Genomic DNA, 71,423 nt, shown 5'->3' with positions numbered 1-71,423 from the left:
ACACCAGAACCTCCAGCCACTGCAAACCAACTCCAGACGCATGCACCATCTTGTGCATCTATCTGGCTTATGTGGGTACTGGGAAATTGAACCTGGGTCCTAAGGCTTCACAGACAAGCATCTTAACTGGTAAGCCATCTCTCCATCCCTATTTTTATTTTTCTTTAACTTTTTTATTGACAACTTCCATAATTATAGACCATAAACCATAATTCCCTCCCCTACCCCACTTTCCCCTTCACAAATCCGCTCTTCATTATATCCCCTCCCCATCTCAATTAGTCTCTTAAAGATAACCTTTTGTTTGTTTGTTTTTTAGTTTTTTTGAGGTAGTGTCTCACTCTGGTCCAGGCTAACCTGGAATTCACTATGGAGTCTCAGGGTGGCCTCGAACTCACAGCAATCCTCCTACCTCTGCCTCCCGAGTGCTGGGATTAAAGGCATGCGCCACCACACCCAATTTAAGATAACTTTTTAAATTGGATCATTTTCCCTGGACGATGATAGAATCAACAGATCCCACCCAAGTAGGTGTACTTGGAAAAGCCCCTCTCAAAGGGGAGAGAGATGTTCTTTCCTACCCTTGTATTTTTCTCAGGAAAGAGCAGAGGAAAAAAATTTTTTTAATAATTTGTCACCCCCTTCAAGGGTACAGAGAGCTGTTCCGAGCTCCTAATGATTCTGACCAGACAGTTAAAGGTCTTTTCCCCGAAGGTTAGCACACCCATCCCTTCCCCGCACATTTCCTCAGCCTGTGGACCTTGTAGGTCCAGGGCTGGAAGTTCCCATTCATAGTCACTTTATTCAAGGCAAAGAATCTCTTAGCTGACCCCGTAATTCAGATTTATGGAATTAAACTTTAAGAGAAATTTGGCTTGGAACTATGTGGAGTTGGACGTAGATCTTGAACCAGTCCAGCTGACCAGCACTGCTGGGGGAGGGGGCATCCTCAGCTCTTTGTTCCCAAAGCCCCCAGTGTGCAAAGATTTCCCCAATCCAGGAGATTTTAGCTGAGGGTGATAGCACATCCTAGCATTTGAGAGGCTGAGGTAGGAGAATCCCGAGTTTGAGACCAGCCTGAGCGACGTGATAAGAGTCTATCTTGCCGGGTGTGATGGCGCATGCCTTTAATCCCAACACTCGGGAGGCAGAGGTAGGAGGATCACCGAGAGTTCGAGGCCACCCTGAGACTACAGAGTGAATTTCAGGTCAGCCTGAGCCAGAGTGAGACCCTACCTTGAAAAACCAAAAAAAAAAAAAAAAAAAAGAGTCTATCTCGAAAGGATGAGAAGGGAGGGGAAGCAGGAAGAAAGGAGACGTGGTGGTATGTGCTGAGGAACGTTGTACTTAAATGTGAGCATTTGAATTTCTGTCGGCCCCTTAGAGACGGACAATGGCCATTGCTCACAGTGAAGCAGGCTCTGCGTAGTTTGTACAAGATAGTCCCGGGAGATCAGGGCTCCTGCCTTCCACTGAGCTGTGGGGTGGCAGGGAAGGGTGAATGGATGGAGCAACGCAGAGCTGCTCCAAGTTGGGACCAGTGCTCCTGTGGCCTGACCTTTGACAGAGCAGTGCTGCCTTCCTACCCCAAGCTTCAGAAGACAGAGACAGCACCTGCCCCTTTTCTGAGTGCCTTTTGCATCCCCAGCCTTCCCCTGACCCCACCCATGGGTGCAGCTCTCTACCTACATGGTCGAGGGCAGTGCAGTGGGGGAGGGGGCAGAAGTTGCAATGTCACCTCACTTGCCCGCACCCCACAGGAGGAAGGACGCCCTGTCCTCAGGTATGTAGGATAGTGCCCTGTGTGGACACTTCCTCTTTCTCAATGTCTGTGTCACTCCATTCCTTCTACCTCCTACCACGACCCTCTCCTTCAAGTTCCTGAATGCCTCCCCCTCCTTGAAAAATGAAATCCTCCTTAACTCAGCCCCCAGAAAACACCCCTTCCTTGGGTCTTGGGAAATCCACCCTCTTAGGCTGTGTCCAAAGGTAGGTGGAGCCTTCTGGTACAGGGCTGGAGAAAACAGAGAGCGGAGAGGAAGCAAAGAAAACCTCAGGGCGGTCTAGAACTCACGGCAATCCTCCTACCTCTGCGTCCCACGTGCTGGGATTAAAGGTGTGGGCCACTACCCCTGGCAGCAGACTATTTTTTTAAATTCTTTTTGTTTGTTTATTTGAGAACAACAGACAGGCAGAAAGAGGCAGAAAGAGAGAGAGAGAAAAAAATGGGCACACCAGAACCTCTAGCCACTGCAAATGAACTCCAGATGCATGTGCTGCCTTGTGCATCTGGCTTATGTGGGTCCTGGGGAATGGAGCCTTGAACTGGGGTCCTTAGGCTTCACAGGCAAGCGTCTAACCACTAAGCTATCTCTCCAGCCCCAGACTATTTGTTAAAAGATGAAAAAGAAATCAAATTAAAAAACAAACAATATATCCTAGAGGCTACAATTCATTGTTGTGTCCTCAAAGAGATGTTTGAGTTCTAACCCTGGAGCGTCAGAAGGTGACATTATTTGCAAACAGTCATTGCAGATGTAATTACTTAAGATTAGGTCACACTGAAGAAGGGTGGCTTTGATCCAATATGAGTAATGTCCTCATAAGAAGAAATACAGAGGCCAATACCCTGGGAAAATGTCATAAGGAGTCAGAGACTGGAGCGGCTGATCTATGATTCATGGGATGGCCAGGCCTACTGGCAACACGGGAAGCTAAGAGAAAAGTGAAGTCACCCCCAGAGACGTCAGAGACAGTACGGTCCTGTCTACATGTTTGCATTGAACTTCCAGATTCCAGAACTGGGACATAACCTCCCCATTTGTGATATGTTGTTACTCTAAAAACTAAGATAATGAAGCCAGGTGTGGTGGCACACACTTTTAATCCCAGCACTCGGGAGGCAGAGGTAAGAGGATCACTGTGAGTTCGAGGCCACCCTGAGACTACAGAGTGAATTCCAGGTCAGCCTGAGCTAGAGTGAGACCCTAACCACCACCAACAACAAAAAAAACCTAAGATAAGGTGCCAGATACAGTGGCACACGTGTTTAATCCCAGCACTCTGGAGGCCAAGATAGGAGGATTGCTGTGAGTTCAAGGCCACCCTGAGACTCCAGATCAGCCTGGCTAGAATGAGACTCTATTTCAAAAAACACAAAAATCCTAAGACAACAACCCACCTGTGTGGCACCAGCTCAAACTTACCCCTTACGACCCCCAAACCTTCCCCTAATGGAAGATGCTTGTGCTGCGTCAATCCACTTCCCTGTAAGGGAAAATTGTTTTGTTTGAAGCTTGTCTAGTTTCTGTCACCCGCCAAAACATCTTCTAAGAATGAGGATGGGATATCATTCAAGAAATAAATGACTCAATAGCAAGCCATGAAAACGGATTGACAAAAATGCAAACAAGAAATGGCATAATATCCCTGCTGGAAACTTGAGTAAATGCTTGCTGGGAGGCATAGTAAGATTTTGACTTGCAGGAATCCTTTCCTCTGTCATGAAGCAATGCAAGGGCAGGCTCTGAACCATATGCTGATTGATTTAAGATATTAAAGAGGGCTGGAGGGATGGCTTAGTGGTTAAGCCATTTGCCTGCAAAGCCAAAGGACCCAGGTTCAATTCCCCAGGACCCACATTAGCCAGATGCACAAGGGGGCGCATGCATCTGGAGTTCGTTTACAGTGGCTGGAGATCCTGACATGCCCATTCTCTGTCTCTCTCTTCCTCTTTCTCTGTCAAATAGATAAATATTAACGAGATGGGTATGGTTCAGAGATTCAAATTCTTCAAATGTCATAATGTTCTGAATACAAGAACATTGCTTTGCAGTGGCTTAGAGGCGCTGGAGCTCTCTCATTCTCTCTCTCTCCTTCACTCTCTGTCTTCTTCTCCCTTCCCTTGAAAATAAGTAAATGAAAATATTTAAATAAGTTTAAAAAGAGCAGAGGGAGGCCAGACCTGCTGTCATGTGCAGCACCAGCCCTGGAGAGGCTAAAGCAGGAGAGCTGTGAAGTATGAGATTCTGCCTCAAAACCAAACAGAACGGAGTGGAGGGAGGAGGGACACTCTCCCGACCCCACATCCTCGCAACTGAATAACTGTCAGCGATGCCGGAGCAATAGGTCGGCTGTGAAGTCAGCCCCATCAACGCTGAAAGTCAAGTCACAGCTCTGTTCAACTTGACAGGATCTCATAAAACTCACACGTTTCAATGAATAGTCCTCTGGGGAAGATCTCAGATCCAAACTATAATACAGCTGAATCTCGTAGATATTATGTTGGGCAGAAAGAAGCCAGACCCAAAAAGATGATCATTGATATGATACTGCAGAAACAGACAAAACTAAACTATGGTTCGGGGAATCAGAACAGAGGCTTCCAGGGCAAAGAAGGGGCTGGGATTGACAGAAAAGAAGCTTAACATAATTTCTTTGGGTGCTAAAAATATTGTTGCGTGGAATGGTTTTCAATAGCTACATAACATTTGTTAAAAATTAGTGAACTAGGATGGAGAGATGGCTTAGCGGTTAAGTGCTTGCCTGTGAAGCCTAAGGACCCCGGTTCGAGGCTCGGTTCCCCAGGTCCCACGTTAGCCAGATGCACAAGGGGGCGCACGCGTCTGGAGTTCGTTTGCAGAGGCTGGAAGCCCTGGCGCGCCCATTCTCTCTCTCTTCCTCTATCTGTCTTTCTCTCTGTGTCTGTCGCTCTCAAATAAATAAATAAAAAAAAATTAAAAATAAAAAAAAAATTAGTGAATTGCCAGGCGTGGTGGCGCACGCCTTTAATCCCAGAACTCGGGAGGCAGAGGTAGGAGGATTGCCATGAGTTCAAGGCCACCCTGAGATGACAGAGTTAATTCCAGGTCAGCCTGGACTAGAGTGAGACCCTACCTCGAAAAAAAAAAAAAATTAGTGAACTGTGCATTTAACTTTTGCAAAATGTACATCATATAAACAACACTTACCAAAATATATACTAGATCTGGTTGATCCTAGGTGGTCAGGTTTCCGTGACAGTGGCCAAATATCACCCCTAACTAATTAAAAGATGCAGGTATGGGGGCTGGAGAGATAGCCTAGTGGTTAAGGTACTTGCCTATTAAGTCTAACAACAGGGGTTTGCTTCCCCAGTATCCATGTAAAGCCAGATGCACAAAGTGGTGCATGAATCTGGAGTTCATTTGTAGTGACAAGAGGCCCTGGCACGCCCATATTCTCTCTCTCTCTCTCTCTCTCTCTCTCTGTCTCTCTTTCTGTCTCCCTCTTTCTCTCTCTCTCTCTCTCTCTCTCTCTCTGTCTTCCCCCTTACAAATAAATAAAAATTTAAAAAATTGGGCTCAGAAGGGAATTCATGGAAAATTTACTGGAGTTTTAGAGAAAAGGAAAACAACAGAACAAACAATCTAGAAATTTAAGCAGCTGCCAGGAGAAGGGAGATGAGAAGAAAGAGAGACACCTTTAACGTAAAACGATATAACTTGGAAGGTAAGCATTCCAGGAAAGCAGGAGAATCAGACGCCAAGGGCCTTTATTCCTTGTAGTGGGTTTTTTTTTTTTAATTTTTGTTTATTTTTATTTGAGAGCAACAGACAGAGAGAGAGAGAATGGGCGCATCAGGGCCTCCAGCCACTGCAAATGAACTCCAGATGCATGTGCCACCTTGCGCATCTGGCTTACATGTGTACTGGGAAATTGAGCCTCGAACCGGGGTCCTTAGGCTTCACAGGCAAGCGCTGAACCACTAAGCCATCTCTCCAGCCCTTTATAGTATTATTAATGAGAGGGTGAGAGAGAGAGTTGGCATGCCAGGGCCTCTAGCCACTGCAATCAAACTCCAGACGCGTGCTCTACCTTGTGCACATGTGTCGCCTTGTGCATCTGACTTACGTGGGTTCTGGGGAGTCGAACTGGTTCCGTAGGCTTTGCAGACAAGCGCCTTAGCCACTAAGCCATCTATCCAACTTCCCTCATTGTTTTTATTAAACGGATACAAAATTACACTCCTCTCAGGTTGATATGGGCCTTTGGTACACAAACAATACTTTATTCTTTTTGGCCAACCAAGAGAGAAATATTTAAATCTTAATTTTTTTTTTCTTTCAAGGTAGGTTCTCACATTAGCCCTGTAGTCCCAGGCTGGGCTTGAATTCACGGCGCTCCTCCTACCTCTGCCTCCCAAGTGCTGGGATTAAAGGCGTGCCAGCACAGAGAGAAAGAGAACGGGCGTACCTGGGCCACCAGCCACAAATGAACTCCAGGCACATGGACCACTTTGTGCATCTGGCTTTAATGTGTGTACTGGGGACTCAAACTCTGGTGGTTAGGCTTTATGGGAAAATATCTTAACCACTGAGCCATCTCCACAGTCTATCTTTATATTGCTCACTTTACCTTTAAGTTGTGTTAGCCTTGAGGCAATTTACAGCCCATATCATTAGTTCACCTTTAACCTTGCAATCCATTACAAACCACATGTGGATCGTATTACTAAAAGGCCAGTACTGGCTTATTTTTAATCTAGCCATAAAACGCCACCACTGAAAATGACTTACATGAGATTTTCATTACTACATCATTTACTTTCTCATTGGACAAAACACCCAACCACCCAAGCAGCATCAACTTAAGGGAGGAAAGGGTTTGTTTACAGTTTTTCTTTTAATGTTTAATTTAATTTTATTTGAGAGAGAAATAGAAAGAGGTAGAGAGAGAGAGACAGAATGGGCGCACCAGGGCTTCCTCGTGGTCCCCAACGCAGGGACACGCAGCTAGTGTGCTCCCAGCATGGATTCCACACATTGAGCGGACAGGAAGTGCAACAGTAGTTTCTTTCTTGCTGCTGTGGCCAAGATTAGCACACACACACAAGCAGTTTATGAAACGAAAGAGTTTATTTTGGCTTAGCTCCGGAGGGAAAGCATGACAGCAGTCATTGGGAGCCCGCGTCACCTGTCACATCCTCAGGCAGGAAATAGAGAGGGAGAACAGGAAATAGGGCCAGGTAATAAAACCCCAAGGCCCTTCCCCACTGACACACTTCCTCCAGCAAAACTTCACGTCTGGGCTGGAGAGATGGCTTAGCGATTAAGCGCTTGCCTGTGAAGCCTAGGGACCCCGGTTGGAGGCTCGGTTCCCCAGGTCCCACGTTAGCCAGATGCACAAGGGGGCGCACGCGTCTGGAGTTCGTTTGCAGAGGCTGGAAGCCCTGGCGCGCCCATTCTCTCTCTCTCCCCCTCTTTCTCTGTCAAATGAATAAATAAAATATTAAAAAAAAAAAAAACTTCACGTCTGTCCGTTCCACAGCCTTCCCAACAGTACCACCAGCTGTGAATCAAGGATTCAAATACATGAGCCTCTGGGGGGCATTTTACGTGCAGACCACCACACCCAGTCATTGCTTTTGATAATGACAGTGACATACATTACTATCGCTGTTGCCACCAAGGACGACCATAGGCTCCAGTACAGTGCTGCGCTTTTGCCTTCCAATTTTTTCTTTTCTCCCTTACCACCCCCACCCCTTTTTTTGCGGGGAGAGGTAGGGTCTCGCTCTAGCCCAGGTTGGGCTGGAATTCACTATGTAGTCTCAGGCTGGCCTTGAACTCATAGAGGTTCTCCTATCTCTTGTCTCCCCAGGGCTGGAGTCAATGGCGTGCACTGCCTCGCCCAGCCCTCACCCCCCACCCCTTTCCTTTTCTTTTTCTTTTTCTTTCTTACTTTCTTTCCTTTTTTTTTTTTTTTTTTTAATGAGTTATAGGTCTCCTGAAAAGGGAGAATGGAGTTTCAAAGGGGAAAGTGCGAGGGGGGGAGGGCATTACCATGGGATTTTTTTTTTTTTCAAGGTAGGGTCTCACTCTGGTCCAGGCTGACCTGGAATTCACTATGGAGTCTCAGGGTGGCCTCGAACTCACGGCGATCCTCCTACCTCTGCCTCCCGAGTGCTGGGTTTAAAGGCGTGAGCCACCACAATTGGCGGGATTTTTTTTTTATGATCATGGAAGTTGTTAATTAAAAAAAAAAAAAAAGTTTTGAAAAGAAAAAAAAGATCTGCTAACAATTGAAAATAAACAAGAAATCTACATATAAAAAAAGAAAGAAAATAAAGGAAAGTGAGCTCACCCTGCAGCTCAGCAACAGCCGTGGTCATGCTATTTCAGGGACAGGGAGACATAGCTCTGGTCAGGGAGTGACTCTATCTTGGGCTTCTCTCCTAGAAGGGGAGAAACTTTGGCTCTTTTTTTTTTTTTTTAAGTGAAAGTACTTTATTTTCCTCTCGTATTTGCTTTATATCTTGCTTTACAAGTTATGAAGTTCACAGCTTTAAACCAAACTGTAAAAGACTAGGCTCTTTGTTTATAAACACTTTTCAGTCGAGTGTTGCCTGACTTTTTTTCTAACCCATATTCAATTATTTAGAAAAAGAAAAAAAAAATCAGAAACCAAGGGGGCTGGAGCAGCTCTAAAATCTTTGACTCTTCAATAGAAGTTTCCAGCGTCTCCCACGCTCTGTTCCCTCAGGAGAAGGCCGACCTACCCAGTTTGCAAGCATGGGAGAACTGTACCTCCGCTTCCTGAGTGCTGGGATTAAAAGGACAAAGAGGGAGAGAGAATGGGTGTGCCAGGGTCTCCAGCCGCTGCAAACTAACCGTGTGCATCTGCTTACGTGGGTATTGGGGAATCGAACCTGGGTCCTTAGGCTGAGTCATGTCTCCAGGTCCCACAGCAACTTAAAAAAAAGCACTATCTGGGGATTGGAGATATGGCTCCACCTCCTCCCGTATTGCCACAGGCTGGTGACCATACCTTGAACACATGAGATTCTGGGAGGCGTTGTAGTTTCAAACGGTAACAGTTAGTGACAAGGACATCCGGAGAGCAGAGAGCATGCTTCTTTCAATGTTTGATTGTCATAAGAATGAAAACGTGATTTAAAAATTCCCCCGGTGGCCCCTCAGGACCGCCACTGCAGTCACATGTGGTCTCCCAACACCAGCCTCTGCTGGGAACCTGCAGCCCCCCGGCTTGAGCTCTGCTCACCTTGTCTTGATTTTCCCTCGGTGCCTTCAAGGTGTGGGTGCAACAAGGCATGTGATGAATCCCAAAGGCTTTGGGCTCAGGCTTGTTCTGAGATCTAGAAAAGCCATGTTTACATCCTGGTGCCTTTTCTTTTCCAGCATTACCTGGACAGGTATTCCCTTCAGGCTGTATGAAACTGTCACGGCAGGTAATTGCGTGAGAGCTTTCCCTCCACTGGGGATCTACGAGCCCGGGGTTGCTGTTAGCATCTGATTTCCACCGAGTCGGGAGGCCTCTGAAGCCGGATGGAAAAGGGGGAGACAGGGGCGTTCTGGGAAACCGGGAGCCCGGCTTCACCGCCCCCAGCAGGTTGGCAGCGCCACGCGCTCACCTGCCACCCCTCTGCGTGCGGCACCAGCGCTCGGCTCGGACGTGGATGCTGGGGTGGGCATCGGGCTCCAAAAGGCCGTCGGCTGCAAGGATTGAAGGCAGACATCCGCCACCCAAAGAACACTTGGCTTGAGGAAGCTGTGCTGTGAAGTAGAGCGCCCTATCCCTCCGGGAATGATCTCCCAGACCCCCCAGTCTGAATGCACCCCCATGCCCTGCCCTCTTTGGCATGAGCGCCGAGAACCGGGGCTTCTCCGCACTGGGGAGACAGATGGCTACACTTCTTTTTCCGCCATCCACCCCTAGCCCAGACTGCTTATATCTAAGTTTCTTTTTGTTTTGTTTTGTTTTTTTTTCCTTTTAAATTAAATAAATTATTTATTTATTTGCAAGCAGATACTACATATACATGATTTTTTTTATTTTTTGGTTTTTTGAGGTACGGTCTCACTCTAGCTCAGGCTGATCTGGAATTCACTATGCAGTCTCAGGGTGGCCTCGAACTCACAGCAATCCTCCTTTTATTTTATTTATTTGAGAGAGAAAGAGACAGAGAGAATGGGCGCATCAGAGCCTCCCGCCACTGCAAACAAACTCCAGACACATCCGCTACCTTGTGCATCTGGCTTACGTGGGTACTGGGGAATTGAGCCTGGGTCCATAGGCTTTGCAGGCAAATGCCTTAGCCACTAAGCCCTTATCACTCCTCTTGCTAACCCATATGTGCACATCATTAATACTACCCTTGACTTTGTCTTTTATTTTTTTTTGTTTGTGTTTTTTTTTTTTTTTTGTTGTTGTTGTTGTTTGGTGGTAGGGTCTCACTCAGGTCCAGGCTGATTAGTTTACAGCAGTCCAGTAATAGCAGTCCAATAATAGCAGGTTGCAGGCCTGAGAGTCAAGGAACCCGGTAGCTGCTCAGTCCACGAGGCTGGATGCCTCAGCAGTCCACATCTGGCACTGAGGCCTGGAGGCTTCCCAGAGAGACGCTGCTCTTCAGTCCATGCTGGTCCTCAGTCCACACTGGAAAGCAGTGAGCAGCATCAGCAGCCAGGTGGAAGGAGGAGATTCTGTCCTTCCCAGAGCTTCTTTAGTAAAGCCTCCCCCGATCCACCTCCGAGAGGGGCCGCCCACCCTGAGGGAGGACTCACCCTGGAGGAAGGATTCCTCCTCTACTTAACCCTTCCTGGAAGCAACCTCAGAGACCCACTGATGAGGAATGTCTGTGGATTCCTAAACAGATCAAGTTGACACAAAACCAGCACAGAACCAGAGTCTTCTTTTATCAAATCTGAAACTTGTGCGTCTCCAAAGATTCTCTTCTCTGCAGAACTCGGGCTACGGGTGTGTGTGGCCATGATCAGCTGTTCTGCGTGGGGCCCCTAAGACCCTCATGTTCGAACAGGAAGGGCACTTAACCACTGAGCAATCTCTCCTGTCCACTCCAGCCAGGTTTTATAGTCCAATATTTTCACTTTCTTCTCAGCCTTCTTGTTTTTGTTTTTCAAGGTAGAGTCTCACTTTAGCCCAGGCTGATCTGGAATTCACTATGTAGTCTCAGGTTGGCTTTGAACTCACAGCCATCCTACCTTGGCCTCCTGAGAGCTAGGAGTAAACATGTGCACCACCACATCTGGATTCTTCTTCTTTTTTGGTTTTTCGAAGTAGGGTTTCAATCTAGCTCAGGCTGACCTGGAATTCACTATGTGGTCTCAGGGTGACCTTGAACTCACAGTGATCCTCCTACCTCTGCCTCCCAAATTCTGGGATTAAAAGTATGCGCCACCATGTCTGGCTCTTCTCAGCCTTTTAAAAAATTTTTTTTTATTTGTTCATTAGAGGGAGATAAAGAATGAATGAATGGGTGAGTCAGGGGCCTCTTGCTGCATCAGGCCTTACATTGGGTGCTGGGGAATTGGGCTGACAGGCTTTGAAAGCAAGTGCCTTTAACCACTGAGGCATCTTCCCAGCCTCTCTTCTTAACTTTTTGATTTGGTTGCTTTGTTTTTGAGGTAGGGTTTTGCTCTAGCCCTGGCTGACTTGGAATTCACTATGTAGTCTCAGGGTGGCCTCAAACTCAGGGCAATCCTCCTACCTCTGCCTCCCGAGTGCTGGGATTAAAGGCGTGTGCTTGACTTCATTCATTCATTCACTCTCTCATCCATTTGCACATTCAACAAACATCTACTGTGGAGACTCAAAGACTAGGAAGCTCTGTGGGTCAGGTGGGGGAGATGAACAAATCCACAATGACAGCCGTACCACAGCCTGCGTGTGGAGGGAGACGGAGGTAGCAGCAACAGATGCCAGCCATGGTGCAGAGGAGTCTCTTTTGGGTCAGGAGCTTCCTCCTGTTGTAGCAGCCCGTAGGAAATATGGTAACACTGCAAACTGCATCAGAGAGGGCGAGCAAAAAGATACGGCTCTTTGGCCCAGCAAGATGTGGGCACCAATCCTCCCCCACACCCCGAGCCTCAGAATTTACCAGCCCTGCCTACACATCCCTGCAGAGAACTAAAGGGAAAGAAAGAAAATAGAAATGGGGCTTGGGGAGATGACCCAGAGGGTAAGAGCTCTCCATCCATAATCCATGTGAAAAGCTAAGCATGGGGCTGGAGAGATAGCTTAGTGGTTAAGACATCTGTCTGTGAAGGCTAAGGAGCCAGGTTCAATTCCCCGGTACCCAGGTAAGGCAGATGCACATGGAGTGCACGCAGCTGGAGTTTGTTTGCAGTGGCTGAGGGCCCTGGTGTGCCCATTCTCACTCTGTCTCTAATAAATAATAAATATTTTTTTAAAAAAGTAATACAAGAGGACGTCCAGACTTCCATTTAAGATGGTGGCATAGTAGCCACCCCCAAAGCAGCCTGGGGGGCGAGGGGGAAGGCAGAAAAACAGGACCATACACTCTTCTACCAAAAAGCGATGGTGTGTAAGGAATAACTGCCATGGCTGTGCTCCAGCAGTCTGCTGGGAAGAGCTACGTGTGCCCAGCCCCCGCCTGAGCCATAGGAGCAGAGCCCAGGTGAAGGGACCCTCCACTCACACCAGACGCCTTGCAAAGTCAAGAAACCTGAAGGAGCAGACAGCAGAAACCACCTGAGCAGCTCCAGGACAACTTCAGGCACTGTCCACAGCCTCCCTTCCCCCAACCACCATGCCAGGAGCCACTGGAGACCTCAGCCACGCCCCCACCCCAGCCGCACAGGCGATCTGAAGAAGAAAGAAGGAACCAGGTGGGCGCTCAGCATAGGTGAGACCCGAAGCCATCCCGAAAGGTAACAGTAGGCTTTATCCCAGAGAAGTAGGGACAGTTCAACATACACAAACTGATGAAATGTAATACACTATATAAATGGACTGAAGGAGAAAAATCACGTGATCATCTCAGTAGATGCAGAGAAGGCATTTGACAAAATCCAACATCCGTTCACAGTAAAAGTCCTACAGAAATTGGGGCTAAAAAGAACATATCTCAACATAATTAGGGCTATTTATGACAAACCTATAGGCAGCATTATGCTAAATGGGGAAACTTGAAGCTTTTCCACTAAAATCAGGAACAAGACAAGCATGTCCACTGTCCCCACTTTTATTAAATATAGTACTGGAAGTCTTAGCTCTAGCAGTAAGGCAAGAGACACACACAAAAGGGATACAAATTAGAAAGAAAGAGATCAAACTATCATTGTTTGCAGATGATATAATCCTATACATAAAGGACCCTAGACTCAGCCAGCAAACTGTTAGAGCTGATAAACACTTTTAGCAACATAGCAGGATACACAATTAACACACAGAAATCAGTAGCCTCCTTATATACTAACAACAAACATGCTGAGGATGAAATCAGGGAAACACTACCATTCACAATTGCCTAACAAATAAATAAATAAATTTAGATAGATAAAGTGTGGTATGTGGGTCACCCTGAGCTGAAGTCCACCCTGAGACTATCTAGAGAATTCCAGGTCAGCCTGAGTGAGATCCTACCTCAAAAATAAATAAATAAATAAATAAATAAGTAAATAAATAAATAAAGTGCCTTGGAATAACTCTAACCAAGGAAGTGAAGGAGCTCTACAATGAAAACTAAAATACCAGGAGAGAAATTACAGAAGACATAAGGAACTGGAAAGACATCCTGTGTTCTTGGATTGGAAGAATCAATATTTTGACAATATCAAGCTTACCAAAAGCAATCTACACATTTAATGCATTCCCCATCAAAATTCCAATGTCAGTCTTCACTCAAATAAAAAGAAAAACAGCCGGGCGTGGTGGTGCATGCCTTTAATCCCAGCACTCGGGAGGCAGAGGTAGGAAGATCGTGAATCCTGGTCAGCCTAGACTAGAGTGAAACCCGACCTCAAAAAACCAAAAAAAAAAAAAAAAAAAAAAAAAAATCTTAAAATTCATTTGGAAGCATAAAAAAACCTCAACTATCCAAAACAACTCTGAGCAACAAAAATAAGGTTAGAGGTATCACCATACCTGATTTTAAGATATGTGACAGAGTTGGAGAGATGGCTTAGCAGTTAAGGCCCTTGCCTGTGATGCCTAAGGACTCCTGTTCAACTATCCAGGTCCCACATAAGCCAGACACATAGCTGACGCAAGCGCACAAGTTCACACAGACATACAGGTGGCAAACACATCTGGAGTTCAACTGTGGTGGGTGGAGGCCCTAGTGCGCCAATTTTCTGTCTTTCTCTCTCTCTCTCTCTCTTTCTCTCTCTCACACACAGACACACACATATACACATTAAAAAAAAAAAGACCTAAACTGGGTGTGGTGACGCATGCCTTTAATCCCAGCTCTCGGGAGGCACAGGTAGGAGGATGGCTGTGAGTTCGAGGCCACCCTGAGACTCCATAGTGAATTCCAGGTCAGCCCGGGCTAGAGTGAGACCCTGCCTCGAAACACCAAAAAAAAAAAAAAAAAAAAAGTTTAAAAAAAGAAACAAAACAAAACAAAAATTTAAGAACAAGGCTGGAGGGATGGCTTAGTGGTTAAGGCACTTGCCTGCACAGCCAAAGAACCCAGGTTCAATTCCCCAGGACCCATGTAAGCCAGATGCACAAGGGAGTGCATGCATCTGGAGTTCGTTTGCAGTGGCTAAAGGTCTGGAGGGCTCTCTCTCTCTCCCTTCCTCCCTCTTTATCTCTCCCCCTCAAATAAATAAATAAAACAATTTTTTTAAAAAAAATTAAGAAAAACACTCCAGGGTTGGAGAGATGGCTCTGCAATTAAGACACATACATGCAAAGCCTAAGGACCAGAGTTCAATTCCCCAGTACCCACATAAAGCCAGATGAACAAAGTAGTGCTTGCATCTGGAGTTCATTGCAGTGGCTAGAGGTCCTGGCAGGCCATCCGCTCCTTCCATCCCTCCCTCTCTCTCTCAAATAAATAAATGATTTAAAATTTTTAAAACTACCCTAGCCAGGAATGGTGGCACACGCCTTTAATCCCAGCATTTGGGAGGCAGAGGTAGGAGGATTATTGTGAGTTCGAGGCCACCCTGAGACTACATAGTGAATTCCAGGTCAGCCTGGGCTAGAGCGAGACCCTACCTTGAAAATTAAAAAAAAAAAAAAAAAAAAAAGGCGTGGGGGGGGATGAAGGGATGACTTAGCAGTTAAGGCGTTTGTCTGCAAAGTCAAAGGACTCAGGTTCGATTCCCCAGGACCCACATTAGCCAGATGCACAAGGGAGTGCATGCATCTGGAGTCTTTTTGCAGTGGTTGGAGGCCCTGGTGCACCCATTCTCTCTCTCTCTCTCTCTCTCTCTCTCCTTTCTTCTCTGTCAAATAAATAAATAAATAACATATTTTAAAAAATCACTCTAAATGCATTGGTGTAAATCTCAAGAAGGTGGGATACAGCAAAGCAGGGACGCCTACTGCGGGTCTGATGACATTCTTATCTTTTGAGTTAGTGGCAGCTAGGGGTCTGTTCATATATTGCAAAGGATTTCTCTAACAGACACCGGGTGCCAGCTCACAGTTCACAGAAATGGGCAGCAAGTGACTACCAAAGCGGTCAAGCGATCCCAGGATAATTTGGTTCTTCCGATCAGCCTTGAATGCCTAACGGTATAGATCCAAAGTTTCCCCATAGAGTCTCCCGCTGGTACCTTCCTCCCTGCCTCACCTTCCCCAAGTGGCTCTCAGAGAAGACCTGACCCAAGCACGCCTGGAAGCTCTAGCTGGAAAGGAGCCTTCTTGTCTCAGTAACCCTGGGGTACACAGTGACCCCACCACCACCACCCCTTTGCCATTTTCTCCCTTTGCCCTCTGCAACCCTCATGACCTCATCCAGAAGCAACTGCCAGCCGGAGCTCCCACGGCCCGTCCCAATCAATCCACCTCGGTGATAGTTTGAATCTATGTACCCCCACCCGCCCCGCACACGCTCAGGCAGACTCAGGTGTTATTGAAATGGAGTTTGCAGCTTCTGCTCCTAGCAGGCCGACTCCTGCTGGGGGGCGGGCGGGGACATGTCACTGAACCCCCACACACACACACCCTGATCTGAATCCCAGCGTAAGGAATGCAGACTGAGTTACGCCAGGGTCCCTGCTTTTTCGAGCTTGCTTGTGGTGCTGGCGGTGATATTTCTCTCTGTGGATTTGTCAAAGGGGGCCAGCTTCTTTTGCCATTCTGGAACTTGCCACTGGATCTGCAAGTTTGAAATAAAGCCCATTCCTCACATAAACTGTTTGATTTGGAGGTTCATCTCAGCAACATAAAGCAATAATCTTCCACTCCGGAAAGGATACTTAAACTTTTTTGTTTATTTTTATTTATTTATTTGAGAGTGACAGACAGAGAGAGAGAGAGAGAGAAAGAGGCAGAGAATGGGCGCGCCAGGGCCTCCAGCCACTGCAAACAAACTCCAGACGCGTGCGCCCCTTGTGCATCTGGCTAACGTGGGTCCTGGGGGATGGAGCCTCGAACCCGGGTCCTAGGCTTCACAGGCAAGCGCTTAAGCCATCTCTCCAGCGCCCCCACATTTAATGAATGTGATAAACTGATCCACCCATATCTTCTGTGTTAGGCTCTCTGTGCATGAAGCTCCTGAACACAGGACTCCACAACCCTCTAAGCACCTAGGGCTGGAGAGACAGCTTAGCAGTTAAGGTGTTTGCCTGCAAAGCCAGATGACATCAGTCCAATTCCCCAGGACTCATGTAAGCCAGATACATAAGGAGATCCATGCGTCTGGCTGGAGTCCCTAGCATGCCCATTCTCTCCCTCTCTCTGCTTTTTTTTTTCTTTCTCTCAAATAAATAAATTTTTTTTTTTTTTTTTTTTTTTTTTTGGTTTTTCGAGGTAGGGTCACACTTTAGCTCAGGCTGACCTGGAATTCACTATGGAGTCTCAGGGTGGCCTCGAACTCTTGGCGATCCTCCTACCTCTGCCTCCCGAGTGCTGGGATTAAAGGCGTGCGCCACCACGCCCGGCTTCAAATAAATAAATTTTTAAAAAATAAAATTTAAATGCTGCATTTATGACTTTCATTTTTTTTTTTTTTGAGACACAGACAGAAAGAGGCAGAGAGAGAGAGAGAATGGGGGGGGGGGAGAGAAAATGGGTGTGCCAGGGCCTCCTGACACTGCCAAAGAACTCCAGAGGCATGCACCACTTTGTGCATCTGACTTTACACGGATATCGAGGAATCAAATCCAGACCATCAGGCTCCGAAAACAAGTGCCTTAACCACTAAGGTGTTTCTCCAGCCCTACTTTAATTTTTTTTGTTTGTTTGCTTTTCGAGGTAGGTCTCACTCTAGCCCAGGCTGACCTGAAATTCACTATGTAGTATCAGGGTGGACTTGAACTCATGGCAATCTTCTTACCTCTGCCTCCCGAGTACTGGGATTAAAGGCGTGCACCACCAAGCCCAGCATTCTTTAATCTTTTCAACTCACCTGACCAATCTAGCCCACCAACTCCCACGTTGCTTGAAAATATGGACTGAGCTGTGTCTGTAGACCTGGTACCTATTTCCATGTCCGATCCATACTTATGAATGCTTTTTTTAAAAAAAAATTTTTGATTACATAAGTAAAACAAGCTCACAGTAGGATCACATGTTTATTGGAAAAATAAATCAGCAGAGAGAAAAATGCATGGCCTTCAAAGCAATTAAAGAGATTCGATTTATGTTTCAAATGGGAAAATACACTTGTGGGCACATTAAATGAACCCAGATCAATAAAAATGATAAAATGCTAAGCATGGATGACTACAAGAGGGTAAGTCTGCATATACAGCACAGTAGGAGGAAGGATAATATAGAAGTAGATATGGGGACCAGACGCATAGGTTCTCCTGCCCTTAACCTATATGCTTTTTGTCCACCTAGTGTTTCTTTCTTCACTTGTCAACGTTGTTTAAGATGCGTCCATCCTTATCCCTCCCTGTTCCAAGAAAACAAACAACAAAATCAGCAGATGCAAGATAATGCCAGGGTGTCTCCAGTGACAAACTGGACACTAATCTGTATCTTTTTATTATTTATTTGAGAAAGAGAAAGACAGATAGAGAGAGAATGGGCACACCAGGCCCTCTAGCCACTGCAAATGGACTCCAGATGCACGTGCCACCTTGTGCATCTGGCTTATGTGGGTATTAGGGAATTGAACCTGGGTCTTTAGGCTTCACAGGCAAGTGCCTTAACTGCTGAGCCATCTCTTTAGCCCCGACCTATATCTTTTTTAAAAATATTTTATTTATAGCCAGGCATGGTAGTGCACACCTTTAATCCCACCACTTGGGAGGCAGAGGTAGGAAGATCGCCATGAGTTCAAGGCCACCCTGAGACTACATAGTGAATTAATTCCAGGCCTTGAACTCATGGCGATCCTCCTACCTCTGCCTCCCAAGTGCTGGGATTAAAGGCGTGCACCACCATGCTCGGCTCATTTTTATTTCTCTGAGATAGAGAAAGAGAAATTGCATGCCAGGACCTCTAGCCACTGCAAACAAACTCCAGATGCTTGCCCCACCAAGTGCATCGGGACCTGGAGAATTGAACCTGGGTCCTTAGGTTTTGCAGGCATGCACCTTAATTGCTAAGCCATTTCTCCAGCCCTCAATTTTTTTTTGTTGTTTATTTTTATTTATTTATTTTAGAGAGACAGGCAGACTGAAAGAGAAAGAGGCAGAGAGTGAGAGAATGGGCACATCAGGGCCTCCAACTGCTGCAAACAAACTCCAGATGCGTGTGCCAACTTGTGCATCTAGCTTACGTAGGTACTGGGGAATCGAGCCTCAAACTGGGATCCTTAGGCTTCACAAGCAAGTGCTTAACCACTAAGCCATCTCTCCAGCCCTCAATTTTTAATTTCTGTAATTGCTGGGACAAAGTTCCTAGTGTCAGCATTTAGAGCAGTTTAGGGTTGGCAGGGCTGCTGTGGTAGTTTGAATGTACATCCCCCTATCAAAGCTGTCTCCAGCCACATGGCTGGAGGTGTCACGGGGGGGTGGCCGCTCCTGGGGTCCAGCCCTATGGTGTGTTGGAAGCGGATCTGAATTCCAGCCAAAAGGTGCAGAGAGGTGTGAGTTCTGCCTGGGTCCCCCTGCTGCTTGCCGCCAGGTTTGTGTTTTGTTGCTTTTGGCGGTTCCTGTTTGGTGATGGTTGCTCTCTGCTTGAATGCATGGAAGCAGCTTCTCCAGCCACTGATGGAACTTGCCCCACAGATCTGTAAACTTGAAAGGAGCCTCGCCCTCCCCTGAACTGGGCCTGCTTTGGATGGTCATCGCAGCAACGTGAAGCTGACTACAATAGCCCCCAAAGTAAACTAAAAGTTAGAAATGTCCTTGAACCTGGAAGGGGATATATATATATATATATATATATATATATATATATATATATATATATATATATATATTTTTTTTTTTTTTTTTTTTTTTCCTGAGGTAGGGTCTCGCTGTAGCCCAGGCTGACCTGGAATTCACTATGTGGTCTCAGTGTGGCCTCGAACGCTCGGCAATCCTCCTACCTCTGCCTCCCAAGAACTGGTATTAAAGGCGTGTGCCACCACCTCCAGCGGTATCTGATATTTCTTAATATCTTTTTCCTTTAAAGAGCCTAAGGACCCCGGTTCGAGGCTCAGTTCCCCAGGACCCACGTTAGCCAGATGCACAAGGGGGCGCACGCGTCTGGAGTTCCTTTGCAGTGGCTGGAGGCCCTGGCGCGCCCATTCTCATTCTCTCTCTGTGTGTATGCCTCTTTCTCTCTGTGTCACTTTCAAATAAATAAGTAAAAATAAACAAAAAAAAAAAAAAAGAGGAGAGGGACAGCAAAGATAGGGTATGGAAGCAGCAAGGGCATGGAAGCAGAATGGCCAGAAACACCCAAAGTTGGGTTTGCTGCGAAGAACCTAAGACTTAGCCGGGTGTGAGGGCGCATGCCTTTAATCCCAGCACTCGGGAGACAGAGCTGGGAGGATTGCCGTGAGTTCGAGGCCACCCTGAGATGACATTGTGAATTCCAGACTAGCGTGGGCTAATGGGACCTTCCCCCCCCCCCAAATAAAAAGGAAGAAGGAAGGGGAAAAGAAAAGAACCTAATTCTTGCCCCGTTCTGTGGACTGAGGACAAAAAGGGGAGGATCTCCTAGGGACTTTTGGATGCAAAAGCATCACCAGAAGCGCCTTTCTCTTCCTCCTGATAAGGGCGAGCACAGTACCCCTGCTCCCCCTTACTGTAGCATCCCGATAGGTTCAGTTCACAAGACAGGGTTTAAATATCCTTCAGTGGCTACTTAAAGGCTCATTTTGATGGTCATAAACCCCCTTTTGATGTTCCTCTCAATGGAGACCCCCTAATGTCCCCAACGGGGTGCAAGTTGTTATCTTAGATGGTGACAAAAAAAAAACTTACTTTTTAATATACAAAGTACACAAACTTAAATCTGTGCTGTTTCGAATTTTTTTGTTTGTTTGTTTTTGGAGGTAGGGTCTCGCTCTAGTCCAGGCTGACCTGGAATTCACTATACAGTCTCAAGCTGGCCTCCAAGTCGCGGCGATCCTCCTACATCTGCCTCCCGAGTGCCGGGATTAAAGCAGTGCACCACCATGCCGGGCTTGGGTTTTTTTTGAGCAGAAGTGCTGAAGGTGCAAATAGCAACCCAGGGAAAGACAACAGCGCCCTCAAGTTCGGGGCCGGCTAGAAGTGTCAGTCCATCCCGCGAGCCCTTCCTCTCAGGGGGGCCGGATCAGCGCCACCTCCTCCCGGCGATGCCTGGGCCCCGAAACCCGCCGGCGGCGCGGGAGTCCGGCTGGAGTTCAGCCCAGTGAGACAGCGCGGAGCTGGAGCCTGTCGCCCCGCCCACTTCCCCCCAGCGCCGACGCCCCGCCCACAGAGGCCCCGCCCATCACCCGAGCTCGCCGCCTTGGCTCCGCCCACCGCCCGACTCACCACCCGAGCGCGTCGTTTCGGCCCCGCCCACCGCCCGAGCGCCGCGCCGAGGCTCCGCCCACCGCGGCCGCCCCGCGCCCCGCGCAGAGAGGCGCCGCCCAGGGTGGCGAGAGCCGACGCCAACGCCAACGCCAACGCCGCGGAAATGTGGACACCGCGCGCCGGTCCTCAAGCAGCTGCGTCTCTGTGGCGCAATCGGTTAGCGCGTTCGGCTGTTAACCGAAAGGTTGGTGGTTCGAGCCCACCCAGGGACGGTGGCGCTTCTTTTCCTTCGGGGGTGGGGGTGTCCTTTTAAAATTGCAATTCCGAGGTTTTTAACCTGAGATGAATTGCTCTTCCCTACATCCAAGGCCTTGGCCGGAGGAAGAATGCTCCCACACAGCTGCGATTGCCAGGGACCATCTCTAACATCGACAAGTGAACGAATAAATGTCATGGCATTCACTCGGAAAAACTCCGCAGACTTCCACGACGGTGAGCAGCCTTATAGATGACACAGGGGGGAAAGATTTGTGGGGGAACATACCACGGCAAAATACTATTCATATATACTGCTCACAGCTTTTCGACAATGGACTGAGTCTAGCAAATTGCATTATAATGCTTACCTTAAGTTTCTGGCAAAAATTTTTCCCTGAAATGTAATGCAAACAGAAATTGTATGAGTTCCTGTTAAAAACTTTCAAATCACGTATTTTTTTCAACTGTAATATCATAGAGGACACAAATGTTCTTCAAGTAAATGATTGGCTTAAGACTACATAAGGACCTAAAATCATATGTGTAATAATTGGCATAATTTTCTTTCAAGACTGAGTTCATATAGCAGTATAGTCTTGTGTATGGGATCTGTTTCATTTATTGAATTAAGAGATTTAGAACAGTTCACAGTCACTAGGATGTCTTCTGGACAATGCTGAAGGTGAATGCGGATCAGAAGTTTTGTTTTTGTGGCTGGATAAATGACTCGGGTTAAAGTGCTTGCCTGCTAGCTAGCAAGTTCCCAGAGGCCATGCACTCCTTAGTTTATTCTCTGTTGTAATGATCTTTTTTTACTTTCAAAGAGAGAATGGAAGAGGAGAGTGGCTTCCTCCAGCCGCTACACACAAACCCCAGATGCATTCACCACTCTGTGCGTCTGGCTTTACATGGGTACTGGGCGTCGAACTGGGGTCCTTAGGCTTTGCAGGCAAGTGTCTTAACCGTAACTACTGAACTGTCTCTTCAGGCCCTGTAATGATCTTTTTAGGTTCCAATGGACTTCTTGCAGGATGTAGGTCTGATCCTTGAGCCGAGCACACCAGGCTTTGTACCGTGTGATTTTCCAGGAAAAACACCCCATGGTTATAATGTGTACTGCGTGGGCCTTTCAAATATACCCTTCACACCTTAAGCTCATTCATCACAATAAAGTCATGGGAGGAATCTCCTTCTAAGTTATATTCCTCAAAGGACGTAATTTGCATGGTTTAAAGATCAACCAAAACTTAAATTTTAAGCAATGTTAAAAAAATAAGTAGAAATGAAATATATGACCTTTATTTTTTCATTTTTATGTGTGTGTGTGTGTGTGTGTGTGTAAGGGGGGGAGAAAGCACATTCCCGTAAATTATTTTTCTTATCTTTTTTTTTTTTTTTTTTTTCCAGGTAGGGTCTCGCTCTAGCCCAGGCTGACCTGGAAGAATTCACTACATAGTTTTATGGTGGCCTTGAAAACAGGGTGGCCTCGAACCCTCCTACCTCTGTCTCCCAAGTGCTGGGATTAAAGGTGTGCACCACCAAACCCAGCTATTTTTCTTATCTTAAAAGAGTTTTCAGGGGCTAGAGAGATGGGTTAGCGGTTAAGGCACATGCTTGCAAAGCTTCAGGACCCCGGTTCAATTCTCCAGTTCCCACATAAGCCTGGAGTTCATTTGCAGTGGCTGGAGGCCCTAGTGCACCCATTCTCACTCTCTGTCCCTCTCTCTGTGTCTCTAATAAATAACAATAAAATCTTTAAAAAAAAAAAAAGTTTCCAGGCTGTGGGGCTGTGTAGCTCAGGTGGTACAGTGTTTTCCTAGCAGGCATGAGGCCCTGGGGTCAGTCAAGTACCACCTAAACCAGGAGTAGAGGTATACACCTGTGTTTCTAGCACTTGGGAATTGGAGTCAACCTGGGCTGCATGAGACCTTGTCTCAAAAAAAAAAAAAAAAAAAAAAAAAAAAAGATTTTCTTTTGTAACTTAAAACTTGTAATATTAGGGCTGTAGAAATGGCTTAGCAGTTAAGCGCTTGCCTGTGAAGCCTAAAGACCCCAGTTCGAGGCTCTATTCCCCAGGACATACGTTAGCCAGATGCACAAAGGGGTGCACACGTCTGGAGTTCATTTGCAGTGGCTGGAGGCCCTGGCATGCCCATTCTCTTTCTCTCTGTCTCTCAAATAAATAAATAAAAAATAAACAAAAAAATTTAAAATATTAAAAATTGTCATATTAGTTGAGTTGTTGTAGTTAATTTTATTTATTTGCAGAGAGAGTGAAAGAGAGAGAACGCTAGGGCCTTCCAGTCACTGCAAATGAACTCTAGACTCATGTGCCACTCTGTGCATCCGGCTTTTTGTGGGCACTGGGGAGTTGAACCCAGGACTGCAGGCTTCGGGAGCAAGTACTGAGCCATCTCCCCACCCCTGGAAGGTGGTTTTATGGGACTCATTGTCAGATTTAGGGGTGAGTGACATGCTTATGTGATGACTTAAGCTTACCCACATTGTGGCCCCACATGAGCCTCCTGAGTGCTGGGATTAAAGGTGTGTGCCACCACCCCTGGTTTATTTATTTATTTTTTATTTATTTATTCAACAGAGAGAGAAGGAGAGAGAAAGAGGCAGATAGAGAGAGAATGGGTGCATCAGGGCCTCTAGCCATCTTGGGCATCTGGCTTATGTGGGTGGGTACTGGGAAGTCGAACCTGGGTCCTTAGGCTTCTCATGCAAGCACCATTACTGATAAGACAAACCCCCCAACCCTGGGTGTTTGTTTTTTATTTTGTTTTTGTTTTTTGTTTTTCAAGGTAGGGTCTCACTGTAGCACAGGCTGACCTGGAATTCACTCTATTCTCAGGGTGGCCTTGAACTCACGGCGATCTTCCTGCCTTTGCCTCCCAGTGCTGGGATTAAAGGTGTGTGCCACCATGCCTGGCTTTTTTTTTTTTTAATATTTAAAATTTTTATTTATTTATTTGATACAGAGAGAGAGAATGGGTGTGTCAGGGCCTCCAGCCACTGCAAACAAACTCCAGATACATGTACCACCTTGTGCATCTGGCTAACATGGGGCCTGAAGAATTGAACCTGGGGTCCTTTGGCTTTTCAGGCAAAAGCCTTAACCACTAAGCCATCCCTCCAGCCCATGTTTTATTTTTCATTTTTCATTTTTAAGTTTTTTGGGTTTGGGGGGGTTGTTGTTGTTGTATTAAGCAGTTTTGGCTTTCTTAGTTGTGCTAAAGTTTCTTGTCTCAGTCAGCAGGAAAGGCACTCTTAGATCCCAAAGAGGGTCTCCTCTCTTCCCTGTCCCCTGCATTTTCTCAGTCTTTCTATCCTACCCCATTTAGGAATGGCATGTTATTAATATGAAGATTTTTAAGGTAACACAAAGAATTCAAAGAGCACAAAAAGAAATTGGCGTGATTTTTATTTGGAAGGGACTAAAACAAATAATAATTATCTGAGGGCTGGGGAAATTGTTTAGCGGTTAAGGCATTTGCCTGTGAAGCCTAAGGACCCAGGTTTAATTCGCCAGGTCCCACGTAAGCCAGATGCACATGCATCCCAGAGTTCGTTTGCAGTGGCTGCAGGCCCTGGCATGCCCATTCTTTTTCATCTTTTTTTTTTTTTTTTTTTTGAGGTAGGGTCTCACACTAGTCCAGGCTGACCTGAAATTTACTATGTAGTCACAGGGTGGCCTTGAACTCATGGTGATCCTGATCCTCCTACCTCTGCCTCCTGAGTGCTGGGATTAAAGGCGTGCACCACCAAGCCCATTCTCTTTTTCTCTATCTGCCTCTTTCTCTTTCAAATAAATAAATAAATAAAATACATTTTAAAAATTAAAAAAAAGAATTTGAAACAACTGACCAAACAAAAAATGCAGCTACCTTAAAGTTTTAGCGCAATGAAGGACTTCAACTGAATGGCTCTAGGAACGTTTGTGGAGATTCACATCAATAGCATTTCTGTTTTTGTGATTTCCTTTAATGACATAAACTGAACTTAATTGCCATATTTGAGTTATCGCTAACTGGAACTGAGGCATTTTTCACTATTTTGTTACTGTTTAAAAAAAAAAAAAAGAGAGAGAGAGCCAGGCCTGGTGGCGCATGCCTTTAATCCCAGCACTTGGAAGGCAGAGGTAGGAGGATCTCTGTGAGGTCGAGGTCACCCTGAGACTACATAGTGAATTCCAGGTCAGCCTGGGGTAGAGTGAAAAACTAACTCAAAAAAATAAATAAATAATATGGCTGGGGAGATGGCTTAGCAGTTAAGGCATTTGCCTGAGAAGCTTAGGATTCCGGGTTCAATTCCCAGTACTCATGTAAGCCAGATGCACAAGATGGCACATGCATCTGAAGTTCATTTGCAGTGCCTGGAGGCCATGGGTGTGCCCATTTTCTCTCTCTTTATCTGCTTCTCTCCAATAAATAAATAATTTTAAATAAATTTATTAATTAATAAACCAGTTAAAATTTTCAAAGCTCACTCAAAGGGTTTATTCCCAAACAACTAAATCAAATATCCATTTCAAAACATGTATTTGTGATGCACTGAGATTATCATATGTGTGAGCATAATGAAGGCTTGTTCTTAATTGATTTATTCCCTTACACTTGAGTATAGGTCTCATGACTGGAATTCACTGTAAGTACTATGTAGGTGAAACTATGTATTGATGAAAACCCTGGAAAGAACTGAAGCTTTAAATACAGGATTTGTCTGCTAATTACCAAGCACAGGAATTTGTTAAAAGTTTCATAGCCAGTAGAACATCAGTTTACAACAGCAAACATTTTGCCTGCCTTCTGTTTAGGCCTGGGTTACGGTGCCTTGAGGCTGAGAGAAGAATGAAATTATCAAGGGGTGGTGAGACACTTGAGGCCCCTCAGCAGAACTAGTTCATCTCGGCCTCCCAACCCAGTGGGAGGCTATAATAAAGGGGAAGCTGGCAAGATGGTACTTTACTAGGCTAGTAAGGGCATGCAGTGTCTAAACAGAAAATGTCTTCTCCCTATGGTCTCCTTTCCTTTTTTAATCCAAGGTTTTTTTTTTTTTTTTTGGTTTTTCAAGGTAGGGTCTCACTCTAGCCCAGGCTGATCTAGAATTCACTATGTACTCCCAGGGTGGCCTCAAACTCATGGCCACCGTCCTACCTCTGCTCTTGAGTGCTGGGATTAAAGGCATGCACCACCACAATGCCTGGCCTTATCTAAATTTTTATTAGCTTACTAGGAATTAGGTTTCAGGCTGCAGAGATGGCTCAGCGTTTAAAGGCACTTGCTTGTAAAACTTGAGGGCCTGGGTTCAATTCCCCAGTACCCATGTAAAACCAGTTGCACAGAGTGGCACATGCGTCTAGAGTTTGTTTGCAGTGTCAGGAGGCCCTGGCATGCCCATACTCAGTCTGTCTGTCTTTTTTTCCTCGGTCTGTCTCAAACAAATAAATATTTTTTTTTAAAAAAAAAGATTAACAAAAAAGAATTAGGTTTCATTATGGCATTTTTCAAACAGTTTGTTGTTGTTTATCTCCCCCCTTTCTTCCCCAGCCCCAAATAATTAATGATTCATATGTTAAGAGAAGGAAGGAAGGAAGAGAAACCTGGTTACTTAGAAAATATATGTAAAGTTTAGGCTTTAGAGAGTAGAAACCATGCTATACTAAAAGGAAAGAGGCTGGAGAGATGGCTCACTGGTTAAAGGTACTTACTTGCAAAGCCTGATGGCCTGAGTTGGATTCCCTAGTCCCCACATAAAGCCAGATGCACAAAGTGATACATGCATCTGGAGTTCATTTGCAGTGGCAAGAGGCCCTCTGGGCCCATTCTGTCTGTCTGTCTGTGTCTCTCTTTGCAAATAAATAAAAATTCAAAAAGTAAAAAAAGGGGGGCGGGCTGGAGAGATGGCTTAGCAGATAAAGCACTTGCCTGCAAAGCCAAAGGACCCAGGTTCGATTCCCTAGGACCCATGTAAGCCAGATGCACAAGGTGGTGCGTGCATCTGGAGTTTATTTGCAGTAGCTGGAGACCCTGGTGTTCCCATTCTCTCTTTCTCTCAAATAAATAAAAGTAAACTATTTTAAACAATAAAAGGTAAAAACCATATCAAAACATCAAAACTTACAGTTTGGAAACCAAAATGACAAAGTTTAAAACCCTTATGCACCAAGCAGATAATAACGAATAAGACTAAAAGAATAAAAAATAAAAAAAATAATGAGTAAGACTGAGTGTAAGGCTGTAGGTCTGGGGAGACCCTCAGGGCTTGTCCTGTTTCTGGTTCTGATGCTTGCTCCCAGGTTCTCTCTTTAAGATAATCCCATTTTATTTCTCCTTTCTTGCCATGCAAGGTCAATCCAAGCTGGACACAATACCAGCACTCTCATCCAATCACCCACCTAAACGATCCCATCATAATCCACTCTTGCATAGCTCTGTGATCCTATGAGCTCCAGGCCTCCCAGGATACGAAGATCTAATCTATTCTTAACCCCACCTGCCCTGGCTTAACTACCCCGAGCCCTTGCCCAATACTTGGTAGAACTCATGCCTGCCCCTGCCAGGGCCCCCACTTCAGTCAAGGGTCTCTCTCCTGTGCTTTTGGCTGAGGAAATTTGGTTCAGCTAAAGAAGCAGCCATTCAGTAGTGTCTGTTTTGTCTCTCACATGCCAGGCCCTGAGAAGGCTGGCCTCTTGTTATTTCAAATACATACCCTCCTTATCTAGGGATTTTTTATTTATTTGGAGGCTGGAGCAGAGAGTGAGAATGATGGGCACATTTGGGCCTCCATCCACTGCAAATGAACTTCAGACACATGTATCACCTTGTGCATCGGGCTTATGTGGGTCCTGGGGAGTTGTACCTGGGTCCTTAGGCTTTACAGGCAAGCACTTAACCGTTAAGCTCTCTCTCTAGCCCATAAACTGCATTTTGAAGCTGAACCATTTCTTTTTGCTGAATCTAATATTTCCATGGTGTGGTGATTTGATTCATTTGTCCCCCATAAACTTAGGTGTTGTGAATGATAGGTTCCTAGATGATGGAGATTTGGAAATCAATGCCTCCTGGAGGCAGTGTGTTGTTGTGTATGTGTGTGTGGGGGGGGCAGGCTTATGGGTATTATAGCCAGTTTCCCCTTGCCAGTGTTTGGCACGCTCTCCTGTGGTTGTTGTCCACCTAATGTCCAGGTTATGTCCACCCTTGGCTCATGCCATCGTTTTTCCCTGTCATGGTGGAGCTTCCTCTCAAGTCTGTAAGCCAAAATAAAACCCCTTTCCCCACAAGCTGCTCTTCTTTAGGTGTTTTCTGACAGCAGTGCAAACCTGACTGCAACAGTAAAGTTGGTACCAGAAGTGGGGTCATTGCTGCTAGAAACCTGACTGTGTTGCTTTTAGCCTTTCAGAGTTGATTTTCAAGATGAATGTGGAAGGATGTGAAACCTTGGCCTAAGAGACGCTTTGCAGTGCTATAAATACAGCTTGATAAGACTGTTCTGGTCAGAGTTGAAAGACCTGAATGCCAAGAACTATGGACTGTGACGTTTGACTTAAGAGGGTGAGGAAGGTTTGCTTGGACTGGGCTAGAAGCAGCTTGTGTGAGAGGCTTGCTGTTATGCCCATGTCCTGAGAACTTGTGCAGGGTTGCCTTGTGCAGAAATGGAATGGTGTGTGCAGAAGGATATGGCACAGAAAAAAATTAAACTGACACTTCTGCCTGTTCAGCTGCAGTTGTTTGAGAGATTACAACCATTGGGCCAGGTGACCCACATTGGGACAACAGAAAGAATGCAGATTCTTTTGAGGGTGCCTGAATGCTGAAGGAGTGTCCTGTTCTTCAAAGTCTGCTTTATTCTCTACTAAACTAACAAGTTGGTAACCCACCTGGTATGGCAAATGCAGGACGGAGAGGATCATTAAATTTGCAACATGCTTTTGTGTTTTGGAGATGGCCATGGGAATTGTGAGGCAGGCTTGTTGGATTGCCTGTGTGAAGACCCTGTGGAGCCAGTAGGATGAACCATGAGTTGCAGTGGAAACCCAGTGGAGATGCCAGGACTATGGGATGGCTGCCGGCACCAGATGTATTTTTCCAGGACTGTGAGTAGCCTAGCTGGAGGGGCAGAATTGCCAACTCCAGGGACTGGTTAGAATTATCAGACTTGGAGATTGGACACTGACTAGAGTTGTCTGATTTGGAGCTAAGGTTTGCTGTGTTTAAATCTTTTTTCTTTTTCTTTCTCTTTCTTTCTTTCTTTTTCTTTTGAGGCAGGGTCTCACTCTAGCCCAGGCTGTCCTGGAATTTACTATGTAATCTCAGGGTGGCCTTGAACTCATGGCAGTCCTCCTACCTCTGCCTCCTGAGTGCTGGAATTAAGGATGTGCATCACCACACCCAGCTTGGTTGACTGTTTTTTTAATATGCCCAGTGCCATCTTTTTTGTTTATTTTTATTTATGTATTTAAGAGTGACAGACAGAAAGATGCAGAGAGAATATGGGTGAGCCAGGGCCTCCAGCCACTGCAAACAAACTCCAGACGCGTGTGCCCCCTTGTGCATTTGGCTAACGTGGGTCCTGAGGAATTGAGCCTTGAACTGGAGTCCTTAGGCTTCACAGGCAAATGCCTTGACCACTAAGCCATCTCTCCAGCCCTGCCAATGGCATCTTTTGTAGTGTGAATGTTTATCCTATGCCATTACGGGATTTTTGTTTTTGGTATTATGGCTCAGTTAAAAGAACTTGGACTGTGGGAATGTGTAAATACCATTGGAGTTGATTAAAAAAAAAAAAAAAAAAAACTATGGGGACTTTTAAAATTGGATGGATGCATTGCATTTTACATCATGTATGGTTATCAGCTTATGGGGACCAGGGGTGGAATGTGGGGGTTTGATTCAGGTGTCCCTAATAAACTTAGGTATTCTAAACGCCAGGTTCCCAGCTGATGAGATTTGGGGATTAACACCTCCTGGAGGTAGTGTATTGTTGGGGGTGGGCTTATGGGTGTTGTAACCAGTTTCCTCTTGACAGTGTTTGGCACACTGTCTTGTTGCTGTTGATCGTCTGATGTTGGCCAGGAGGTGATGTCCACTGTCGGCTCATGCCATCATGGAGCTTCCCCTGGAGTCTGTAAGCCAAAATAAACTATTTTTCTCACCAACTGTTCTTGGTCAGGTGTTTTCTGCCAGCAGTGCAAAGCTGACTGCACAGACACTAACTCGGACATGTGACAAGATTGGGCGTATTCAGGATGGATGGGCTAGAGACTTGAATAGTACGCCTAGCCTTTAAAACGCCAGACCCTGTCATGTTACGCTCCTGCTACGTTTAATTCTCTGGGAAGTCAAAGTTTTCATAAAGTCAAAGTTTCACTGCACCCTAGATCTTGATCGGCAGTGCCTTTAATCTCATGTTCAATCTTTCCCTGCTCATGCTTGACTCCACAGGCCTTTCTTATTCTCAAACTATAGTCTGAATGTGTCTCCCCGCTACACACACCCCGAACACACCCTGGTGCTAAAGATGAAATCCAGGGCTTTGGGCATGCTACACAAGTGCTTTCATCACTGAGTTACATTGCCAGCCCTCACTCTGACATTTCAGTACCTACCAGTAGTAAACAGTGGGTGCTTTGAGGAGATCATTAGCCCACAAGGCTCTGCGCCCACAAATGAGATTGTCTAATACTTGGGAGTCTGGGACACAGGCTCACGTTTTGAGTATGTTACCCAGCTGTGGAAGTGGGGGGCAGAGGAGGGGCAGCTAGAGGAAACAGGCACCCGTCCCAGTGCAGGTCCAGCAAATCGCCATCCTCCCGTCCCGTTTCAGCTTCCTCGCTCCAGCTTTGCTGCCGCCTGTTTTGGTGATTTATTAGTAACATGCTTTCCACGTTTCTGCTTTGTGCCTTCACTCATTAAAACGGCCCCGGGCATGGTGTTAAGTGCTTACTGTGAGCACAAGGTTCTGTGATGTGTGCACGTGCTGTACACACAGCATCACCCATGCTAATAGGAAAGCATTTTCAAGCCCAAGTTACAATGCTGCTGGTCACAGGTTACGAGCTCCAAATCAATACTCAGTTGGAATAAGGTACCTTTGGAGAGACGCATAAAAATAAACATTGGGTCACAAAAATATGACCAGAGGCTCGGAAAAACACAGCCCTGTATTTACTTTAGAAGCAACAGCGCAGTATTTTTCTCAGTGTTCATGATGGCTTTACAGATCATGATCACCCAAAATCTCCACTGAACGTATCTTCTGCTGCCTGCCACCTAACATCATCTCATTTGGAAGAAACTTAAAGGGCCAGGCTTTCTGCTGTATCTTACAGTGCTTGGTACTCACCAGTAACCTCAAAGAACCTGTTAAATGGGTAATAAAAAGTGAAGGATGGTCTGAGCTGGAGAGATGGCTTAATAGTTAAGGTATTTGCCTGCAAAGCCTAAGGACCCAGGTTCAAGTCCCCAGTACCCATGTAAGCCAGATACACAAAGGTGGCACATGCGTCTGGAGTTTGTTTGTAGTGGTTAGAGGCCCTGGTGTACCCATTCTTTCCCTCATAAAAAATATTTTTTAGAAAGTAAATGATGAATGTTATATAATAAAACACAAGTGACCAGTAGATACAGAAAATGGTGTGTATTGGAGTTACTGTTAGTCAATAGTAATTGTGGAAATGTAAACAAAACAGCCAGAGTTGGCTGTCCCTCTTATCCCCAAGAAAACTTCCCAGCGTTGGCAAGTAATCTGGAAAGCCAGTCACATATTCAGCAAGGTTTTCAATGTGTCTTCATCCAGTCTCCCCAAATAAAACTTGTACAAAAACTTGATCAACAAGGTAGCTATTGTGGCACAATTAACGAGAGCAAAACTGTATAAGTCAAGAAACTAAAAGGAAGAGTGAAAACAGTTATGCACGAGTCACAGCTATTTCAAGTCATCAAGCCGGCGTGGTGGCTCACCGCTGGACTCCTGGCACTCAGGAGACAGGCAGTGGAGGTCAGTAGTTTGTCGTCAGCTTTGGCTACTAGTCTGAGCTGTAAGACTTTTCCCCACAGCATGCAGTGTTTGTGTGTGTGTGTGTGCACTGCAGTACATGCGGAGGCATGGGCACATGCTGCGCACACACGTGGTGGTGATCTGGTGTCCTCTGGCACTCTTCTCACTTTTACACAGGGTCTCTGTAGCTGTTGCTATTTTTTGGTTAGACTGGCTAACACATGGGCACCGTCTGCTTCCTCAGCACTTCAGGTTTATACGGTCATGCCCAGCTTTTTCCATGGGTGCTGGGGACTACCCACTGAGCCAGCTCCCCTGCCCTGCACTGTTTTTAAAAATTTATTTATTTATTTATTTATTTGAGAGCGACAGACACAGAGAGAAAGACAGATAGAGGTAGAGAGAGAATGGGCGCGCCAGGGCTTCCAGCCTCTGCAAACGAACTCCAGACGCGTGCGCCCCCTTGTGCATCTGGCTAACGTGGGACCTGGGGAACCGAGCCTCGAACCGAGGTCCTTAGGCTTCACAGGCAAGCGCTTAACCGCTAAGCCATCTCTCCAGCCCCCTGCACTGCTATTATTGGGGGGAAAAGGGAGAAATTGGGGAGTAAATGTGGGACAGAAATGTTGGGTTTTAAACGACTTAATATTTCACATATAATAGGATCAACTTACACTAGCCATTCTCTTCAAAGGAGAACTGTTAGCCCAGTGTCCTACTTGAAAAAATTAATTTCTTTTAAGACATTAATACATAGCATAATTTTGTTATTTATGATGCATAGACATTTACTGCATCATCACAAAGACCTTTTCATGTAATAGATCGTTTACTGACCACTTATTATCACTCCAGGCTTCCTGCCACCCTTTCGAAGGAGAGAGAGGAGCCGCGCTGAGGCAGTCTCGTCAGATGGCCATGCACTACACTCAACTTGGATCTGTGCCCACTGGTGTTTCCAAATTTCCAAACATTTCTTAAAACCTGTACATTTCATGCAGCCAAATGTACAACTGCCAGAAACTAGACAATCCTCATGTTTACCATTCTGAAACCCTCACTCTCCTACAATTACAAAAAAAGCAGCAAGAACACAGTCCCGAGGATTTTAATTTATAAAATGGATTACACATTCCATGGGAAGACTTGGATATAAAGCACCTGTTTAAATTTTATTCACAGTTAGTTACTAAACAAGGCCAGTGTGTGCCAATTAGCACTACCCGAAACAGGTTACACCTTAGAAATAAATACTAAACTAAAAAGTTAAGAAGCATTCAGCAATTCTCAAACAAATATTCATCAAAATGAGGTAAGTCTAATGTGTCATTTGCTAACGTGGTTAATGATGAAGTGGAAAAGAATTCATCAAAAATGTCAGTCTTCATAGGACTCTCCAAGTCCAATGCTCTGATGCAGGCACTGTTTGCCAGTGAGTCTGATTCAACTTCACACTGAGTTTTCTTGACAGGGCTACAGTAATTATGGTCCTGTTTCAGATGGGTGCTTAGTTCACTAGGTGCTGGTGCTGGGCTGTTGCTATCTCCCATTTCTAAATACCTAAAGTCAGGTTCCACACTTTCGGAGAGCTCTGTGGAAATGGTTGTAGGAGACAGTAATTCTGCTAAGATGTCTTCTTGACTCTGACTAGGGTGCGAGCTAACGGGAGGAGCAGTGGTACATCTGGCCTTGTTATCTGCAGCGTCAATTTGATACTGTAGCTCCTTTAGAAGATCTTCAATGGACTCCCCATCACTGGGGGACCCACAGTGGGACAGAGATTCTAGATTTTCACTTGGAGGTGTTACAGTTTGGGGAGAAGACTGAAGAGAAGCTAATTTCTTCTTTTTTGCCTTTAGTTTCTTAAGAAGTTTTAGACGAAGTTTATGAATCTGATCTTCAGCCATGCCCCCGGGACTGGCTGAGGCGACGCCGTGCTCACGTCTCCGAGCTGCGGCTGCGAGCGGCGGGCTCGCCTCCGCCCCGCGCGGCTCCAGGGCGGCGCTGCCCGGAGCGGGTGGGGCTGCGCCGGGGCCGCCGGCTGCTGGGGCGCCGCTCCCGGCCCCGGGCTCCTCGGCGACACACCTGCAGGTTCGCCTCGGCGTCCGGCTGGACTTCCGGCGCGCGCCTTTGATTTTAAAACCATCGAAATTAGTGGCTCCCTTAGCTGCGGGCTGCAGCTCAACCAGGCTGCTCCGAGCGTGCGCTGAAACACAGGGGGGCATGAAAGCGGCGCCCTTGCGCAAGAGACCCTGAACCCAGCTCCCCACGAACGGCCGCTTGGGGCTCTCCTTCGCGGGCGCGCTCGTCTCCCTCCCCGGCTCAGATCCCCGAGAAGGGGCCCGTTGTTCCGGTTTAAGCCTCCCCGTTGCCACCGGAAGGAATGGCAACGGAGTGTCCTCGGTTTCCGCGGACGCCTCTGCCCGCACAGGACGGGCGGCGCGGGCCGCAGGGGCTCTGCTCACCGAAGTGGGCACGTCTGTGTCGCCCGCTGCCGAACCTACGGGCGGGGCGCGGGCCGGCGGGTCTCCACGCGGACCCGACAGCGAAGAGGCCGTCGCTCCAAGAAGCCCCGACGTCTCAGCCCACGGTCTGTCTTCTGCTGGGGGATCCTTGAAGTCCATCTGAATAACGGACACAGCTTCTCGGCTAGTTTCAAGCGTGGAAGGTACAATACTATCAGGCAAGCCATGATGTCCAGCTCCGTCCTGTGGAAGCGTGGGAGAGGCGGGAGGCAGGTGGGTGCAGGGAGCAGCCGGGGCGGGCGAGGCGGGCCTCTTCTTGCCTGCAGCATCACGGTCATTGGGCTTTGTAAGTGGGACGGAAGCAGCTTCTTCATCTGTCACGTGGAGGAGCCTTCTTTCCCAAATAACAATGTGAATCTCAGAAGCAGGAACGTCACACTTCCTGTGCCTTGCAGCACAGGGACCTTTCAGGTCATCACATTCCAGCCAACTTCCTGGCGGATGGGAAAGAAAAGTCAGAGGTTAGATATTCACAAGCATTCTACTGTCCCCTTCTGCCCTTGGCAATAAGAGAACACTGTAAACACAGTGTATAATGTTCAAGTTCTCATTTGGGTGACAACAGTTATAAGCTACCATAGGCAGAAATCTGAAAATCTAGGTTGCTTTGCTGGATTGTTTATTATATGTTTTCCCCTAATACTCCCCCAAGAAATCAACACAGAACTACTTCAATGGTTGAGACTTAGAATTCAACATCAAAAAATAAAGTTGTTTTATATGAACTCTCTGGATAAATGAAGCTTGTTACCCAAGTACCAACATTTACTTCAATTTTATATATTATATATATTTATATGCACACACATGAAAAAGTGGGGGAGGGGGGAAAAGAGAAAATGGGTATACCAGGGCCTCTCTGTCACTGCAAACAGACTCCAGATGCATGCGCCCACCTCTCTGTGAACCTGGCTTTATGTAGGTACCAGGGAACTGAACCCAGGAAGTCAGGCTTTGCAAGCAAGCATCTTTAACCACTGAGCCATCTCTTCAACCCCTCTCTCAAGGTTTTAAAGTTTTATTTTCCCCATTCATCTGGTGGCAATAAGAGGAGGAGGGCAAAGGAGAATTTAAGGACTAGGACTGGTCTACAGTACCAAACATTGAAAATCCAAAGAAGCTTGGTCAATGGTTCATTTCTGGCACAACTTCTGCCTGTACCACCTCACTGGTACTGTGAGGGTCATGATGTACATTAGGAGGTAACTTAGGTTTGCTGGAGAGACTCACAGCACCTTGCATGCTGCTGGTGGGAATGGGACAGCTGTTACAGAAAGCCCAGCCACTCTTCCAAAAGTTTACACAATCACTGCAGTTCCACTTAGAGTGAAACAGAGACTTAGGTACCTGTGAACCAACCAAAAACCCCTAACAGTGTGGCACCTGCCTTAATCCCAGCACACAAGAGGCAGAGATAGGAGGACCACTGTGAGTTTGAGGCCAGCCTGAGATTACAAAGGTCAGACCCTACCTTGAAAACGAAACCATAAAATGAAGAAATAAATGCCTATAGGTATGCAGTAAAAAGTTAGGAAGGACACCAAAACCATCACATTTTTAACAGAAAAAGGGAAGGGAGAAGAATTAAAGGCAAAAGCAAGAATAGAGAAAAAGAATGAAAGTGTATCTAAACAAAAATCAGAAAACCTGGAGTATACTTCGCATGCCTATTATCATGAAAGGAAACACTAAACATACTTACCATCAGCATCTAAAATCCACGTTATAAAATGGCTCCTGGCTTGGTACTGTATTACAGAGGTCACTTGATAAAGACTGTCTTCCCAGTGAAAGGCGTAGCGCTGCAGGTCGCTCTGCGGCAAGCCTTCCACAAAGTGCAGCATGAAGACAGGAGGCACGCTGTGGGGCAGAGGACAGGAGTCAGACAAACCGGCCACGCATCTGCTCAAGCAAAGACCAGCTAAAGTGAGCAAGCTACATGCTTTCGTGGGAGGCTTGCTGCGTGAATTCTTCTCAAGCACCTCCAAATATGGGCCTGAATGAGAAAAGGAGGAATTGCTCTAGGAAGCACGAAACACTAAACCCTTTGTGGGATGGTGTCACCCACAGCTGGACGCGCCACACAACAAGACCAGCAAAGACCATTAAATGGTAATTGCTCTGTAAGCAGCACTGAGGCTTTGATTTAAACACCTCTTGGAAACTACTTTGTAGAATCAAAATGAAACGCCCTTTTAGAATCTACCTCGGCCTCAAGTGTCCAAATTAATCACGTCTGTTAAATGAGGATGGCAAATCAGCAAATCTTAAAGCCTAAGACATTTAAGTCATTATTAATTTGGCCTACTCTCTTTCATCTTTGAAGAGTCATCAAACCTAAATTTCTACTTAGGAAAATCTTATTTTGTTCCTAAGTAGATAAGAAAACAAAACACACTGGTTGATCTGGGTGTGGTGGCACATGCCTTTAATCCCAGTACCCGGGAGGCCACACTGACACTACTGGCCTAACTTCAAAAACCAAAAAACAGCAGAAAAGATTTATCTATAGATTTTTTGTGAAATTTTATATTACATAGTATGTCTTTAAAATCCCCTTCCACTCAAGATTTTACTATGTTATTTTCCTTGCCAAAAGTAGAAGAGACTTTTCCCTGAAAGCTGGGAAATATGTGCACATCTTGGTTTTGCCCCTTCTTTGTGAGATCTTAGGAATATCATTCAACCAACATCTGTGAGTCACAGCTCCAGGGCCCAAGTGTACCTGCCCACCTTAAGACATTTATTTCAAGAGCTGGGCATGGTGGTGCATGCCTTTTAATCCCAGCACTTTGGAGGCAGAGGTAGGAATCGCAGGGAGTGAGTTCAAGGCCACCCTGAGTCTGTTCCAGTTCAGCCTGAACTAGAGTTGAGACCCGACCTTGGAAAAAAAAAAAAAAAAAAAACTGTTCACTGGCAAATCAGGAAGCGTCAAGACCGAAGCCCACAAGGGGCAGTTTCTTAGCTGTAGTGACACTTGAGTTCGAGGTCTCACTGAGTAAAGTAAATAAATCCTCAAGGCTTGCTTTGAGACCTTAACCAGGTGGAAGTTCCCAGCAGAGCAAAAAAGCTTTTGGCTTGCTCTCCTTTCTTTGTGGTTAAGGCTTCAACCCAGGGCCTCCCACATGCCAAGGAGGCCCTACATCCCTAGCCTTCCATTCTACTCTTTAATATTGTAAAATGGAAGCACTTCTTGTTGCTATTTGGGTCCACGAGACCTCAGTGTCCCTCGAGCATCACAGCTTCACCTTGTCTCAGTCCAGCCTACTCTCATGTGCTCGAGTGTCGGAGAGGACGCCGAGATGTGAGGAAAGCCCATTAGGCTCGGCTTTAGCAGTGCAAAACACTGGACTCAACGGACAGTCAACCTCACAAGTGGCCAAACTCCTGTCGTAAGGACGGATCTCAGGAAGTGCATGGAAGGCAGGCAGCTGACTGGGTTACTCTGCCACTAAAGCCGGGGGGGGGGGGGGGGGGGGGGGGAAGGGCCCTAACAGTCAGTCTCTCATCACAGAGCAGCTGCACCCTGCACTAAACAAACTGGAGTATAAGTGTCTCACTTCCACCTCCATTTATGTAAAAGTTACATCATAGAAAATACAAATATAGGGCGGGAGAGATGGCTTAGTGGTTAAGGCATTTGCCTACAAGCAAAGGACCTAGGTTCGATTCCCCAGGACCCATGTAAGCCAGATGCACAACAGAAGTTCCATGATGGTAAGGGAAAAGCAATGGCATGAGACCCCTGCTCAACATAAGGTGGACAATAGCAATAGGAAATTGAGCCAAACACTGGCAAGGGGACACTGGCTATAACACCCATAAGCCCGCCCCCAACAACACACTCCCTTCCAGGAGGCGTTAATTCTCAAATCTCCATCAGCTGAAAACCTAGCATTCAGAACACCCAAGTTTATGGGGGACACCTGAATCAAACCACCACAGCCTATAAACATGGAAAACAAGTACTACATCCTTAGCCATCAGGGAAATGCACATTAAAGCTACTTTGAGATTCCATTTCACACCTGCCAGAATGTTTATTATCAAGAAAACAAATGCTGGGCTAGAGAGATGGCTTAGCGGTTAAGACACTTGCCTGCAAACCAGGTTCAATTCCACAGGACCCATGTAAGCCAGATGCACAAGGTGGCATTTACATCTGGAGTTCGTTGGCAGTGGCTGATGGCCCTGGCGCACCCATTCTTTCTCTCCATCTGCCTTTCTCCTCCTCTCTCAAATAATAAGGAACTGTTCACTACATCCCTCAACTGATGGATGGATAATGAAGATGTGGTACATTTATACAATGAAGTCCTCTTCCATGGTAAAGAACAGTGAAATTTGTAGACAAATACATGGAGCTGGAAAGGGTTATACTAAGTGACATCACACAGGCCCAAAGCCAAACACTGCGTGTTCTCTGTCACATGTGGGTCCCAGCTACCACTGTTTGGACTGCTGTGTGAGTTGGAGTAAAGCCAGTAGCAGAGGCCTGAAAGCTAGAAAGGGGCCATGAGGAGGGAGGGAAGACAGGGCAGGACTTTAGGAGACAATACTGTATATATGTATGTAAGTAGATAAGCACATACTGGGAGTGCAACAGCCTAAGTGAGGTCACAGGAAGGGAGGAAGGCTAAAAGCAAAATTTAAAGGCGTGGTAGCACATGCCTTTAGTCCCAACACCGCAGAGTCAGATGTAGGAGGATCACTTTGTGTTCGAGGCCAGCCAGAGAGTACATGACATAGGTTTTGACTAGAAAAATGTCAGTGCTTGGGATGGGATACTTTCCAGTGAGTTGTTGGCCAGGGAGGTCCCTGATGGCCCCAAATCACTACAGGCCATTACAAGGCTCTTGGTTTCACATGAGAACTAGTAGTAAGACCTTACTGCTGAAGACTCCACACGCTTGGGCTATAGGTCACTGAGAAATGAAGCTGGAGATGAGCTGAAAACCGCCTCCCTGTGGACCAGCTGACAGAAAGCTGGAAAAAGCTACACTGCATGCAGCCCTATGGGAAAGAGAGAAGTTATCAATGGTGGTAAATAGCTGTGGATATTGAATGCCTTAAGACTGGCCAGCCCAGCCAAACGGCCAACTGGTACAATAGCAGCATGTCTGTTATGGGGGAAACCAACTGCTCTCTAATTGGACTGGTGGGCCATTCCATGGGAGAGAATACATGCTTGGTACTGAAAACCCTGTCAAAAACCTATGGCAGGGGCAGTCATGAACCCTGGGGGGGGGGGGGGGGAGTGGGAGTGGGGTAAAGTATATTCTTGTACGGCTAAATGCCTATGTTATGCTTACCAAACTGTTCTGTAAGAACTCTTCTTAATGTTTATACCCATATATTAATGCTACTCTCACTTTTGCTTAGTGAAGCTTCTCTATTCAGATGATGGTGACCACTGGGAGGACTCAAATGGCACCACTGTGCTTAGAAGTGACAGAGGAGTGCTCAGCAGAGACTTCTCTATCACACCATCCAAGGCTCATGGCCCATTGCAGAAGAGGAGGTGAAAAGAACGAACTCTTCCAGGCACATAATGATCTAGATATCCATGACTCCACAGCGCCTACTACTTACAAAACCCTCGTAATAGGAGGAAAGGAGCAAGGCGTGGTGGTGCTCGCCTTTGATCCCAGCACTTGGGAGGCAGAAGTCGGTGGATTGCTGTGAGTTCGAGCCCACTGAGACTACATCGTGAATTATTTCAGGTCAGCTTGGGCTAGAGAGTGAGACCCTACCTTGAAAAATAAAATAAAATAAATAAATAAGAGACTAATTGAGAGGGGGAGGGCATTTGACAGAGGGTGAATTTGTGAGGGGGAAAGTAGGGAAGGGAATTATCATGGCTTACTGTCTATAATATGGAAGCTGCCAATAAAAGATTTTAAAAAGGATATTCTACAATACAACCAGTTAACAAATTGAATAAATTAGCCTATCTTCACTCTTCAAATTTGAGGAAAAAACGGATATAGACATTACATAAAATTATATACACTAAAAGCCTTAAGCAATCCGATGGTCCCATGCAGGACAGCAAGCAGCCACAAGCTACTGTTCACCACCAAAGAAACAGCTTGCCAAGAGGAGCCCCAACACTTCCAGACCAGGACCAGGCTGGTAGCACATGCACCTGGAGTTCATGTGCAGTGGCACGAGGCCCTGGCATGCCCATACTTTCTCATTCACTCTTAAAAACCGGGCCTCAGATGGCCAAACCAGGTTATAGACTCCTAGTCAAGACAGCTGCTCTTCCTTCCCACTGAGATGCTACCAAGGACAGCTTAGGACCATGGCAGGTTACAGGCTGCTGTCCACAAGGACCAAGGAAGGGAAAGGAAATGAGCCACAAGTCTCTAAATACTTAGCAGCAAGACAGAGCAGGCGATGGCCTGAGGGCTACAGAGCCAGGCATATGGCATTCCTAGGCAACAGATGCTATGGAAGATGGGCTGGGGCTACAGAGTTAAGGACTACGTGTGCACTCGGAGAGCACCCAATGTAACAGCCTGGGAAACTAGAATCGAAATCAACAAAGTTTACAGAAAAAAAAGGGGGCTACAGATTTTGAGGTATTTGCATGTTTGAATGTTAAATATTTAAACTATTTGTGGGAAAATGAGTGAATGTAACAGACTATGAAAACAGCATAAATTCTATTATGTATACTGTTTGACCAATTATATACATTAAGTGTATATTAACAGTATTGCAATTAATGAGTTCTGGATAAACCCAGTGTGTCCTCCCACGCAGGGGCGTGAATGAGAGCCCAGTGCAACAGCGCTTCACAAGGAGAGCGGAGGCGGGAGCGGGCGCGGGCTTGCAGCCCAGCTCCGGGGACAGTTCAGGAGCCCTAGTTACATCCGAGGGCATCGGATATTAGTGCCACTGGCAGCTTATTACATCAAATTACAGCTCATTTCCTTAGAAGTGGACTGCACGTGAAGGCTAAAGATGTGTTATATGTGAACAGACTAACAAAGAGACAAATTGCCCCATATGGAAATGACCCGCGAGTGTAAGCAGATGGTGGCTGTGGTAACACTGGGAAGAGCAACTGGTGATCCTCCCCAGCTTCTATTCTCCAGACAGATCAATCCCCAGCAACCACCAAGGACAAAAAGCAGAAAGAACAGCTGGCAAAATACAATACAAACGTACTTGCTAAGTAGCAACAGAAAGCTTACAAGATGATAGTGTGGTATGAATGTGCAATGTCTCCATGTGGTTCCCAGATGGTGCGTGGTTGGGAAGGTTGTGGAACACTGCTGAAGGAGGTACAAGCAGGACACTGGGGATAGGCCACGAAGTTTCCTAGCTCAGCCCCGCTCCCCATTCAGCCTCTGCCTCCCCAATGTGCATGTGATGAGAGCAGCGGTCCCCCTGCTCCTGCTGCCGTGCCACCCCGGCACGGAAGGAACCTCCCTAAGCTCTGTCCTCACGCTGCTGCTTGCCAGATGTCTGGTGCCAGTAAAGAGCAAAGTAACGAGGACAACAGTGAAGATTTAGTAATCAGTATCAGGGGTGATGGAAATTCAGAGATGAGCCACCAGCACATCTATAAATCCTATTAGTTCTTGAAATTAAGTAGATTCCCACAATTCTAGTGAATTCAAGCACTTGACAGAAAGGTAAAAAATTTAATATCCCCAGTGGGAGAAAAAAAGAAATACAGCAGGAGAGTGGGGCCAGATAATCATATTTAAAAAAATACTGTTTATTATGTATTATTTATTTATTGAGAGTCAGAAAGAGAGGAGAGAATTGCCATACCAGGGCTTTCAGTCGCTGCAAATGAACTCCAGATGCATGTGCTACATTGTGCATCTGGCTTAATGTGGGTCCTGGGGAGTTGAACCTGGGTCCTTTGGCTTTGTGGGCAGGTGCCTTAACCGCTAAGGCATCCCTCCAGCCCAGACAATCATCTTACACCAGCTACAATGTAATTTCACCTGGGACAAGCAGTAGTAAGTATACGTGAGCTCACTTCTGAGACGTAAGCTGGAGTTACCCATTTCTATTCTAACACATGAAAAAGTATTACCATGTCTTCATTTTACTCTAAAAAATACAAGACAATTTTAACTCACATTTCTAATACCATTTTCCGTATCTGTGATTTGTTGTTGCAACTGTTACATGGACCAAAATGGGCAGCATTAAGTGGGTGCCACTCAGGGATGACATTTGTAAAGGTGACCAGACTCTTCATACACCTATAAAAAAGAAGACACAACTTAACTTCACTTATATTAAATTTCTTTGAATTGTTTTAAACTGATGTTTAAATTCACCTTTTCATTTGCTTGGCCATATTTTATGGTAATATGGGTTTCTCAACACCATAGTTCTTTGTTGAGAGACCATATTCTGTACCCTGATGGAGAGTCAGATCATCACCAGATGCCAGGATCAGTCCCCATTCTAACTACCGAGCAGAGACATTACTAACTGCCCTATAGAGTTAAGAGACCCCTGAGGAGAGAATCTTCACTTTCAAACTGTCAAATTAAGTGCTTACCCATTATTCAACTCAGTCTGGCTAACCACTACTGACAGCCAAATGACATAATCAGAAATAGAACTTAATTTTCTTGGTCTGTTAGAAACAGAAAGCACCAGGGCTAGAAAAATGGCTTAGCTTGCTTGCCAAGCCTAAGGATCCAGGTTTGTTTTTCCAGGACCCACATAAGCCAGATACACAAGGTGGTACATGCATGTCAAGTTCCATTTGCAGTGGCTGGAGACCCTAGCATGCCTATTCTCTATATGCCTCTCTCAAATAGATAAATATTAAAAAAAGAAATAGAAAGTATCAGCTGTAGAACTCTGCTTTTTCACAAATTATACAAGTTCCAGTTTTGACTTTAGTCTGGAAACTTGATAGCAAGTCATCTAAGATACATCGAAAAGATAAAGATGTACACGAAGGGGAAGAACAGCTTAGTAGTTAAGGCATTTGTCTGCAAAGCCAAATGACCCAGGTTCGATTCCCCAGGACCCAAGTAAGCCAGATGCTTAAGGGGCACACACATCTGGAGTTCGTTTGCAGTGGCTGGAGGCCCTGGAATGCCCATTCTCTCTCTCTCTCTGCTTGCAAATAATAAAATTGGGGGGGGAAAAGATGCACACTGCACCTCAGTTGTATCTACTTTGATACAGTTATTTCACTTCTAGCAAGTGTGTGTGAGAGCTGTGTGCACCTCCACGTGCTCTTGTGACACACCATGTGCTCGCCTGTGCAGTGACCAGAGCGGGGTGTCCGCTATCCAGCTCCGTTGCTCTTCTGCCTGCTGTGTTTTTGAGCTGGAGACCTTCATGCTTGTACAGGAAGCACACCTAACCAATGAGCCATCTCTATAGCACACTAAAAATATTTTAAATTAAAACAACAGTTATATATTACCTCCATAACAAATGCTGATGGGGAAGTGGGAAAACGCTGACTTTTAACAGGTTTCCAACTGTCTCCAGAATATACCTAGTAATTACTGGCAAAAATATGGCACTAAAACCAATGAACTGTCAGGACAGTACACAACCAAATTAAATGGGTGGGAGGGTGGGTGTGCGCCAGAGGCTCACAGGGTTTCTCAATGAACCAAATCTCACCCATCTGGCTAGACTAGACAGCCAGTGAGCCTAAGTGCTTCCCTATCTCTGCCGCCCCAGCACTGGGATTACAGGTAGGCACCACCATGCCAGGCATTTACATGGGAAATAAGGGTCAATCTTGGGTCTTCATGCTTGGAGACAAGTACTTTCCACACTGAGCCATTTCCCAAGCTCCAGGAAGTGTTTTAAGTTACAACATTAAAGTATTTTGAATAGGGCTGGCTTAATGGTTAAGATGCTTTTCTGTGAAGACTAAGGACCCAGGTTCAAGTCCTCAGAATGCACATAAGCCAGATGCACACGGTGGCACGTTGATCTGGAGTTCATTTGCTGTGGCTGGAGGCCCTGGTGCGCCCATTCTCTCCAATAAATAAAGTATTATAAAAATTTTTTGGAATAAAATGGCACTTCATTTTAGGGTTGACTCCATATTTGCTTTTAAAGAAACAAAACAACATGCAAATGGCATTGGCTTCTCTAGCTCTATGTACGCATTTCCAGAACTCACAGATGATTTTACATGCAAAGGTAACGGAAAGCAGGAACAAGGTCAAGTTAATTACAAAGACACTGGCCCTCTCTTATCAATCCGTATCTATCATCCTCACCAACTAGTAAGCTGTCTGGGTTTGGCCAGGACAGAAACGTTCCTAGTGGGTAGGTGAGCTCCTGGCCCACCAAGCACACTCAGTGGAAAGCTGCCCCGCTACTAGCATGTGGAGTCTAGAAAAGCTACAGTTAAGCTGCCCTACTCAGCAACCTTGTTTACGTTATTTAGAATCCAGGCAGTGATTAGGGAGTTTACCACAGTGAACAAGAAAGTCATGGAGGCAAGACTCGCCTAAGTGTGTCTCCAGACTGGACCATGTACTAGTATTCTTGGGCTTGAGTCCTTCAAAGCTTTGGTGTCCACACTGTTGCGTGAGGACAGTAGGGTTTTGCTCGGTGACTTTCTATAGGAGAGCCAAGTCATTCACACAAGTGACTGCTCTGTAAAAACCAGCAACAGCATCCTCACCTCCTTTTATGAGCTTTTTTTTTTTTTTTTTTTTTTTTAGGCAGAATCTCACTATAGCCCAGGCTGATTTGGAATTCACTCTAGTTCCAGACTGGCCTTGACCGTACAGCAATCCTCTGCCACTCCCTGTCTTCTGAGTGCTGGGATTAAGGCCTGAACCACCACACATGGCGAGAATGACTTCAAGCAATCTTACAAATCATGGGATTTTGATCCTTTCACTTTAAAGCCTACATTTTCTGGCACTATAATCTGCCCTGTGTAGAAGCCATGACCCCCATCTGTAATTCCAGCACTCAGGAGGACACAAGATGGCAAATTCAAGGCCAGCCTGAGCTGGTACATATTGCTAATTCCAGCACTCCGGAAACTGAGGCAGGAGGACTGAGGCTGCAGTCAACTTGACAGTGTCAAGCCTGTTTGAACTATATAACAAGAGACACTTGTCTCAGAGAGTGATGGGAAATTCTGTCAAGGTTAGAAGTGACGAGATAGTTAAAGTACAGAAATTTTACTCAAGTTATATTACTTAGAATTATTTCAGTAGAATAAATCCACTTAAAAAAAAACCCAAACTGACCTGTTTTGATACTGGTATCCACACTGTGAACATTTGAAGTCCCAAGAAAATGAGTATGTGAAGAGTTTTTCAATGTGAGGTTCTATTTTTAACAGCAGGGGAAATGCAAACACAGGGCTTTCCATCTCGCCTTCAAAAAAACAGGGAGGTCAATTATTGCTCAAAATTAACAGCTGTAAAAGGAACCCAAATGACGATCCATTGTCCTTCCACTCTGCAATCCCAGTATAGTCACGTGAGCACCGCATGCATGTCAAAGTCATTTCGAGCTAGTGGGGAGAAATACTCTTCTTTCTGAAATCTAAGTTCTCATTTTCTTTGGGGTGGGGGTGGGGGGCTGGTGTAACGGAGGGCTGGTGTAACCGGGCCCTGACAGGACCTGTGAATACTAATTATTCCCAGATGTTTTTAATTTTTGGGACAGGGTCTCCCTAGTTCTGAACTCTCTGTAGCTTTGAACTGGTGATTTTCCTGTCTCAGCCTCCTGAATAGCTGAGATTACAGCTCTAGGACACCATGCCCAGCTATGTTTTTTTAAAAAAAAAAACAAAAAAAACCCCTCCAATTCAGACTTTTATTTGAGGCTGATGAAGTGTTTTGCAGTTGGAGATTTGGTTTCAATAACTATGTTAAGTTCAGAAAAGCATTCACAGTTAATTGCTGGAGTATTTATAGTAATCTCATTTCCTATTAGAACAGGGACCTGGAAAATATTTTTAACACTGAAAGAGATAAAACCTTATTATAAAGCATTTAATACAAAATATTGTTTTCTAATAAAAAGAAGAAAAGGACGGGAAAAGGCCAAAAAAGAAAAGAAAATGTTGAGCTAGCTTAGCAGTTAAAGTACTTGCTTTCCTGGGAAGCCTAAGAACTCGGGTTAAATGTGCCAGTAAGCCAGATGCACAAAGTAGTGCATGCGTGTCATGTGCAGTGGCTACAAGGCCCTGCTGCAACCATTCTCCATCTGTGTCTTTCTCTCTCAAAATTAAGCAATTTTTTTTTTAAAAAAAGAAAATGCTGTTATTAGTCTACTGGGGAAAAGAATTGGAGAAGCAACCAAGAACGTACCTTAGAATGCCCGTGGCTGAGTCCCGCACCTGCTCTCAAGAGACACAGCAGGCTGCACGCCTCCACGGAGCGGGCGCGCACGGCTGAGCCCGTGCTGTACACCACCTAACCAGCTTCTCGCCCCACAACCTCATCACCCCAAGTACACAAACAACGTTCTCTCCTCATGACGCACGCACAACACATGAGGTGAGCGACACAAACCACTTACCCAAAGTGCACCTCAACTGGGGCTGGAGTTTAGTAAAAACTTCGTCTCTAACTTCATTCAGACATGCCTCTATCTCTGCAAATATTTCTGAAGTTGTTCTTTTACAATGTCCACCTTTAAAAAGTTCAGAAATCACCATTTTTCATCAATGCATATCCTTCTACAGATACTTATAAGAATGAAAGTTATCAGTAGGTTCTGTGAGGATTAAAACCAGCACAAAACATAATCTTTTGCTGGGTGTGGTGGTGCATGCCTTTAATCCCAGCACTTGAGAGGGAGAGGCAGGAGGATCACCATGCGAGTGAGACTAGCCTGAGACTACACAGTGGACTCCAGGTCAGCCTGAGCTGGAGTGAGACCCTACCGTGGGGGGAGAGGAGGAAGTACAAGGCTGGAGAGACAGCTCAGCAGATAAGGCTCTTGCTTGCATAATGACCCAAGTTCAACGACCCAGTACCCAAGTCAAACCAGATGCACAAAGTGGCATATACAGCATCTGGAGATCGTCTGCAGGAGCACAAGGCCCTGAGGTGCCCATTCTCTCCCCTCTTTGCCCCTTTCTCTCTGGCTCTCAAAAATACTAAAAAAAAATACTTTTTACAATGAGCATTATCTGTAACTCTGGACTCAGATTTACAGGTTGTAAGTTTATTCTTACCCACGAGGATGCTCCTACTCATACTAGGCCCCAAGAGAAAAAGATTTACCTGCGCACGGCAGCAGCAACGTCTATGATGGTAAAAACCAACCCTTAATACCTAAGCAACCCTAGATTGAAAATATTTGGCAGGGGTTTGATTCCCCAGGACCCATGTAATCCATATGCACAAGGTGGTGTATGTGTCTGGAGTTTGTTTGCAGTAGCTAGAGGCCCTTGCATGCCCATTCTCTCTCTTTCATAAATAAATAAATAAAATATTTTAAAAGAAAAATATTTTCTGGCAGGGGGGATAGCATTTGTAATGAACATACACACTTCCTTGTATTATCTAAACATACCACAGTACATTTATATTATATATATATAATACATGTTATAAGTACATTGCATAGTATTTATATTCCATTAGGTATAAGCAATCAATGAGATGATTTTAAATATATGTGAGGTACAGCTCAGTGGTGGTGTTCTGGCCTTGGATTTGATCCCTAATGCACAAAAGCTGCACATGATTATCAACGCTGCAAGTGAGGATGAACTAGCCCATTAAGTATCAGAGTCAATATGCATGGATCCTATGAAAATACTCCACCATTTATTTTATTTTTTTACTCTTTTTTTTAAATTAAATTATTTATTTATTTATTTGAGAGCGACAGACAGAGAGAAAGACAGATAGAGGAAGAGAGAGAATGGGCGCGCCAGGGCTTCCAGCCTCTGCAAATGAACTCCAGATGCGTGCTCCTCCTTGTGCAACTGGCTAACGTGGGACCTGGGGAACCGAGCCTCGAACCGGGGTCCTTAGGCTTCACAGGCAAGCGCTTAACCGCTAAGCCATCTCTCCAGCCCCCACTCCACCATTTTATAAGAAGAACGTGAACATTTTGGTATGTGCAGGAGTTCCTACAACAAACCCCCATGGATACCAAAAACAGTATTAATGTATCTTATAAAACAGAAATACTGTACAGCAAAATCAGTGAACCAAACTGTTAAGCAGCTTTATAGATAAATTACAAATAGAAAGTAAAAGCCAGGAGTGGTTGTAGGTGCCTATAATCACAGCACTCAGATCTCTGGAGTCCTCAAGTTCAAGAAAAGCCTGAGCAAATAACAAGATCCCATCTCCTCACAGGGAGGCCAACATGGGGGAAAGGAGACAAAGGTCACAGAAGACAAAAAACACCTTTTTTCTAAAGGTTCCAAACAAATTAAATTTGCCAAAATATTGCTTAGCTATACAAACATATGTTTAGAAAAACAATTAAAAAGTAATGAAAAATTAAGGATAACAATTACATTTGTGGGAATGGGGAATGGGATGGAAGAGACATAGACACAAGTTATAGGAAATATTTTAGTTCTTGGGTTAGAAAATGAATTCCTGAGCATCCTATTTTATAAGTAAATAGGGCATAACAACAAGTCCAATTCTAGCACCTTTGAGGCAGTAAGATAAAATATCATGTATGTTATATGCAATATATGCTTACTATACAATGACCTTCTACAGATGGCAAAATCCAAGGATGCATGCAAGTTCATTATGTATACTATAAGGATGTGCAGAGAGAGGGCAGGCTTGCAGAGTTTTACTTACTACTTTATTCCACATTTCTAGAAGTCTAATAAGTTTAGATTTGACTGTGACAGACTCTAGGCTAAGACACATCAAGGCTTTCTCCCTCACTGTCAGATTTGGACAAAACCTGCTCATGCAGGCAACCGTGACACCATTAGTGCTCCTTCAACCTTCATGACACTACCCTAGCCTCCTTGTCTACTTGCACAGACTCTGCTGAAACTGCCGATGGCATCTTTTCCACATGATGCCAGACAAAATTTGCCAGTAACATCATTAAAAGTGAGAGCAAATGTGTCAATACCAACCTTTAATACTATCCAAGTGATTGCTGTAAAGGAGCTTATTTGCTTCATTATATTTTCCAAATAACCGCCAAAATATGCATTTCTCCTCGGAGCACAGTGAAGTCACGGTGTTCCTTAACCCTTCCAAGTGCACCAGAGCTGACAGGATACAGTCTAGCCAACAGAGAGACTGAGTATTCTTCCACTGGACGCACAAAGCCTGGCAAAGGGGTAAGCGTCCGCTCTCTGATGGCGCTTCTACCATCGAGCGTTCAGTGAGAGGACGTGTCTCCCCAGGCCCAGGGGCAGGGGCAGCAGCAGCAGCAGGAGCTGGATCTTCCTCCGCAGTCACGTCAACATTACCAGTGTCCAAAGTCTCATTCTGCTCCAAGAAACAAGCTGTTCTAACAGGATCCGAGTGAGCACTGCTGCCTGGGACGTCCGAGGAGCCTTCATCATGCACTTCTCCATGCCTCCTATTCCAAATCTGTTCACCCTCAGTGGCAATATGATTCCTAGGCTTTTTGGAATTTGCTAAAAGAGGTACATCCTTACAGCTATTTTCCAAAATCTTTCTTTTTTGAGGTTTCTTTGCAGTGTGGCAATCTTCCAAATCAGGAGAAATTAGATTATTAAGTGATTTAAAGCCCAAAGGATAAATGCACTAGAAAGAAAAAACAAAATCAAAAACTAGAAAAAAATTCAAAGTTCAAGTTTTACCCTTCTTGAGCTTCTGTCACATAAAACAATTTTAGCTGGGTGTGTTGGTACATGCCTTTAATATCAGCACTCAGGAGACTGTCAGGAGGATCACTGTGAGGTCAAGGCTAGCCTGGGACTAAAGAGTGAGACGCTACCTTAAAACACCACACACAGGGGCTGGACTCAGTGGTTAAGTGCTTGCCTGCAAAGCCAAGACCCACATTTGATTCCCCAGAACCCACATAAACCAGATGCACAAGGTGGCACACATGTCTCATTAAAAAGCTATTTTAAAAAACACCATATATCATTGAAAAAGAAAGCAGGGCGTGGTGGTACATGCCTTTAATACCAGCACTCAAGAGGCAGAGGTAGGAGGATTGCATTGAGTTCAAGGTACCATGAGACTATATAGTGAAGTCCAGGTCAGCCTGAGCTACAGTGAAACCCTACCTCAAAAAAAAAAAAAAATCAATACATAAATATATAAAAATAAATTAATAATAATAAAGACTATTCACATAAAATTGTATGAGGCAATTTCTACGTATGCTATACTTTGAAACGAATTCAAGAACCTATAAGGGTAGGAAAGATGGCTCAGTTGTTAAAGACACTTGCCTGCAAAGCCTAACGACCTAGGATGGATTCCCCAGTAACAACAAAAAGCCAGCTGCACAAAGTGGCACAGACATCTGGAGGCCCTGGTGTACCTGTTTTTTTCACCCTCCCCCTCTTCTCTCTCTGCATGCTAATTAATTAATTAATTAATTAATTAAAAGATCCTGTAAATTGAACACCCTCATTTAAAATATACCTTTAGGGCTGAAAAGATGGCTTAGCAGTTAAGGTGCTTGCTTGTGAAGCCTAAGGACCCAGGTTTGATTCCCGAGGACCCACATAATGGTTAAAAAAAAAAAAGCCAGATGCACGAAGCGGCACATTGCATCTGGAGTGTGTGTGCAGTGGCTGGAGGACTGGTGTGCTCACGCTCACTCTCTCTCTCTCAAATAAATAAATAAATAAAATACTTTCCTAAATAAAATAAAATATACCTTTGACTGGGGCCTGGACAATGGATGAATGGTTAAAGGCTTGCCAGCCTAGGTTCAATTCCCCAGTACCCATGTAAAGTTGAATGGGCATTTATTTGGAGCAGCACCAATACACACACTCACTCACCCTCTTATATGAAAATATGTGCAAACAAGCTGGGCATGGTGGCACACACCTTTAATCCCAACTCTCGGGTGGTGGAGGGTAACAAGATGGCTGTGAGTTTGAGGCCAGCCTGAGACTACATAGTAACTTCCAAACAAATTTCATATATGTAATTGCATATATACGTAACATATACATACTTATATACATGCACAGCCTTCTGGAGGCCGAGTAGAGTATTACAACTAGCTTCCACTTGCCGGTGTTTGGCACACTCTCCTGTTGCTGCTGTCCATCACAGTTTGCCAGGAGGTGATATCCACCCTCTGCTCAAACTATCATCTCCCCCTGCCATCATGGAGCTTCCCTCAAGTCTGTTAAGCTAAAATCAACCCTTTTCCCCCAAGCTGCTCTTGGTCAGGTGTTTCCTGCCAGCAATGTGAACCTGACTGCTACATGTGTCCTCCAGTGACTGAAGAACATGCCACCTCCTGGTCCCTCGAGCACTCAGACAGCCCAGTCCGTCCTCTGCAGGCTGGGCTGAGCCATGTCCTGGCTCTGCTGGGCCATCAGCAGGTGTGGTGCCCAGGGAAGTGGGACAAGCTCTGCCTCCTGCTGGAGTTCCAGCTCATGCTGTGAGGGGCTCAGAACTATGACTCCCTGCATACTGCCTGTTCCAGCAGATGCTGAAGGCAGTGAAGACTTTCCTGAGCACCCCAAAGAATCAAAATTATATTAAACCATGCCAGGAGTGTTGGTGCATGCCTCTAATTCCAGCACTCGGGAGACAGAGGTAGGAGGATCATGAGTTCGAAGCCAACCCGAGACTTCATAGTGAATTCAAGGTCAGCCTGAGCTAGAGTGAGACCTTCCTAATATGCAAGTAGAGGGGCAGAATACTGATGTGACACGGTCTAAGTGAAGTCAAGAGGGGATGAAAGAGAGAAGGGAGTAGAACAAGGGTTAATGAAAATAGAAGACGTTATGAATAAGCCACATGGAAACCTACTTGTTCATTAGCTAAATATTAAAAAAAGAATTTGGGGCTGGAGAGATGGTTCAGCAGTTACAGTTAAGATGCTTGCCTGCAAAACCTAATGACCTGGGTTGAATTCCCCAGTACCCATATAAAGCCAGTAGTGCATGCATCTGGAGTCCATTAGCAGTGGTTGGAGACCTAGTTTGGGCAGAAGTATTCCCGAAACATGGATAATATGCTGAGAAGCTATAAACTGTTTCGAACTTTTCATGCAGGGGTGGGATACCTTCCAGGTGTTGGTCAGGGAGATGCTAATGTCCCCACAAACACTACAGGCTACTGCCAAGACTCTTAGTTGCTCACCAGAACTAGATAGTAACTCCCTATTGCAGAAGATTCCACAAGCTTGGTCTATAGGCCACTGAGAAATCAAGCTAGAGCTTGGTATATTGCCTACATGTGTGGAAATTATAAATAAAATTTCTAAGAAGAGAACTCTTCGGAATACTAATGTGTGGTTCAAACGGGACAGGGAGTCACGATTTTCTCTTTCCCGAGTTCATCAGTACAATCTCTCTAATGTCCACTGTTATGAGTGAGCCGTCACTCAAGTTCCTAGAATCCATGCCTTCCTTGGACACAACAGTCCACCCTCTGCTACAGGAGCACGCCCCAGCCCACTTTCCCTTCTGACAGATACAACCAGCAAGCAATTATGCCAGTATTTTTACCAACTCAAATATAATAACAAACTACCACCACCACCCAAATACCCTTCTCTCTCACATTTGTTCTTCTCAACCTTCCTTCCCTGTTCACATGAATCATGCTTACCTACTTAATTTTACCCAAGTCTCCAAGAACCCTCACGCCCTCTGCCGCCTTCCTTGAGCAATACATAGCACTAGGTAAGAACACCTCCCCACCCTTCTTTGCATGAGATTTCCAGAGCACACGCTCCCTCCTGGTTTTGTCCTACCAAGCTGTCTACTTCTCAGAGTCTTGTGCCCGCTTAACCTCCCTCTTATTGATGGCTCCAGGCTCAGTCTTCAGGCTCTGTCCACACTCAAGGTCACTCAGAAGCCACAGGCTCATGACTACCATACCTTTATCTCCGTTCTCAGATTCTCTACCTGGTAGGCATGTGTATTCAATTGTACATTCCACGGGTCCCAATTGCAACTATCCTGATCTTCCTCCAAATATGGCTTTTCCCAGTCCTTCCCAGCTCAGTAATTGGCAACTAAGTTCTTTTCATTGTTTAGGCCAAACAGCTTGGAACCATCCTTGCTTCTTCTCCCATCGTGTTTCCCAATCCCTCAGCAAATCCTGTTGACATTACCTTCAAATTAAAGGAGGCCCTCGGCAGCCCCATGTTCTGTTTCCATGGGCTCCACATTCAAGGACGTGATCACTATGCAGTTAAGTCTACAATGGCTGTGTCTGTACTGAACATGTGCAGACTTTCTCGTCATTCCCTAGAGAATACAGCACACTACACAACAGTTACACTGCATTGGGTATGAGTAATCTAGAAGTGATTTCAAGGGGCAGTGGAGGGTGTACATACATTGTATGAAAATACTAAGACACTACTCCATTTTATAAGTATCCCTTATACAAAATAAAGGCAGTCCTGAAACCACTCCGCAGATACAAAGGGACAACTGTATAAACACAGCATGCCTTGCCACCTCTGCCTCTACCCTTTCCCCTAGTCTGGAGGGGAAAAACCAAGCTTGTTTCCTTTCTCCTGCATTTTCACAAGCTTTCAGCTCTTCTGTGACCAGATGCACACACAAGACATTTAGCTCCCACATCAGTAGTCACTTCTCCAGAATATACCAACTATTCTATTCTATGATTTAAACCTAATGCAATCTACCTGGACACCAAGTAATCCTGAAAGGGCTATCAAATGAGTGTTCTAAAAGCCATGCCCTCTGTAGACTGCCAACTGTCAACTCGAGGCACTACTACTGTCCTCTTAGTGAAGTGGCTACAAACTGAGGTTCGCATGACCCCTACTTGCATGCAATTAATATTCAAGAATGGCTCAAAGCAGTCAAGGAAACTCACCCCTAGTTTATTCTAAAGGGTACAATAAAAGGCACAGGTGACTAACGCGGGACATGGCACGGCACAGGGATGCTGTGGCCCTTTCACTCTACTGAGCACATCAGCCGTCATACTCCTGCCGCCTCCAGCAACCTGACTTCATCATATATGCTCTCAGCTGCCAGCACTTCATCTCCAGCAGCACCCCCATCCTGAGTAGGGCTGGAAGTTCCAAGACTCTAATCATTTGCTCTTTCTGGTGACAGACCCCAGAGCCCATCCTTAGCCTCTCTACAGACTCCTCCCTCCGTCATCCCATTCATAACTCAAAGCACTACCATTCAGAAAATGCTAGAGATTCTAGCTGTGTAATAGGAACTGGGGAAAGACAGCCTAACTCCCAGCTTCACTTCTTGCCCACTACATATTTTCCACCTAGCAGCCAGAGTGATCCTTTCAGATTATGTTACTTGTCTGCCAACATCCCTGCTATGATTTCATCTCACCCAGAATAAAAGCCAGAGATCTAATTACAGATGTCAAGACCCTAGTTCTTCCAGCCCTCTAATCTTCCTGATCCTCTTCTAGGCTGATTCTCACTGAACCATTTTTCTGCTGGTTTCACCACAGCGGCAAACACGGCAGGCGTCACAACTCTCTCAGGACCTCTCTGGTGCTTGGCACTCCTGTGCCAAGAAGACTCCGCCCTCTCTGTCTCTCCAGCCTTCAAACTTCACTTTCTCAATGAAGCCTTCCTCTTACTACTCTATACTGCAAACTGTTCCCCTGACATTCCAGTGCCCACTATTTATGTTTTTCTCCCTAACACTTTGCCCGCCCGCCCTCCCTCCCTCCCTCCCTCCCTCCCCTCCTTCCTTCCTTCTTGTTAAAATAGGACCTTTACCTAGGCTGCCCTTAAAATGGTGGTTCTTGGGGCTAGAGAGATGGTTCACAGGTTAAGGCACTTTCCTGAAAAGCCTAAGAACCTGAGTTTAATTCTCCAGTACCCAGATAAAGCCAGATGCTCAAAGTAACCCGTGCATCTGGAGTTGTTTTGCAGCAAGCTAGAGGTCCGTTGCACCCATTCTGTCAGTCTCGCTGCTTGCAAATAAACTGTATGTATTTTTTAAATGGTCATTCTCCTGCCTCAGCCTCCCAAGTACGGTGATTCTAGGAGCATGCCACTGTCCTAGATCCCAGAGAACCTTTCATCTACCTTACTTGCCTTTACATTTTTTTAAAAAAACATTTTACTTATTTACTTGAGGAGGGAAGGAGAGAGAGAGACAGGGGAAGAGGCAGAACAATAGAGAGAATGGGCATGCCAGGGCCTCCAGCCACTGCAAATGAACGCCAGATACATGTGCCACCTTGTGCATCTGGCTTACATGGGGACTGGGAACCAAACCTGGGTCCTTAAGGCTTTCAGGCAAGTGCCCTAACAGCCAAGCCATCTCTCCAGCCCTCTGCTTTTATTTTTGAGATAAGATCTTGTACTTAACCGAGAGCTAACTAATTGGGCTGGAGGGCCAGCAAGTCCTAGGAATCTTGTCTCCCCCTCCCTCGCACTGGGATCGTGTATGGTTTCATGCTGCTGTGTCCACTTAAGTGGGTGCTAGAGATCCAAACGTAGGTCCTTGGGCTCATACAGCAAACGTTTTTACTACTGAGCCATCTTCTCAGTCTCCCCAGTTGTTTTTATGAAATTACATTCAGACAATATGAACTGTACTGTACAATCGACTATGAAATGTCTTGTTTCTTTCATTTAGCAGAAATGGGGCTCTGGTTAAGATATAAATTACAAGCCGGGTGTGGTGACGCATGCCTTTAATCCAGCACTCGGGAGACAGAGGTATGTGGATCACTATGAGACCACATAGTGAATTCCAGGTCAGCCTGGGCTAGAGTAAGACCCCCCCTTGAACAACAAAAAGATATAAATAGAAGTTTAGAAAAACGTAGTAAGTGTTCGCATGTGAGGTGCACCAGTGAATGTGAAGCACTAAATCACAAGAGCAGCGTTGTCTTCCTTGACGAAGGTCTGACTGTGGACACAGGCTGCAGTTCTGCTTCAGCGTGGCACAGGCTGGGGTGGCAGGCAGACACCACCATCCCTACACCCCCTTAAAGCTTTTAGGTACACAGAACTTATCCCCGAGCATACCCGTTGCTTTTGGACAAACTACTCTTCCAAGTAAATTGGAGACTAGTAGCTAAATGTTCCCAACAAGTCGACAACAAATCATGGGCAGTAACTTGGGAATCCAAACAGAAAATAGCAAACTCAGATAATGTATCAAAAACCTAGACTCTAAAAAATACCAAGTAAAAACTGAAAGAACAGACTCAGAAGCGAAAGGCGCAAGCCTACATACTCCACGAGACTCATATTTACCTGCAGATCCTCACACAGGAGGACGGACTCTTGGAAACTAATCCGGTAAGGCTTCAGGGCCTTTAACTGTCCCTTCTCTTTACACGCAGGGCAGAGTCCATCTGGTGCTGCTTTAGCTGAATCATAGCTCTACAAGAGAAGTAAAGCAAATTATGACAGAAACACTTCTAAGTTATATCAAGCCACAAAAAGTTAACTGGAGGTATAACCAGAAAAAAATTAAAATGACAAGTCTGAACTAGAAGTGTCCTGGCAAAATTTCAGACAGCAAACAAAAACTACATGTAAGGTTTTAAACAGTTATATGCAGAAAATACTACATTAGAGCTTTAAATATTAAAATTTAAGGGTTAAAATAGCACCAATTTCACTCATAAGAAAAGGTTTTATCAACTGCCTGAGAAATATATGTGCATTACTTTCAAATAAAAGTAAACCATAAGATCCAAATAGAATAATTTCAACTTTTACATATCAACAACACAAAGAGGTAAACACATTTTAACAATCTTTCGCCATCACCGTAAGATTTCCGTGGAAGATATAGGATTTTTTTTTAATAGCATGGTAAAATTAAAACTGAATTTAAATCTCAAAAATAGGAGGAGAAAAAACAAGTTTGCACTGAGGCAAAAAATAAGTTCACTAACTTTTCCCAAGTACCCCAGCATGGGAAGTGAGGCTCTCCCTATGCCAGGCCCTGGTCCAATCACTGGCAAACCATTTCCACTCTTCAGAGAGTCCATCATTCCGAGTCATTGGCTAATTTATGTCACTTGAAACATGCCAATATCACTAAGGATTTTTCAATGAACCCTGTAAAAAAAAAGTCAACAGAAATTAAGTAAAAATCCTATTTACTCTAAAAAAGAGCTTTGCTATATTAGAGATATTAAGTACATTTGGAACTATTTGTCCCAGGATAAACATATTTTAACACCATGACCTTGACACTAAAATACCTAAATGCATTTAGATATTGAGCAAATGTATGGCGAGAGGGCACAGAACCACCACAGGACACAATTTCATAAGTCACTCGCAAGCCAATTAAACAAAGCTTGTAGCAGAAGCAGATACTGGCTAAAGCAATTACCAACTGCAGCTGGAAAAACTTATTTCAAGCATGCCAGCATTACAGTGAATGTACTTTTAAAGATCCCTGGTCTACTGCACTACTGGCAGAAATGAGAGATCAAATTTCTTCATTCTTACCATTTTCAACCACCAATAAGCTCTTCAGCGGTTGGAACTATGTTTTTAAAGTTGTAAATAATTTATATTACTTCTAGATGATCTGTACAAACGACATGTGGCGCACTTGTTGTGAGTCCAGTCTTGTGGAGCAGCATCACAGTCAGGAGTCAAAGGATGAGACGGTTGGGACCATGGCTAAGACTGCTCAGTGGGCAACGGCACTGCTGTACAAGTATGAGGACGCGAGTTCTAGCCCCAGCTCCCGCGTAAAAAGCCAGCCACAGTCACGCCTACCTCTAACCCCAGCACTGAGAGGAGGCAGAGACAGGGGACCAGTGGGGCTCCCTGGTGAGTCAGTCTAACAGAAAAAAACAGGGAGCATCAGGTTCAGGAAGATCTTCTGCCTGCGGGAGGGAAGTGGAAGCGCCTTGGCAAGTGCGCCCAAGGTCTTCCCTTGGCCTCTGTATGCACGGGACACAGGGCGCGCACATCGGCACACATATGCATACGCCTCACATGCAAAATAAAGTTAAAATTTTACAAAAGGAGTCAGGAACAGAAGTAGTACTGGATGATCCCACTCATATTGTGGTCTATGAAAATAAAAAATTATGATAGTTCTACATGAGGAAAAAAATAGGAACAGTTTAGGTGTAGATTGTATATATTTATTGTTTTTCCAGGTAGGGTCTCACTCTAGCCCAGGCTGACCTGGAACTCAGTCTGTAGTCCCAGGCTGGCCTCATACTCACAGTGATCCTCCACCTTTGCCTCCCCAAGTGCTGGCATTAAAGGTGTGTGCTATCATAACCAGCTACATATATATACAGTTTAAATACAGCAATAGCAAATATAGGGGACCTGTGAGCAGAGGCATATTTACTACCTAGCAAAAACATTGTAGCTTCCAGCATACATCTTTCCAAAACCTAAGAATCCAGGATTCTAGGTCAACTATATGGTTCATAGATTCCGTATAAAAACTAGTTACGATATTCTATCACATTCTTTCACATACAATTCAGTCAAAGGGATTTCTAAAGTAAAAAAATGCATTTGAAAACGTCAAGCCAGGTTATGGTGGCACATGCCTCTAATCCCAGTACTCCAGAGGCAGAGGCCACAGGAGCTGAAGGCCAGCCTGGGCTGCATGAGATTGTAACTCAAAAAAAAAAAAAAAAAAAAGCCGGCCATGGTGGCACATGCCTTTAATCCCAGCACTTAGGAGGATCACCATGAGTTCAAGGCCACCCTGAGACTACATAGTGAATTCCAGGTGAGCCTGGGCTAGCAAGACCCTACCTTAAAAAATAACAACAAAAAAGAAAGGAAGTGACTTTCCTACTCCTGAAGAAAGATCCCTAAGACAGGGTTTCTCAGCTACAGCGCTCACTGCAGGGCAAGGACTGGCCTGCACACTATGGGTCCACATACCACCCAACGCCCTCAGAAAGGCAAGGGCACCCCAAGGACCAGCTATAATGAAGGCCACTGCACATTGGGGACTTCATTTGAGGATCATTTCAATAGTAACTTCTTACCTCTGCTAGCTCTACTAGTAACTTAATTACTAACGGGAGCTACAAGAAGCTGCAGTCAGCTCCATGCTGCTGGGATGAACATGCAACCAGACAGAGCTTAGGGAAGGGATGTATTTCAGGCTTACAGAGCCTAGTCTTCCACCAGCAACAGTAGCAGAAGCTGGCTGGCTTTCACTGATCCAAGAAGAGAGAAACCATCAACCTGCCAGCACTCAAAACTACTCTCCACACACCTCTTGGCTGAAATCAAGGTCCACCCTCAAACAAACCACAGGGCTGGACCTCGGGATATGCCCCCAGTGCCTCCTCCAGCTGACTACTGGAGATTTAAAGCAGGAAGCTTAACTTTGTAATCAAATACACCAAGGCTATTATGGGAGACACACATTCAAACCACCCCCAGGACACAGGTTAAAAGTCAATGTTACAGAGCTCCAGAACACTAAAAGGATCAGCTACACACCTGCACATGTGAATCCAAAAATTTATCGGAAATACTGATTTTTCTAAGAATGAAATGATACTACACAAGTTACAGTCACTCTTTGGTGTGACTTAACTATGTGTAAAATATGCAGTACACCTTGCATCATTCACGACATTCATTCTCTAAGGGGAAAGTTACCGGGCGTGGTGGCACATGCCTTTAATCCCAGCACTCAGGAGGCAGAGATAGGAGCTTCTCTACAAGTTTGATGCCAGTCTGAGACTACAAAGTGAATTCCAGGTCAGCCTGGGCTAGAGTGAGATCCTATCTCAAAGGGGGGGGGGGGCGCTGGAGGGATGGGTTAGTGGTTAAGGCATTTGCCTGCAAAGCCAAAGGACCCACATTAGCCAGATGCACAAGGGGGTGCACACATCTGGAGTTCACTTGCAGTGGCTGGAGGCCCTAGCGCACCCATTCGGTCTCTTTCTCACTCTCTGTCAAATAAATAAATATTTTTAAAAAGGGGGGGGACAGGTACGGTACTGAATAAATTGTCGTTGATTAAATTTTCCATCTGTCTTAGGGATCTAAGGGCTGAAGAGATGGCAAAGCAGTTAAGGCACTTGCCTGCAAAGCCTAAGGACCAGAACCTATAGAAAGCCAGATGCAAAGGGTGGTGTCTGCACCTGGAGTTCATTTGCAATGGTTAGAGGCCTTGGTGCATACATTCTCATTCTCTCTCTGCCCCTCTCTTTCTCCAATAAGTAAATAAAATGTTAAAGTTAAAACTAAGGGATCCAGGAGCTAGTTTCAGATGGTTCCTCTTTTCAGTACAGAAATAAACCATGGAGGGCCTTTGTGATGGTTTGATTCAGGTGTCCCCCATAAACTTAGCCTAAGTGCTCTGAATGCTAGGTCCCCTGCTGATGGCAATCTGGGAATTAAAGCCTCCTAGAGGCAGTGTATTCTTGGAGGCAGGCTTATGGGTGTTATAGCCAGCTTCCTCTTGCCAGTGTTCGGCATACTCTCCTGTTGCTATTGTCCACAAGTGATGTCCACCCTCTGCTCATGCCATCATTTCCCCCTGCCATCATGGAGCTTCCCCTCAAGTCCAATAAACATTTTTCCCCCATAAGCTGCTCTTGGTTAGGTGTTTACTGCCAGCAATGCAAACCTGACTGCAACAACCTTTAATCTGCTATCCTGATACCATCACCTAACATTTTAATGGGAAAAGCCATAAGTTTGGAGAATACTGACTAGAAAACATCCCCAAAGAAAATTTATTTTAGGGTTGGAGAGATGGCTTAGCAGTTAATGTGCTTGCCTGTTAAGTCTAAAAACCCAGGTTCAATTGCCCAGTACCCACATAAAGCCAGATGCACAAGGTGGCACACGCAGTGGCTGGAGGCCCTGGTACTCCCATTTTCTCTCTACTTAATAAAAATAAGGTATTTTTCAAGATGAAGGGCTGCAGACATGGCTTAGCAGTTAAGCCATTTGCCTGCAAAGCCAAAGAACCAAGGTTCAATTCTCCAGGACCCACATAAGCCAGGTGTACAAGATGGCGCAAGCATCTGAAGTTTGTTTGCAGTGGCTAGATGCCCTGGTGTGCCCATTCTCTATCTGCTTCTCTTTCTGCTTCTTTCTCTCCCTCTCAATAAGTAAAAAATAATTAAAAAAAATTAAAAGTGAAAAGGAAAATTGCTTTAAAAATGTATCAAGGGCCGGAGAGATGGGTTAGCGGTTAGGGGCTTGCCAGTGAAGCCTAAGGACCTGGTTCGAGGCTCGATTCCCCAGGAACCATGTTAGCTAGATGCACAAGGGGGCACATGCATCTGGAGTTCGTTTGCAGTGGCTGGATGGCTGGAGGCCCTGGCATGCCCATTCATTCTCTCTGTCTTTCTCTCTGCCTCTTTCTCTCTCTCTCTACCTCTTTTTCTCTCTGTCGCTCTCAAATAAATAAAAGCCAAAGCCGGGCGTGGTGGCACACACATTTAATCCCAGCACTTGGGAGGCAGAGGTAGGAAGATTGCCATGAGTTCAAGGCCACCATGAGATGACAGAGTTAATTCCAGGTCAGCCTGGACCAGAGTGAGACCCTACCTCGAAAAATGAAAAAAATAAAAATAAAATAAAAAATATTTTTAAAAAATGCAGCAAGGTAGGCTCTCCATGTCTTTTTTAAGGTACGATTCACTTTGTATTATATACAAAATCGTGGGGTGGTTCTTAAAATTCATTTTGTCCAGAAATAGCGACATTCATTATCCTCCTTCAAAAGTAACCCGACCCTCCTCCCTGTGTCTTATGTAAGTTTTGGCCCTTGAGTCTTCCAAACAGGCAAGAAAGTGGTTTTGTTGTTGTTGTTTGGTTTTGGTTATTTTTCCAGACACGGTGTCATTCAAGCCCAGACACACCTGAAACTCACCCTGTAGCCCCAGACTGGCCTCAAACTCAAGGAGAGCTTCCAGCTGGCCATGTGCTAGGATTAAAGGCGTAGGGCACCACCGTCCTTATCAACTCTCCTTTCCCACTTCTTCAAGAAGTAAAACCAAGCCGGGCGTGGCGGATGCACGCCTTTAATCCCAGTACTAAGAAGGCAGAGGTAGGAGGAATGCCGTGAGTTCGAAGCCACCCTGAGACTACATAGTGAATTCCAGGTCATCCTGGGTTAGAAGAGTGAGACCCTACGTCGAAAAACCAAAAAAAAAAAAAAAAATCATTTTTTTGTGGCATTCATTAGAGACTCTTCTAACTCCTTTACTCTTTCCATATCACGAACAAAACGGCATGCGTCTCTTTTTTTTAATTCACTGCGCGTCTTCAAATCACCTACTATCCAATCCAACCCGATCATAGGAAAAGTGCATGCAAACAGCTCAACGAGACTTTAAGATGACATAAGCCAGAACCATGCACAGCGAAGCTAACCAAGTTCTGCAGGCTTGTCTTCCTCCACATCGTCCCCCCGCCGCTCCCCCGGTATCTTTCGGCTCACATCCCACTTGCAGTCCCTTCTGCAAGCAACTGACATTCTACAGGTCGTAACGGTACCTGCCAGTGCAGAACAGCACCGGTTACCCCGGCCACCGCGGGAGGCGGGCGACTGATTCAAAGGCAATTCACCGCCCAGTGTGCCTAACGTGGAAAACCTGCACAAGGGCCTCGTTCGCGTCCGCGCCGGCCCTCGGGGACAAGGTGGGGGGGGGGGATCTCGCACGTTCCCGGTCAGAGCGAGGCGAGGCCACCGATGCACGAGGCCGGCCCGCGGCGCCCCGGGAACCCCGCCGGCCCCGGCAACAAAACTCTGGTTTCTGTTCAGCGTTTACCTCTCGGGGGTACGTGCAGCACGACTGCTCCCCAATCACTAGCCCGCCTTTCCCCCCCCCTTCTCCATCCCTTTTCTAACCCCTCAAGGAAATGGACTCCCTCTTCTCTCTTACCTTCTCGGGACACACTCCTCCGTCCCCGGTCGGGCCGAACTCCCGTTCCAGGTTGAGCTTCCACCCGACTCGGCTCGCAACGTTCAACCCACGTTCCGCTCCGATTAAGCCGCCGCCTCCTCCGCCGCGTTTCCGCTAGGAAAACAATTTCCGGTTTGAGTCCGACCGTAAAAAGAGTCCCCCTTACCACCACCACCACCACCACCCTGAGGTCCTTCCCTGCTAAACGCGCCGGGGCTGGAAAGGACGCACCTCGGGAAGGTGGAAAGGGGGAAAGGTGAGGCGGGAGCACTTCCGGCCGGGCTCCGCAGAGGCGTGGCCCGCAGGCGCCCTGGCAGCCGCAGCCGCAGTGGGAAGCTGCGGCGACTTGTTCCGGGCGGGGCGGGTGCCTGCCGAGCTTGGGCGCGTGTGGAGTGGGCTGGGCTTGGGGGGTGGGGTGGGGAAGTGGGGAGGGGAAAGGTTCTGGAAGATGCTGGAAAGCGCTGGAGTGGCGCGGGAAGGGAGGAGAGGGGTGGGGATGACGCCGGCGGCCAGGGGGTGGGGCGTGATTAAAACTAGTGCGCGGCGCTCTGCGGAGGGATTATGCTGTCCGCGGGACGTGGACGCAGCCCCGGCCGGGCGCCTCCCGGGGTGACCCTCCGAGTGACCCTGCGGCCCTGGGCAGGGCGGGGAGCCTGGGCTCGGGCCTGCCCCGCCGGGCCGCGCCGGGCCGCCCCGCGTAGGCCGCCCCGCGGGCCACGGCTCGTGTTCACAAAGGGTCACCACACCGCGGAGCTGCCCCTCCCTGACCCCCCCAAAGCCCACCCACCATCGAGGCCAGGGCCTTGTCCAGCAGGATTCTGGGGTGTGTTTCTCTTGCTTTCTAACCCTCCCAGATCTGCTGCACGGTAAGGGGTGATCCCCGAGCGGGCCTGGATCCCGCCGGCCCCTGCTGCCCTCTGTGGCCTTTCCAGCAGCCTGCTTGAACTTGGGAGGGGGAGATCTGAACTCATTAAGTTTAAGTGGCGGTGCGGGGGTGGGGGTTTCTGCTGTCCTAGCGAAGTCATGCGTTCTAAAGCTTGAGGACAGCCTATTCCAGAAAGTGCTTTGGGTCGGGTCGACGGTGCCTGTGTGCTAGGATAATTTGTACTTTCTGACCTCCTCCTCCATCCAGCCCTCTTTGTAAGCATGACACTTTCATTTCTTTTCTTTCGTTTTGTTTTTCGAGGTAGGCTTTCACTCTAGCCCAGGCTGACCTGGAATTCACTATGTAGTCTCAGAGTGGCCTCGAACTCACAGCAATCCTCCTACCTCTGCCTCCCGGGTGCCGGGATTAAAGGCGTGTGCTACCACGCCCGGCTAATGACCTTTTCTTTACACAGAACTCACCACTGGCCTTTTGTTTTTAATTTTCTAGTTTGCTTTTCAAACGACTATATTCTGATATAATGCCCATAATATTTAATTTTGGTAGGGTGCTATAGAGGAAATGAGTCAAGGATAGGAAGAAATACTTCAGTAAAAAGAACTTTATAGTTTGTGGTACTTATGAATGAAAATAGCTAAAGAAAACGTTTTTATTTTCTCTATACAAAAATAGGCTGGTTAGTTTTTGCTATTTTTGGAGTTGCACTAGATATTAATGTAGTGATATCTTATAAGCGTTAGTTGGTTTCCTTTTTGTATAATTTAATGATGAAATTTTGAGAAATCAGTATTTTCTCCTGGAATAGTAGCCAAAACACCAATAGAATTATTTTCTTGCTCACTATATTTCCATTTTTAGAATGAAATACATTTTTTCTCAAAATAAACACTTGGTGGATGTTAACTCATAAATTGAGCAGAGTAATTGGTTCAGTGAAATGGCAGCTACACTTTTAAGATTGTAAAACAGCATTATCAAATGAGATTGGTGTGCTGACACACACCTTTAGTCCCAGCACTGAGGAGGCAGAGATAGGATTGCTTGCTGTGAGTTCAAGGCCAACCTGGTACACTAGAGTGAGTTCCAGGTCAACCTGGGCTAGAGTAAAACCCTATGTTTAAAAAACAAACAAACAAACAAAAAACAGGACTGGAGAGATGACTTAGCAATTAAGGTAAAACCCTGCTAAAGCATAAGTACCCAGGTTCAATTCCCCAGTATCCATGTAAGCCAAAGGCAAATGATGGCGCATGTGTCTGGAGTTTGTTCACAGTGGCTAAAGGCCCTGATGTGCCCATTCTCTCTCAAATAAAATTTAAAAAAATAAAATGTTCTTTACAGTTATTTATTAATAATTTTACAGTGAAATTAGATTTTGCTTTTTCTTTGCTAGAAAAAAATATATAATGGTGACAAAATAAAGGGACTACAGAATTTTACCCCCAGTAGAGGGCCTAGAGGATAGTTTTTTTTTGTTTGTTTTTGTATTTTCTTTTTCGAGGTAGGGTCTCACTCTAGTCCTAGGCTGACCTGGAATTAACTGTCATCTCAGGGTGGCCTTGAACTCATGGCAATCCTCCTACCTCTGCCTCCCAAGTGCTGGGATTAAAGGCGTGCGCCACCACACCGGGTTTAGAGGATAGTCTTAAAAGGAAGGATGATTCACATAGAGGTGAGAGAAGCTGGCTAGATTATGTCCCATCTTTAGACAGTAATGGCCCCAAATAAGAAATGCATGCAAAGCCTGGCCCAGTGGTGCAAACCTTAATCCCAACACTCAGTAGGCAGAGGCAGGAGTATAACTGAGTTCAAGGCTACCCTGAGAGACAGTGAATTCCAGGTCAGCCTGGGGTAGAGTGAGACCCTACCTCAAAAAAAAAAAAAAATTACTCACCAGCAGAGAGAGTAAGAATGCACGGCCTCTTGCCACTGCAAACAAACTCCAGATGATTGCACCACTTTGTACGTCTGGCTATATTTGGGTACTGGGGAATTGAATATGGGCTGTTAGGCTGTGCAAGCAAACACCTTAACTACTAAACCATCTCTCCAGCCCCCACTGCCTACTTTAAAAAAATGTTTTAGGGGCTGGAGAGATGGCTTAGTGGTTAAGCACTTGCCTGTGAAGCCTGAGGACCCTGGTTTGAGGCTTGATACATGCACAAGGGGCGCACGCGTCTGGAGTTTGTTTGCAGTGGCTGGAGGCCTGGCACACCCATTCTCTCTGTCTGCCTCCCCCCCTCTGTCGCTTTCAAATAAATAAATAAATAATAAAATAATTTTAAAAAATGTTTTATGCTGGGGACATAATCCATCTCCTCTCAAACTGCTATCATTTTTTAAAAAAGATTTATTTTTATTTATTTGAGACAGAGAGGGAGCGTGAGAATGGACATGCCAGGGCCTCTAGCCACAAACGAACTCCAGATGCATGTGCATCTGGCTTACATGGGACATGGAGAATTGCACCTGCATCCTTAGGCTTTGCAGGCATGCACCTTAACTGCTAATCCATCTCTCCAGGTCTTAAACTGCTATCTTGCTGGTCAAAATTTGTTTTCAATTAGGTAAATACAGTCACGTGGCTCAAGCTTCACACTTCCTGCCACTGCATGCTCAGCCACCAAGTTCCATGCCTAGGAAGCAGCAAAGGCTAACAGTTTTCTTGTATATTATTTTTGAAAAAAAATGTATGCATTTATAACAAATATGTACTATTATTTTATTTTCTCCATTTTTTAACATAAATTGGACATGATCTGTGTACCACTTATTTGTTTACTTATCTTAGAGGTTATGTTCTATAATTACATAAGACATTTCCTCTTTTTTGTTGTTGTTTTTTGTTTTTTCGAGGTAGGGTCTCCCTCTAGCCCAGGCTGCCCTGGAGAATTCATTATGTAGTCTCGGTGGCCTTGAACTCACGGTGATCCTCCTACCTCTGCCTTCCTGAGTGCTGGGATTAAAAGCATGTACCACCATGCCCAACCTCTTTTTTTGTTTGTTTTTATTGTAGTGGTAGGATCTTGCTCTAGCCCAGGCTGATGTGGAATTCACTATGTAGTCTCAAGCTGGCCTAGAATGCATGGCGATTCTCTGCCTCCCGAGTGCTGGGATTAAAGGTGTGCACCACCATGCCTGGCTTTGTTTCCTTATTTTTCTGGCTCCCTAATATTCCATTGCACTTTCATATCATTTCATCAGTCCTCTCCCCTTTTAGACATTGAGGGTCTTTTTTCCCCAGATCTTTATTAAAAGCATTGTGCAATGAATAAATAACATTGTATATTTGTCATCTAACGTATGTCTATGCCCTAAACAGTTATACAGCTGAATTATGTCTGCTTTGATTGCTCCTTTGAGTATTGGAGTCAACACACTCTTTGGTTCTAAAAGCATGAACATAAGTCGTCAGTCACACCACCTGAATGGCTGTTTCTTCACTTGATTGTTGTTGTCACTCCCCCCCCCCCCCCGTAGGGTCTCACTTTAGCCCAGGCTGCCCTGGAATTCACTATGTAGTCTTAGCATGGCCTCGAGCTCATGGTGATCTTCCTACCTCTGCCTCCCTGACTGCTGGGATTAAAGGCCTGTGCCACCACGCCTGGCTCAACTTTATAAATCTTTAAACATTGAAGTCATGCAGCACAGCAAGATCGACAATGAGTCCTATGACTTGAAGATTGATTTAACAACACACCTTTGGCTTTCAGGCTCCTGCTTAGTCCAGGGCATATGTAAACTGTTACTTTAAAATTTTTTTTTTGCCAGGCATGGTGGTGCATGCCATTAATCAGCACTCAGGATGCAGAGGTAGGAGGATTGCCATGAGTCCGAGGCCTCCCCGAGACTCCATAGTGAATTCTAGGGCAGCCTGGGCTAGAGGGAGACCCTACCTCGAAAAACCAAGAAAAAAAAAAATTCCCAGCAGGGCTTGGGGGAAAGAGCTCAGCAGGTAAAGTGTTTGCCACACAAGCATGAAGACCTGAGCTCAAATCCCCAGCACCCACATACAAGCATGAAGCTGTAATGCCAATACTGGAGTGGCAGAGACAAGATCCCTGGGGTTTTCTGGCTAGCTAATCTAGCAGAATTGGTGAGCTCTAGTTTGAATGAGAGATCCTGTCTCAAAGAAGTGAAGGGGAGAACTGAGGAAGAGACAGGATGACCTCTGACCTCCATATGCATGCTCATATATCTGCAAACACATGCATCCCACATATATGTACATGCACAGCATACTCAAATACACGTGAAAAAATTTTCCCGGGCTGGAGAGATGGCTTAATGGTTAAGCGCTTGCCTGTGAAGCCTAAGCACCCCGGTTCAAGGCTCAGTTCCCCAAGACCCACGTTAGCCAGATGCACAAGGGGGCGCACGCGTCTGGAGTTCATTTGCAGTGGCTGGAGACCCTGGCACGCCCATTCTTTCTCTCTCTCTCTCTCTCTCTCTCTCTCTCTCTCTCTAGCTGTCTCGTTCTCTCTCTGTCACTCTCAAATAAATAAATAAAAATACACAAAATAGCCGGGCGTGGTGGCGCACGCCTTTAATCCCAGCACTCGGGAGGCAGAGATAGGAGGATCACCGAGAGTTCGAGGCCACCCTGAGACTCCATGGCGAATTCCAGGTCAGCCTGAGCCAGAGTGAGACCCTACCTCGAAAAACCAAAAAAAAAAAAAAAAAAAAAAAAAACACAAAATATTTTTTAAAAATTTCCCAACATATATAAATTTATGGTGATACAACTGTGTGTGTTCCCACCTTATGAAGGAGAAAACGAATCCTGGAAGAAGAAATACAGTTTACCCAGGTGGCAGCCTGGGACTAAAGCTTGCCTCATGCTTTAAATTCTAACCCAGGGCTTTTGCCATATATTAGCTGCTCATATGACACTTCTGAGAATGCTCACCTTTGGGTCCATATACTCTGTGACACTCTCCAACCTAGAGTACAGAGCATTCAGTGACAAAATTTAATCCCAGAATTCCAGAGGCAGAAGAGGTAGGAGAATCACTATGAATTCAAAGCCAGCCTGAGACTAGTGAATTCCAGGTCAGCTGTACTAGAGCAAGACCTTACCTTGGAAAAACCAAATAAATTAAATAAATAAATGATGTCCTGTAAATCCTTGTTGAAGTAATCACTTAACTTCCTGATCAGCAATCAGGAGGTCTCCAACTCGAAAAGTTAAGCTCGTATCGAGAAACATTTTGTCCTAATTGGGACAGAGTGGTCACTTCAAGATGAATTTATCAGTCAGAAGGGCGGAATAAATTTCAGATTATTTCAAAATAGGTAGTCTTGCATTCCCCATAGCTCATGCTACCATTTAATTTTGCCAGGCGATATAAAATGGGAAATCACCAAAAAAGAGTAAGAAAAGCATCCACTACCAGAAAAGAAATTATCCTAGAAACCAGAGTGAAGGAACGGAACAGCAGGTAAAAAGACGCTGACGCTGAGTGCATTCTCCTAAGCCCAGGACTGACTTGTTAGGGCCTGAAGCCCCTGCTGACGGTGCTGTTCCTGCTTATTTTCTAACTTGCTATTCTCGGGCTGGAGAGAGAGATGGCTTAACAGTTAAGGCACTTGCCTGCAAAGCTTAAGGACCCAGGTTCAACTCCCCAGAACCCACATAAGCCAGCTACACATGGTGGCACATGCATCTAGAGTTCCTGACGCACCCATTCATTCACTCTCTCAAATAAATAAAATTCATAACTTGTTCTTCTCAACCTTTGAGTCTTAGCATAATTGTGTAGCAAGCTGTCTATCTAAGAAAGTTATCTTTCTGGTTTTTTGTTTGTTTTCTGAGGTAGGGTCTCACTCTAGCCCACGCTGACCTGGAATTCACTATGTAGTCTCAGGGTGGCCTCAAACTCGTGGCAGTCCTCCTATCTCTGCCGTCCGAGGGCTGGGATTAAAGGTGTATGACCCCATGCCTGGCTTTATCTAAGAAACTTTATATCCTTTACACCAACTCAAATTTCCAAGTGCTATGTATATGTATGCATAATAAATACATACATATACATTGTTGTTTTTTAGTGTCACCAAGGTTGTGTGGTCTTAGAGTAAGGAGTATATCTTTTTTTGGAGTTATTTCAGTAGCTGCCCTCCATCCACATCTTATTTCACCACTTACAACTATCCCCATTGTATTAATTTGGGTCTCCATCAATACTTCTTTTTTTTTAATTTTTTATTTTTATTTATTTATTTGAGAGTGACAGACAGAGAAAGGCAGAGAGAGAGAGAATGGGCATGCCAGGGCCTCCAGCCGCTGCAGATAATTTCAGGTGTGTGCGCCCCCTTGTGCATCTGGCTAACGTGGGTCCTGGGGAATCAAGCCTTGAACTGGGGTCCTTAGGCTTCATAGGCAAGCGCTTAACTGCTAAGCCATCTCTCCAGCCCAATACTTCTCTTTTTAATTATTTGTTTATATGGGGGGGAGTGGAAGAGAGAATGGGGGCAAAGAAACTACAGATTCATGTGCCACTTTGTGCATCTGGCTTACATGGGTCCTGGGGAAATGAACCTGGGTCCTTTGGCTTTGCAGTCAAGCACCTTAACTGCTAAACCATCTCTCCAGCCCCAGTACTTTTTTCTTTTTCTTTTTTTCTTTTTTTTTAAGAGAGAGAGAGAATGGGCATGTTAGGGCCTCCAGCCACTGCAAATGGATTCCAGGATACATGCACCCCCTTGTGCACCTGGCTTACTTGGGTCCTGGAGAATTGAACTGGTATCCTTTAGCTTTGCAGGGAAATCCCTTAACCGCTAAGCCATCTTTCCAGCCCCCAATACTTCTTTTTAACCAAAACAGTACCCATAGTTTTCAAGTCAATCTGAAAGGTTCCAAGCTGTATAACCACAGCTTCGTGAAGGGAGGATGGGCAAGGTATGTGTACACGTACCCACTTGGAGTTGTTACTCAATTTTCTAATAACTA

General features: G+C 45.6%; 1 protein-coding gene, 1 long non-coding RNA gene and 1 other non-coding gene across 5 annotated transcripts; 2 read left to right on the top strand and 1 right to left on the bottom strand.

Moving 5' to 3' along the window:
• The first annotated feature begins 20,934 nt into the window (after nucleotides 1-20,934).
• LOC123462154 lies at nucleotides 20,935-34,019 on the top strand. Of its 3 annotated transcripts, XR_006638129.1 has the most exons (5): nucleotides 20,935-21,072; nucleotides 21,197-21,320; nucleotides 29,033-29,184; nucleotides 32,943-33,399; nucleotides 33,947-34,019. It is a non-coding gene; the product is annotated as an uncharacterized LOC123462154 (long non-coding RNA). The 3 variants fall into 3 exon arrangements; XR_006638127.1 differs by having other exon boundaries at nucleotides 32,943-34,019; XR_006638128.1 differs by lacking the exon at nucleotides 29,033-29,184 and having other exon boundaries at nucleotides 32,943-34,019.
• Nucleotides 21,027-21,100, top strand: Trnan-guu. The gene has a single exon. It is a non-coding gene; the product is annotated as a tRNA-Asn (tRNA).
• Uspl1 (ubiquitin specific peptidase like 1) lies at nucleotides 33,180-63,713 on the bottom strand. Its single transcript, XM_045154571.1, has 9 exons — nucleotides 63,568-63,713; nucleotides 57,607-57,772; nucleotides 56,957-57,085; nucleotides 49,680-50,322; nucleotides 47,126-47,239; nucleotides 45,844-45,973; nucleotides 42,721-42,846; nucleotides 36,315-36,472; nucleotides 33,180-35,046 (listed from the first exon to the last, which is right to left on the bottom strand). The coding sequence occupies exons 2-9, from the start codon at nucleotides 57,703-57,705 to the stop codon at nucleotides 33,365-33,367; spliced, it is 3,081 nt and encodes a 1,026-aa protein (XP_045010506.1). The 5' UTR covers nucleotides 57,706-57,772; nucleotides 63,568-63,713; the 3' UTR covers nucleotides 33,180-33,364.
• Between the last annotated feature and the right edge of the window lie 7,710 nt (nucleotides 63,714-71,423).

The sequence above is a fragment of the Jaculus jaculus genome, chromosome 7 (assembly GCF_020740685.1).
Source record: "Jaculus jaculus isolate mJacJac1 chromosome 7, mJacJac1.mat.Y.cur, whole genome shotgun sequence".
NCBI classification, from domain to species: Eukaryota; Metazoa; Chordata; class Mammalia; order Rodentia; family Dipodidae; genus Jaculus; species Jaculus jaculus.
The sequence above is the reverse complement of the archived record's forward strand: the minus strand, read 5'-3'. Positions and strand labels throughout refer to the sequence as shown.

Excerpts from the sequence above, each read along its gene's own strand:
- Uspl1 (XM_045154571.1), bottom strand. The coding sequence starts at position 57,705 with ATGATGGACTCTCTGAAGAGTGGAAATGGTTTGCCAGTGATTGGACCA. Across the intron at positions 50,323-56,956 it reads TCCTGTGTGAGGATCTGCAG|TGCATTTATCCTTTGGGCTT; the intron begins GTAAATATGAGT and ends TTTTCTTTCTAG. Across the intron at positions 42,847-45,843 it reads GGATACCAGTATCAAAACAG|GTGTATGAAGAGTCTGGTCA; the intron begins GTCAGTTTGGGT and ends TCTTTTTTATAG.